Below are 65,708 nucleotides of genomic sequence, written 5' to 3'. Positions count from 1 at the left end.
CAATTATGTTTTTTGCTAAGCACATATATAAATGTCATTGTAATTCTGACAAAACATTCATGAAAGCATATCCTTGCAAAATATTTAGGGCATGATGTTATAGTCATCAAAACTATAAAATCCACATGCTAGAGAAAAATGAGCAATTCAAAATGTTATAAACCATTTTTAAATGTGTTCATAAACCAAGAACATCCGTAGTCATGCACTATATGAATATACCCTTAAAATTAACCAAGAAATGGAACACAGTAACCATTCTGTTCATAAATTGTTAGAATTGGAAACAATGTCAGGGTAACTAGAAATGAAAAAGGTAAAATCTAAATGATGGGTTTTCAATCACGGTTAGGCTTATTTTGGGTACAAATTGCAACAACTGATGAATGTTGGCATCATCAATGGTTTTTGTTTTCACCAGAATCCTTTTTTCTTTAAGACTATGATGACGCTTGTAATGCACTATTACGTGCCATAATCTTAAGCTAGTCTCACTCTATGTATATGCCCAGCTAACCATTTTCATCATGTTATCTGTTATCATGGCAATCACCATAGATAATCAAGCAAGATAAACTGAAGAAAAATAGACACAAAGAACACATAGATTTAACTCATAAACCATAATCACATACTCATAATTTCCAGTACAAACCATGTGCCAAAATTGATTTCCATACAAATTATAAACCAAATCCGATTAGGTAATATGAGACCATATAATGGGAAGAAGTTAAGAATCAGAATTTTAGGCACAAGACTAGAAAGAATAAGGGACAACTAAAGTATCAAATGGTATTGCTATGTAGACATTAACAAGAGAAGAATAGCCTACTTTTCTACCAAATGGAGAAACAGATGACGTGCCAAAATGAAATGGAAATAGATATTTTGTAAGAGGATTATAACAAAAGAAAATTCAAAAAGTTACCAGATTAGTTTGTTAATAGTAATTAGATCTAAAATGAAGCTATATGAAATGAGGTCAAGTTGACAACTTGGAGTATTAAGATTAATGTTTAAACAAACTTAAAGAATTATCTCTGGACCAATTATAGAGATTGTTTCCTTTACTCAAATTATCAAGCTCTATCTTATCTGCAGTTATCATAAATGATAACATAATTCATCATAATCATTGATCACAAAAATGTTTTCTATCTGTTTGTGTGATATATACCCAAAATAAAAGCATTAAAGACATCCAAAGATGTGGAGCTTAATAATCACAACAAGATTTTAGATAAATAAATATATTAGCAATAATCTCACAGATAGTTAAGGTTATTCCTCTGGCTGCTAAGCATGTCTAGAATCTTCCCTATCAAATTGTTAAAACTCAAATATCTGCATTGCTAAACACTGCATTAGATAAGAACACAAAAAAAAAAAGGAATTGGGAAACGGTAGTACATGGCACACATTTGCTGAATAATGAGCATGAATAAATAAGCTAATGATTTAATTACATGTCTTTTACAGAGGAACTTAATTGTACCCCAATAGCTGCAAATTCGAACACCAATAGTCACATTATTTAATTTTCACAATGGTCTTTGGATGACATATAGGGGACCTTTGTTTTTTTTATTAAATTATCAAATGAAGTTCAAAAGTGACGAAGTTGTTGGCATGTGTCCTTATTAGTTTAGTTTATTGAATTTGACTTCATAATCCACCTTTATAAATCATACAGCAGAATAAATGAAATCAAACAACCAACAACCACAACACATGATACTTAATTAAATAAAAACTAGCACTCAGACAAAATGATAAATAAAACCAATTTTAAATTGTAATAATAATAATAATTGTTGAAGCATAAACATTTATAGTGATAATACAATGACATAAATAGATCATGAAAGTGAGAAAGCAAAGCTAACAATGTCAAAAATTGATCATAACATCTAGTGATGCTTGTGACTAAACTTACACCCTCAAAGATTAACATGGATTTCAGATGGAAAATGGTGGTATTTTTCTTTATTGTAAGCTTTGTTCTCTCAAATTTAAACTAAAAAAAAATAGGACAATATTCTCAAATTCGTTGAGGATTTCAAGCTTACAAGTAGTCAAACAAGAGCAACAACAACACTGAAAGAACAACACCAACAGCTTCAAAATAAAAAAAAAGAAATCAAAAATTAAAAAAACCCTAAAATCTGATCCAAGGTTCTCTTCTCCCCCAAAACAGAGAAGTCAAAAGGCCTACCTAGAGCTTTGGATCACGAGGCCTAAAAAAACGTGAGAGATTGAGATTGAGATTGAGATGGAAATCTATGCCCTAGAGATGAGAACGAGATGACGAGATGCGGTGATTTGGGATGCGGGGGTGGTGGTGGTGGTGATTAGGGATGCGGTGAGTGTGAGAAGATGATGATGCGGTGGTGATTAGGCACTGAAGACTCGGTGGTGATGATGCGGTGGTGAGTGTGAGAAGACGATGATTGCCAATTTTTTATAAAACCTAAATGAACCGTTGGTAAGTGGATGACATAATGAACTTTGTGAGATGATGGACCATTGTGAGTGCTAAGTTTTTATAAAACCTAAATGAAAAGTAATTAATGGGGGTTTTTATTAAAATTTTGAGTACTCCTCAGTTCATTTTTAGTTGTCACATTTGCCTAATTCACACCGATTAAGAAAAGTTGGTTAAAGTTTGTTGGTTACCTATATTTTATAAAAATTTCATTACTTTCCAAAACTACCCATATTTAAAACTCCACTAGTGGATTATATAATTTAATGCTTAGTTGATTGTGATTTATTGAAAATTGTACAAGTACATTAAATTAAAGGGTAAATTTAGAAAAAAAATATTTAATGATGCACAAAATTTCTAATGTGACAAGTAAAAAGGAACATAAAAGAGCTCCAAAATGTGACAAATAAAAAGGAACGGAGGGAGTATTAATTAATTGAGTGCTCTTTCTCCAAAGTGAGTGTCATTGTTAGAGAGTTATCAAGATTTGACTTTTTAATTAATTAATTAATTAATTAATTACTTTTAACACATGTTGATTAAAGACTAAAAAAATTAATCATATATATTATTAATCATGCAAAAGGCATGTTTTAACACATGTTGTTATATACTTAACACATGTTGTTATATGGTATTAATCATGCAAAAATTAATTACTTTTAACACATGTTGTTATATAGTATTAATCATTAAAAAAAAGAAATTATAGATTTTTCTAGAGATAACGCATGTTTTTTAATATATTTTTCCAAAAAAGATAAAATGAAAATGATTACTATATACTTAAATAGATGGTTCACATAGGATAAATTAATATCATGTTTATGTTTTCCTTAAACTTGGATTGAAATTTTGGTTGAGTGCGCTTAAGCCTATTTATGTTTGCCATAATATTCCCATCTCAATCATTTGCTCATCATTAATATTTATTGAGTTTATTTTCACAAATCATTCAAATCATTTTTAACAACTATTAATTACAAATTGAGCATTGAAGTATTGAACTCATAATTTATTTATTTTTATTCACAATGAGTTTAAAAATAATTGTCACAATTAATTTAGTATTTCCATATGTCATAAAACTTAATATTATTGTGTAAGTTACATATGTTATTAGAACCACTACATCCTATAAATTTATTTTCATATATTTAATAATATTTAAAAAAGTTTTCAAAACAGATTGATAGTTATTGTTATTATTATTTAAGAATTATTATCTTTGACCTAAGATTATATATATATATATATATATATATATGATGTAATTATTACATATAAATAAGAATTATATAATATATATTTTAATAATTTTTTTTTATACATTTAATTAACAAGAACCGAACCGGTCATAACTGAACTGGAACTGGAATTGAAATCATAACCTTAAAGGTGATAGTTTGGTCGGTTTCAAAGTCTACAAAACTAAAACCACCAACTCCGACCAGAACTAAGGTCTACAAAACTAGAACCACCAATTCGGAACAGGAACTGAATTGAAATAAAAACAAAGTCAATTCTATTATGATACACATTTATAAACACTTGAGATAACACTCAAACATATATTTGTATATGTATGATGAAGAATATATAGATATAATACTAATAAAATGCTAAAAGACTAAATATAGATATGAACCTTTGTAATAAATTAACTTAAATATACATATATATATCTTTGATTTTTTTTATTGTACCATTAATCATAAATTAAATTAAATTACTTCATTAAGTAATTATTCCTATTATTAGTTAAATATCTAATTGGAGATTTATCTTCAAAGCAAGCATTTTTTTTTAAATTATAATGTTTATTAACCTATGTAAATTATAAAAACAAAATTCTATTCTCAATATTTCTTAATTCATCATATTTTTTAAAGATTTCTGTTGATAATATTTACAGGAAATTGCCAAAAACACCTTATAAGTTTGCAATATTGTCAAAAACACCCCGTTAGTTTTGCACTCCTCAAAAACCCCTTCCTTTTGAATACAATGATTTTTTAAACCCCCCAAACATCTAATAGTGATTGATAGAGTTAATTTGGAATTTTTTGGACGAAATTGTCCCTTGCGTGGGAAGTTGTGGCAAGTGTGACAGGGTTTGACTATAATGCCCTTGGGTGCAATGAGTTTCTATTTAAAAATGAAGCTTCTATTTAAAATATGAGGTATGAGGTTCTGTTTAAAAAATGAGTTTCCTGTTTAAAAAATGAGTTTTCTATTTAAAAAAATGAGTTTTTTGTTTAAAAAAATGAGTTTTCTGTTTAAGAAATGAGTTTTCCGCTTTAAGAAAATGAGGTTTTCGCTTTAAAAAAATGAGGTCTCTGCTTAAGAAATGAGTTTTCTGCTTTAAGAAATGAGGGTTTTTGTTTAAAAAAATGAGGTCTCTGCTTTAAGAAATGAGTTTTTTTGTGGTGTATTTATCACCCCCAAAAATCTCTTTATCGCAGCTGACTCGGGCCAAATGAGACAAAGCATGCTGCTCACAATCACACCACGCTGCATGAAAAATGGGATTTCAAGTCTCGATGAGAAAAAGGTGCAACCTTTCGATGCCTTCGCCGACGACGAGGAGCATGCGGTCTTCCCCGAGGTCGACGACTTAAGAAGATGAAAGAGATGAGGTCGACGACTGTGGGAAGACGATGAAGACGAAGACGAAGACGGCGAGATCGAACCCTCACTCGGCGCCGCTTCCTCCCTCCGCTCCTCGCCACCGACTTAGGCACCATGGATCCAAACCCCTGAATGATCCCTAACCCTAACCCTATTGCTATCCATGTTGCGGTCTCCGCAATGAGAATGGTTCCGCTCAAGTTCAAACTCTGCCTTATCCGACGCCGCCACCGAAGACCTCACCACTCCGACCGCCGAGGAACGCCGCCAACCGGATCGCCAACGCCGATAAAGATTTCTCCTTTAAGACCCCACACGAGCAAAGCTACCTTCGAGATCGCCGCCAGATCTCGAGCTCAAGACTCAGCTGCTCGCACGAGATCGCCGACGATGAGATACTCAACGTCCCTACTCAACGAGGTCTCTCGCTTAAAAAAATAAGCTCTCGCTTAAGAAAATGAGTTCTCTGCTTAAGAAATGAGTTCTCTGCTTATACGCTTGTTTGTCTTTGTTTAACTATCGATGTTTCGCTTAATATATTGCGCTTACGCTTAAAAAAAGTGCTTAAATATCGCTGTTTCTATTTAAATATGTACGAGTGCAACCTTTCGATGCCTTCGCCGACGACGAGGAGCATGCGGTCTTCCCCGAGGTCGATCGACGTAAGAAGATGAAAGAGATGAGGTCGACTGACTGTGGAAGACGATGAAGACGAAGACGTAAGACGGCGAGATCGAACCCTCATCGGCGCCGCTTCCTCCCTCCGCTCCTCGCCACCGACTTAGGCACCATGGATCCAAAACCCCTGAATGATCCCTAACCCTAACCCTATTGCTATCCATGTCATGCGTCTCCGCAATGAGAATGGTTCCGCTTCAAGTTCACCTGCCTTATCCGACGCCGCCACCGAAGACCTCACCACTCCGACCGCCGAGGAACGTCGCCAACCGGATCGCCAACGCCAATAAAGATTTCTCCTTTAAGACCCCACACGAGCATGCCACCTTCGAGATCGCCGCCAGATCCGAGCTCAAAGACTCAAGCTGCTCAGCGAGATCGACCGACGATGAGATACTCAACGTCCCTACTCAACGAGGTTTCGCTTAAAAAAATGAGGTCTTTGCTTTAAAAAAATAAGCTCTCTCGCTTAAGAAATGAGTTCTCCGCTTATACGCTTGTTTGTCTTTGTTTAACTATCGATGTTTCGCTTAATATATTGCGCTTACGCTTAAAAAAAGTGCTTAAATATCGTTGTTTCTATTTAAATATGTACGAGTGGCCAAGATTAATTGGTTTTTATATCCGTGATTAATTTATCACGTAAATATTTGTTTTTTTCTCGCTTAAATATTAATGTTTTTTTTGTTTAAAAAAATGAGTTTTTATGTTTAAAAAAATGAGGTTTCGCTTAAGAAATGAGTTTTCTGCTTAAGAAATGAGTTTTTTTGTTTAAGAAAATGAGGTTTCGCTTAAGAAATGAACTCTCTGCTTAAGAAATGAGTTCTCTGCTTAAAAAAATGAGCCTCTGCTTAAGAAATGAGTACATGCAAAAAGGAATGCAAAAAAAGAATGAAAAAAATGTATGCAAAAAAAGGTTTAAGGGCAATGATGGAATTTCATAATGCAGGGGGTAAAAAGGAAGTGAAACAATAAAGGAAGGGTTGTCTGAGGTATGCAAAAACTCACAGTGGGTGCTTTGGGAAGTTTTGAAATTATCGAGGGGTAAACAGTAATTTTCCCTAATATTTATTAATAAAATTAAATCATTTTTCACTTATAGTTTTTGCGACGATGCCATTTGGTTGTCGTAAAAGGCCATAGTTTTAGCAATGCGTATCTATGTTGGTCACAAAACTTATAGTTTTTACGACGACAACATTTGGTTGTCACAAAAGCCTGAAGTTTTAGCAACGAGTGTATATAATGGTTGCAAAAGCTTATAGTTTTTGCGATAATGGAATTTGGTTATCGCAAAATCCCATAACTTTAGCAATGAATATATATGTTGTCACAAAAACTTATAGCTTTTGCAATGACAACATTTGGTTATCGCAAATGGTAATAGTTTTAGTAATGAGTGTATATAGTGGTTGTAAAAGTTTATAGTGTCTACGACGATGGAATTTGGTTGTCTTAAAAGCCCATAGTTTTAGTAATGAATATATATATTATCACAAAAACTTATAGTTTTTGCGACGATAGTATTTGGTTGTCGCAAATGCCCATAGTTTTAGCAATGAGTATTTATGTTTGTCACAAAAGCTTATAGGTTTTGCGATGAGTATATATGTTGGTCACAAAAGCATATCGTTTTTGCAACAACGGCATTTTGTTGTTGCAAAAGCACTTATTTTTAGCAACGACTGTAATGTTGGTTACAAAAACTTCTAATTTTTTTGACAAATATTTGTGCTAGTCGCCAACAGTAATAGTTTTTGTAATGGATGTTTGTGTTGGTACCAAAAGTTTATAGTTGTTGCGACAGATATTTGAGTAGATTGCAAAAATATTATTCATTAGCTATGAGGATTTTTTAGGGTCACAAAAACCTTATTTTGTGACGCAATTTTAAGCTGTCTCAAAAACATTTGCCACAAAAACATGTTATTGTTGTAGTGTTAAGAATGCTCCGCCATCATCTGTAATAGAATCCCTAAGAAGGAAAAAGATCCAGGAGGTTTCATCATCCTATGCACAATTGGGGGAATGATACATGAGAAGGCACTTACCTATCTTGGGGCAAGCATTAAATTGATGCCATACAAAATTTTCAAAAGTTGGGCCTCGGTGAGTTTTAGGGCTGGTAACGGGGCGGGGATTCCCCGGTTCATTCCCCCTGTGGGAGTGGGGATGGGGGCAAACCCGCCCCCATTTAGTAAAAGGGGCGGGGGCGGGGACCCCCTTCCCCGATTAAAAATAATATATATATATAATTTAAATTATTTACAGTTTTGTCATTTTATAATTTATAATATATAATATTATCTTATTATTTTAACTAACATGATAAGAGAAATCCCAATTCCAATTTTCCAAACCCTAACTCAAGGAGACTTTATAGTTTATATTCTAAATTTTGAGTATCGGACATGTATTAGATTGTGGTATTGTACTTGTATGAATTCTAAATTCCATGTTTTGCTTGATTAACATTTGGAGTATTTTGTTTTTGTAACTTTTTATATGTTGGTTTGTTAAGCTTTATTTTGAATGATTTTTATGGTTTTCATGTGTGTTAGTGTGTATTAGTATTAGAGTTTTTTAAAACAATCAAAACTTATAGGTATATGGGGATCCCCACGGGGATGAGGACTGGGAGATAACTCCCCCCATAAAAGCCCTTAACTTATAGGTATTTGGTTGTCGTAAAAGCCCTTAACTTTAGCAACGAGTGTATATGTTGTTCACAAAAACTTATAGTTTTTGTGACAAATATTTGTGATGGTCGCAAACAGTAATAGTTTTTGCAATGGATGTATGTGTTAGTTGCAAAAGTTTATAGTTGTTGTGATGGGTATTTGAGTTGGTTGCAAAAAATTATTCATTTGCAATGAGGATTTTTAAGGGTCGCAAAAACCTTTTTTGTGACGCAATTTTAAGCCGTTGCAAAAACATTTGTCACAAAAACATCTTTTTCTTGTAGTGAAGAATGCTCCGCCATCATCTGTAATAGAATCCCTAAGATTTTGGGGCACTTACCGATCTTGGGGCAAGCATTAATTTGATGCCTTACAAAATTTTCAAAAGTTGGGCCTCGGTGAGTTTTAGGGCTGATAACGGCGGGGATTCCCCGGTTCATTCCTCCCATTGGGGGGCGGGGATGGGGGCAAACCCGTCCCCATTTAGTAAAAGGGGCGAGGGCGGGGATCCCCGTCCCCGGTTAAAAAAATAATATATATATATATATATTAATTATTTACAATTTTGCCATTTTATAATTTATAATATATAATATAATCTTATTATTTTAACTAACATGATATGAGAAATCCCAATTCCAATTTTCCAAACCCTAACTCAAGGAGGCTTTATAGTTTATATTCTACATTTTGAGTATCGGACTTGTATTAGATTGTAGTATTGTACTTGTATGAATTCTAAATTCCATGTTTTGCTTGATAAACATTTGGAGTATTTTGTTTTTGTAACTTTTTATATGTTGGTTTGTTAAGCTTTATTTTGAATGATTTTTATGGTTTTCATGTGTGTTAGTGTGTATTAGCATTAGAGTTTTTTAAAACAATCAAAACTTATAGGTATATGGGGATCCCCACGGGGATGGGGACGGGGAGATAATCCCTTCCCAATGGGGAGTCGGGGGACGGGGAGATTCCTCCCCGTCCCCGCCCCGCTACCGGCCTAGTGAGTTTAAACTAACAAAGATGACTTTGTAACTCATCAATCGGTCTGTTTGCCACTCAATGGCTTAATTGGAGACATTTTATTAAAAGTGGACCAATTCATCTTCCCGGTAGGTTTTGTCATTCTAGATTTGGATGACAAGGCTGAAGTCCCTTTGATACTTGTTAGACCAGTTTTGGCAACCTCTCAAGCTTTGATTGATGTCAAAGATGTCGTATGGTTTTGAGAATGGGGGATGAAGAAGTGGTGTTTAAGTTGCTAGATGCCATGCGTCACTCTATGGATTCAGATGACACGTGTTATGCATTGGACATTGTTGATGACTATGTTTCTGATTTTGTGCATGACACGTGGATGAAGGATGAGTTGTCTAAGATCTTCGAAAGAAGATGAACCTCCGGATGAGGTAGAGGAGGGGAACTATCATGATGACCCGGGGAGTGAAGAAGGGAGATGACCTAACTTGGTTGAGCACAAAGCCTCCCGGAACAAGAATCGGTAGAAGAACTTCACCACTATCAAGAAGACAAAGAGCCCATCTACCACTCCTAAGTCTTGCATGTATCCTTTAGTTTTGAGTGAGGGGGAAATTTGCTTAATTGAAACATTAGCACCGTATTCATTTGTTCATTCTACAGGAAATGTTGGGGGAAATTGATTCCATGACCCCTCCCTTGACATTGGAAAGTACGTCAAGCTAGTGACTTTAAACAACCGCTTCTTGTGAGGCAACCCAAGTGCTTGAGTATTTGTTTTAGGACTTGTCTTGTGTGGCTTTGTTTTTATTTTTATTTTGCACTTTTTGGTTTTTGATATTTTGGATAGGTGTTTAGTCAAGCTTGTTAATCATTCAGTGGGGGAATTTCATTTCTCGTTCTCTTGTTGAGGTGGGTTGTTGTACCAAAGCCTTGCTTTTTTGGTTTGTGATTGTTCGGGAGTGTTTCGTGTTATTTTGTAGCTTCTTTGTTTTTCTAGGTCAGGCATGCTCATGCTTGTGGCCATGCAGTTTTAGGAGTTGTGGAAATTCTAAAAATAGGGGCAAGCACGGGTGTGTTCTTGCTCGTGCCGTTGATCATGCTTGAATGAGCAAGGGTTGGCAGCTCATTGCAGGGTTGTGCTTTCTTTCCTGAGTTTAGCAAATTTTCCAGTAAAAAGCACAGCCTCAAGCATGGTCTTAAGCACGACCATGCTTTTCTAGGGCCCTTTTCTTTTTAAGGGGATAAGCACAGTCTCCTAGCACAATCGTGCTTCTCGGGCGTGTTTTCACATGACACTTCCCCTTCCATTCTTATCTTTTTGTTTTCACCCGCCGGTGTGTTCTACCATGATCGGTCTTTCTCCCGAGCTTCCTCCTCTCGCTTTTGGCCATTTCTTGGTTTTCTTGTTGGGCTTTTGGGCTTATTTTTCTTGATTTACTCTCTCTCTCTCTCTCTCTCTCTCTCCCCTCTTCCTCGAGCAAAGGTATGATCTCTTCCTTTGATTCTAGCCCATCTATAGCATGATTCTTGTTTTTAAAATTCCTATATATGATCTTAGCATGCTTTGTTTAGTCTACAATGCTCGAATCATGAATTTAGGGCTACAAACCATGCTTCCATGCTTATTTTCTTGTTCGGGAACGATGATTAAGTTTCTCGTTTGGGACGATGATTAAGCACGGGCATGCTTACTAGGAAGCATGGCCGTGCTCTTCTATGCCCTAGGCTACTTTTAGAAAAGCACACCCGTGCTATGATCCCCTCAACATAGGAGTGCTCTTTCGCTAGCACGAGCATGCTTATGTTTTCCCTAAATGATTTTTAGCTAAGCATGCCCCATATTCTCTTCTGGCCAGCACACTCGTGTTGTTTATACAACATGACCTGTGCTCAGTGTAATTTGCATGTGCATTGACTTGAATAATAATCTTTTATGCATAATTATATAGAGGATGAAGACTATTGCATCTAGACCCGTGCCCAAGTGGGCTGATGAATGCTTCAGTAGACATATTTCTTTATATGTTTTACATGCATTGAGCATCATTTTACCATGGTTTATGTCTCATAAAGTGTATTTGGTGTTCATTTGTGCAAATAGATTGTGAAAGCCTTAAAAGATGAAAAAAAAGCAAAGATAGGTTCTGAAACTACATTTTGGGAGTTTTTGTACACCACAAGGATCAAGACACAAGAGGAGCTCATGCACACGGGGGTGTGTGCCAACTTCCAAGAGAATTCAAGCTAAATTGTTAGTTGGAAGGGCACAAAGGCAGTCACACTCTTATGTCTCGACTTGTGTGAATAATTCAAAAACATTCCCAATGATGGTTAGACAACGAGAAGCCTCATAACCTATCACGCGGACGTGTGCCCGTCTATGTGGCCTCAAGAGAAGAGTGTTAGAGCCTTGTTATGAAGAGCAGTATTGTAGCAAAAATACTGTTCATGCGACCGGGTGAAGTTTTCCACATGGTCACGTGGGCGGTTTTGCAACCCACACGGGCACGTAGGAGGCTCACACGGCCGCATGGAGGTATGTGACAGACGCGGTTTTTGACTATAAATAGCCTTTTTGCCCTATTCTTTGGAGATTTTCTTGATAGAGTTTGAAAGATAAAGTGGCTAGGGTTTCGAGATGAGGTCTTTGACAAATTTGGGGGGCATTCTTCACCAAATTTGATAGATCTTTTTTTCATCATAGCATAGAGGGAGCCATCGGCAACCTAGCTTTGGAGAGGGATCCTTCAAGATTTTGAGCAACCCATCAAGGCCATCATCATTTATTCAAGGGGGTTTTATTCCATGTTTTCATTGGATTATATTACACTAATTGTTTTATAATTTGCCCCATGGAGGGCTAAACCCTAGTAGGTATTTGGGCATGTGAACCCTAGGATCTTATCTTTGTATTGATTTACTTTGTGTTTTCTATTAAATCCGAGTTTAATTGGGTTTCAATCTTGTTTCTACATTGCTTGCATGCCGTATTAATCTTTGTGATTGATTTGTTTATATGATTTGTTTGCCTTGGTGAGAGAAAGGTCTCCATTAGGGCTAGAACTCTAAGATTGAAGAGGGTTGAGAAGGTGAGTCATGAGATAGTGGAGTGTCCCCTTTCCCTTACGATTAGTACATTCTATCTCCGAATTCCCTAGGCTTTATGCAACCATATTTGGTGTGAGGTGTAAGATTGAGAGATTTCTCTATCGGGACCTTATAGGGGGTTAAGGATCTTTCACCTAGAAGTAGGGTAAGGTCTATTCTTAGGAATCAGGTGTACTCTTAGGAATCCCTAGAGTCTATTGCGGTCATATGTGGTGTGAGGGGTTGAGATTGAGCGATTTCTCCACCAGGACCTCGTAGGGGACTAGTATCAGTGATCTGGAGGCAGGGACCAATTATTCTTGGATTTCATCGCCTCGATTAACTCAGTTTAGAAACACTTGTAAGTCTTGCACTTCATGTTAGATCCTAGGGGCAGCATTGCTCGGGTACCTCATCTTTATTGATTGAGATTTCCCTCATTTCTACTCTTCTTTGCTTTCTTGACATATTCATATTCTTGTGATTGAGTTTTGACAAGGCAATTTTGCATGTGTACCGCAAGTGCACGGGTTTGTCGAAGTAATAATACCCTAGTAAGTGGGTAGTCGAATCCATAGGGAATAGTGATTAGAAACACAAAGATTGCTATTTAACTACAACGAAAAATGAACTAATAGTGATGTGAATAAGAATCAATACAAATAGAAATAAGAAAAGAAGAAGGAGCTGCAAATAAAAGATAGGAGAGGCAATCGATGATAAATGGGGCACCTGGACATTGCTCACCCTAGGACTATTGTTTCAAGTGCAAGATCAATCATTATGTTTCCTAATAATGTATAATGAGTCATGGAGATCCTTAAACACACGGTCCAAAAACTTAAGGTCAACCGTGACTAACCCTATACTATGCCCAGTGGAGAAATCTCTCAGTCTCAACGCCTCACACTGTGCTAGATTGCTTTAGGCTCTAGGGATTCCAAGTGATAAACCTTATTCCCTAAAATAGATCTAACCCTTTGGTCCAGGCGAAAGACCCCTAGTCTTAATTAAGCCATAGATACTAAGGATTAATTCAACGCTTCACTGTGTTGCTTGTGTAACTAAGCCCCAGCGGAGTTCATCTCTTAGCACTTCACTCTATTATGACCGCAAAGAACTCTTGGAATGTGAAGGTAGGATAAATCACACCGGAGGGGAAAGGGGACGTTCCGCTACCTCTCGACTCACCCTCTTAACCCTCTCCATTCTAGAATTGTCTAACCCTCATGGTGTGTCACTCATCCACAAGGATTACCAAAATGGATTCTCAACCCTAGTGTCATTCTAAGGTAAAATCAACTCAACAAGAATTCAAGATTGGAACTTAATTAAAATATCAATTAATGAAAGCATAATAAGAGGTCAAAGAAACAATATCATTCTAGGGTTTACAAGCCCAACTACCCACTAGGGGTTTAGCTTTCCATGAAGCAAAATACAATCAATAATGAAATCAAAAGTAAAAATATGCAATCCATAAATAAAACCCCCTTGGTGTTTGGGTCGATGGTCTTGTGGAGTGGCCGCATCTTCTCCAAAAGCCCCCTTGTCAAGCCTAGGGCACACTTCGCCGGATCGGTACCGACAAAAGCTCCCCCAATAACTTTCTTCCGAAGGAAACATGGTGTCGAAGCCCGTAAACCTTTCCAAAAGCCTAGCCAAAGCCTCTCTAAACCCTAGCCGCGGACGCCTCCAAAGATGAGAAATAGATAGGCCAAAGGATGGAAAGAAGGATCCCTAAATCGGGCCAAAATCACGACTTAAATAGGGCTGGAATCGGGCATCCACACGGGCGTGTGAAATTTCCACACGCTCGAGTGAATCTGTAGAAATTCGTTTTTCAACGGCCTGTGAACATTACCTACTATAGTAAATTGCTACAGTGATTTGCTACAGTGACCTGCTGTAGTACTCCGCCAAAATACTCCCGAATCCACACTTTTCATTAAGATAACATAAACGGGGACACGCCCATGCTGTAGATCACGTTGCATCTTCAAATAAAAACACATTTGACGACAATCTTACTAGTATTGCACAAGTCAGAACACATGAATGTGACTGCCTTTGTACCCCTCCAATTTGCATATTCACTTGAACACAACGGAGGTTGGCATACACGCACATGTCTTTGAGCACAACTTGTGTCTTCACGTTTGTTCACTCCAATATTCCATCAACAAAGTGCAAACACAATCTACTTTGGCTTCTTTCTTCCATACTTGTCTCCACAACCCTACATGCACAAAAGAACACAAATTCACATATTAGCGATAAAATCTAAGAAAAGTAATGTTCATCGTAAGAAAAGAATACTGCGTATTACTAATACACAAGCACTTATCAAGTTTATTTCACCATATTCTTGATTTCGACAAGATAACTGATAAGTAGTTACTACTAATATTTCTGTTCCCTGTGGATTCGACTACCTGACTCATTGGGAACTTTATTACTTTGACACTCATGTACTCGCAGTACACTGCACGCAGGAGATGTATCATGGGCCAGGGGCGAGAGCAGCTCCCATACTGCCCCTATGGGGCCCTAGTTTAGTGTACCGACCCATCAGCTTCGGTATAATTGTTTGTGCACCAGATGTATCGACGAGTCCCCAAAGATTGATTAGGACGTCTTACATGATGTGGGGCTCGCCTAAGAGGTCCGGGAATTCCTGCATGTGGGGGTATGGCCAAAGCACTTCTCTATCACAGATACCACCTACAGAGAGCTAAAGTTAAAGTTCCTAGTGATTTTTGAGCTCGAGCGAGGGATGATCAGCTTCCATAGGGCCGATCAGTTCAGTTTTAGGTGTTCAGAGCCATGCATCGTAGGAACCTGACGGAATTTTCTATTCATCTGGGACTCTATGACGTGGCATTTTCTCAGACACCAGAGTATGATGTCCTTCTGATTGAGAGCCTAGCAAGGGAGTCCTTATAGTTTTGTTGGAGCCAACTGAGCACCACTAGTAGATATGATCCTCACTAAGCCAAGGCCACCAGTCTTCTTCGTTCCCCCATCCTTAGGTATATCCATCATCTTCTGAGTCACACTTTGATAGGGTGGGGAGATAGCACCGGAGTGGTAAGACAGAGGGACTTTGACTACCTTCTCAGCATGGTCGATGAGTTCCATCTTCACCTAGGACATGAGGTCGTCCTCGCTTTTCATCATCAGGCGGCTGGTCCTATAGTGGGAGTCATATTTACTGGTCCCTACATCACCTGGTTCAAAGGAGGATGGGTCTTTGAGAGGGGATCAGAGGTATGAGGATTGAGAGCGACAATGCCCCAATCACCCTCGACACTCTCTGGGCCATGAGGATGATGCAGCCAATCAAGACTACCCACTGGACCCATTTTTGAGTTATCAGAACCCCTGTTCCTACTCCTATACCAACATCTCCTCCATCTTCTCCAACTCTTCGCTCCCCCTCGATGCCACCGTCTCGACCTTCCACTAGTGACACCGCACCACTGATGAGTTCACCACTCTACCCGAGTTGGCTGGGCATGAGCATCATGAGGATCGCTGCTCATCTCGACATCCAGTTATCTCCTCCATCATCTTCTCCGGCCCCAGCACCGCATCATGTGGGGGTAAATACTGCTGATTTAGAGTTAGAGGAGTCCTAGGCCTCTGATTATGAGGGTGGAGATAACTCAGGGAGCGAGGGAGGACCTCTGTCACGAGATAAGCTCACCGCTGCTGATGACGATACAGATTCTAATAACCTAGACACCACTGAGTCTGAGTCCGACTGATCATTACCCTTTCTTTATATTTTAATATTTTATTTCAGCTCACAGACTTTGTATTTACTTTTGGACTTGTATTTTTTGTACAGTTAGCAAGGGGAGTCCTCTGCTAAACTGTTTTCCTTATTTGCTTCCTGTTATTTTCTTTCTGTACTTTACTTTATTTTTATTTTGTGTTTCTTGAACTTCAAGTGTATACTCTTCTTTCGTTATAGGATGTATGCTGTATTTGAAATGTTGAGTTGTTCAAGTTGAGAGCAGTATCATAATTCTCCATGTCCAACTTGCATGGTTTACATGGTTTACATTGAGGACAACTCAACATTCCAATTTAATTGTCGTCTTTCTCTTTTGTGTGTGCTTGCATGGTTTACATTGAGGACAACTGCAATGTTCAAGTGTGGGGGAGGGTTATCTTTGTATTTATTATGATGATGCATGACTTAGGACGATCTATGACTTTTTGTTAGGGATACACAAGATTAAGGGTGATACTAGAGTTAGTGTTATTTTGTTGTTTTTAATTGTTAATTTCACCCATGTTCCAGAAGCCCCTTTATTTCGCTTTGCCCTAGTTGTGGATTTACTTGTATCCATGGAAGGATTTTAGCTTGTAGACCAAGCTCCCTTTTGTTTTTTAAAAAAAAGAGTTAGTTGTTTCTCTCATTAGTCTTCTGAAAGTCGGATTCGTTTGAATGGCCTACCGATGTATTGTCAATAGTGTGTACAAAAAGATGGTAGAAAGAGTTATCTCCTTAGAAGTGTGAAAGTCACCATTTGCATAGTCGGATCTTGGGCATCATCATTGTTCACTTGATGACCTACCGGAGAAAAAGGGCTACCTCTAGGGTGTATGAAGCTACTACACATTTGGTTTTTAAGGAAATAAGGTCTTTTAAGCTAGTTTTTCTTCCAAGGTACATGGGGCACATATCTAGGGTAAATTCACACACAAATGGGGAATATGGAGTATGGGTGAATCTTTTTCGTGTGGAACAAGCTAAAATCACACTAGTCTCTAGGGTTCCCATATTTGTTTATGAATTCCCTATCCTCTATGAAATTAGAGGCCATGCACTCAATCATCGTTTCTTGTGAGTCAAGTGTTTTGCTTGAGGACAAGCAAATGTTCAAGTGTGGGGGTATTTGATGAGTGTATTTTATATAGATATTTTATATACCATGTCTCATGCTTCTCTTGTCCTTTTTGCATTTTTTTATTCTAAATCAATGATACTTTGTGGGTATATTTGTTAAATGATGCAGATAATCAAGTCCTGGATTGAAAGAAATGAATTGAGATGAATTCTAGCACGAAATAGAGTTGGTGCACTTTTCAGGACAAGCACAGTTGGTAAGCACGCCTATGCTTACAACCGTGCACTTTTTAGTACTTAGAAAAATTCAACCTAATTGAGGAGGTACAGTCAGAAAGCACTGGTGTGCTTATGCCCGTGCACTTCATTGGAACTTAAGCAAACTAAAGAGCACATTTCACTGTCCCTAGCACCATTGTGCTCTTGAAGAACAGCGCAGAAAACACTTGCATGCTTATGCCCGTGCACTTTATGAGGATTTTCACAGTGAAAAGAGCATGGTTCTAGGGCTCCTAGCACCAGCGTGCTCTTCGAGCATGAGCAACAAGCACGGGTGTGCTTACACCCATGCACTTTTCATTATGGGCTACAATTTCACCGAGAACAAGTTCTAATACATCTTGGGAAAAGCACTGTCAAGAGCATGACCAAGAGCTCGGCCGTGCTTGCATTGGGAAAGGTGTTTTAAGCCCTAAAGTTAGGCTTTGAGATGATCTTCTTCCTTCTCTTTGGATACAAGGGCTAGGACAGAGCTGAGCACCATTCAGGGTCGAATCTGAGCGGATTGATCATTGTGGAAATGGAGGAATACCGGTAAAGTCATTATAGATCGCTCTGAGACAAGGATTATGAAGCAAGAAGGGAGTTTTATGGATACCATTTATTTCTCTTGTTGGTTTTCTTTGATGCATTGTAGAACCATGAGGGGCTAACCGTTATTTGGTGCCCCGGATTATAAACCTTGACTTGTGATATATTGACTTAGTTGCTTTGATTATTGAGTTTTTTTTTGTGATCCCCCTTTTCTTTATCTTGATTGTTCATGTTTGTATTAATTATCTTGATGTTTTGTATGTTGCAAAACTTGACGTGAGAATTGTGGCTATCTACGTGAGAATTGATGTGGCATGTATGTTCCCCATAGTTGCAATTACAGTCAAGAAGCATGTTAACCTTAGTTAGGTATTGCCTGTTTGGTTGTCTAGATGGTGATTGAATGATCAATTTAGCTAGGGTACACATTAGGGAAATGGATTTGAGTCCGCTCAGAGCCTTGAGTGAGATTGTACGTTATTAAACCTTTGGTAGGTAGTTACCATGGTCCAAGGAGATGTACATATAACCATTGCATAGTCATTGCATTTGTTGAGGGGATTAATCTAAGGCACTGTCCTTTCCATTGCTGTCTTTTCAACCCGAGCCTTGTCTCTCTTTCTTCTTTATCTTTGCATTTCTTTATTTGATTAAACTAGTTTTCATTCGATCTTGTGATTTGGTTAGATATTAGAAATAGAGCAAGTATTGAGAGATATACCCGCCCCTGAGGATTCGACTACCAGGCCCACTAGGGTATATTATACTTGTATGACCCGTATGCTTGCGGATATGCAAAGGGGCATATCACTAATCATGGCAGCTACTAGATACGGGACTGCCAAGTTGTTTTAAAAAATTAAAAAGGGGGTTTTCAGAACATTGCCTCTCTTGGCTTTGGCCACTGAGACCGTGTGTGATGATCCCTGGGTCTCTCACATGAATGAAGGTATCACCCTTCTTGGACCTTGTCAATGGCTCTATGTACCTCTTGATCAGGGGTAAACACAGGGTAGACCACATTGCCTTTCATTAGGTAGGACCATGGGAACCTCACTACAATGTAGAACCGAAGTCCATGGTCAAACCGTGGCCCGTAGTCACCATCAATGTCAAACTCATAAATGTAAGCATTTTCCAAATTCCAACTAAATAAATCCATCATTCCACATTTTTGACTAAAAGAGTGTACATACATAGGCATACAAGTATATTTCTTTCAAAATAAACACATATAAATATTATGGGGTTTTGTAAGATACAAGTATAAATTTCAAATACTCAAATATATATATATATATATATATATATTCAAACCATTCAAATAAATTCATCATTGCTATAGAAAATGAAATGTGATTTGATATAAGAAATAGGGTATAAAACACCAAAATTATGTAAACTCAACCTAGTATTTTATATTAAACTAATTTATTTCTTTTTAGTTTCTAGGTGATTTCCACACCTGAGCAAAGTATTCTTATAAGGGAAATCAAGTAAGTGAGACTAGGGAGAAGAGGAAGAAAGGAACCTCTTGGTGCCAACTATCCTACTAAGACAATAAGGAGAAGTTCTAGTCATGATGCTACTAGACTTGGTATTTTGAAGCCCTGGGGAAAAATAAGGATGTAGAGGAAAGAACCAAGGATGGAGATGCTGCTAAAAGAAGGGTATGGCTACCCTAGGAATTGGAGCCTCTAGTGGAGAGGCACATAAGAAAACCTTCTTGAGTCTTAATTTTTGAGTCTTAATTTTAGCAGTATTACTGAACTAGATAATTTTTTGGTTTTGTTAGCTTTCTTTCTTTTTTGTATCTTTGCTTTCCTTTGAGGAAAAAGAACATGGCATAAGATTTGTATTTGTAAATGCTTCCATTTGTGTAATATTAGGGTAGTACTTTATGCAGTATTTCTATTGTTAATGTAAAAAGTTCTATACATGTACTCTCTCTACATTGTCTACTGAAGTTGAGTTTATTTATTGCTTCTATCTCTTTCTGAATGAACAATTTTGTCATGTGCTTTGTGCTTGAGTTTCCATATAACATGTACTTATTTTTTTAGAGTTGATTTTGTACAGAGTTTGATTGTCATACAAGAGGCAGTGATTTTTAGTAAAATTTCTTCACTTGCTTTACAAGGCTTCATGTTATATCAATTTGAATTCAAACTTGATTTGGTAATTCTGGGACGTTGTATATGCTTTGATTGCCATACAACAGGTCATAATTTTTTGAGTTTGATGTTGTATACAACTTAGGTTTCTATACAACACTCACTAATTTTGAGAAAAAAAGATACTTCACTTGTTTTACAAAGCCTAATGGTATTTTAGGGTTTCAGGGTTTAGAATTTAGGATTTAGAGTTTTAGGGTTTAGTGTTAATTTTGCATTCAAACATAATTTTGCCATCCTGAGATGATGCAGGTGCTTTGGTTTCCATTTAACATGTTTTGGAATACTTGTAGCAAGACTAAATTTTTGTAAACACTAATAATGGCATCAAAGCATAAAGAAGACAATCATCAACAACCACAATTGTATTAAAACTAACTTCATAGATAAAAATAAATTTAAAAAATGTCCACCTTTAATCAAAAACCCGGAGAATATCTTCATTCAGAAACTATATCAACCAGTTTCACAATTTTCAACAAGAACATGTCACACAACATTCAATAAATTCGAACAAGATGAACCCATGCTTAATACACCAGTTCCCATCGTATAAACTGTATGAGAAAAAGGGAGTTAGAGTAATGGCATTGAAAGATGATCAATATAGGCCATAAACCCTAATCAAAAATCCCTAACCCCTTTGGTAGTATTTCCCTGTTCACCCCATGACAGGCGAACAAGCACCTTGTCTAGCACTCTCCTGCTATGGCTTCGTCATCTAGTGGTATTTTTTTATAAAGAGGAGGATGAAGATAAGGAAGAAAAAGACCAAAGTGGAGCCATATATAGGCTGACATGGATAAGTTTAGTGAGATGGACAGTCCATATACGATGGATGATGTATTATTGGGGAGTTTACACAAATTTTTGATGACCACATCAGCTATTTGGTTCCCAAATCAATTGGCCAACCACTCGGTGAAACAAAATTGAAAATGCGGACCATTTTGATGCAAATTAAAGTTTGGTTACTAAAATAAAACAAGACCATAGTTAAGTGGCCTATTAAAAAATTAACCCTAAAGAAAGATATAGGTAGCTGCAATTCCCTTGAAGTATTGCCCTACTTCTATACTAGGTTCTGTATATGATTTTGTAATGTGTTGGAGTGTTATTAATGTTTGATTCTTCATTATTTCATTTTTCTTTGGTGTTGATTGAAATTTCTAGGGTTATGATCTATTTGACCTTTAGTTATTACTGCCTGTATCGAATGGAGGGTGGATAATTCCTGAAAAAGCTGAAATGAGGATTGGAATGATAGTTGGAGTTAAATACCATGCTTGATCTTTCATTGAGTTAAGGGTTTGTATAATTACAAAGTTTTGTCATTCAGTTAGCAAAAAATACACTTCAATTTTAGAGGTCTTTAAGTTAGAATTTGGAGGACTGCATAATTGGAGAGTTGTAGCCTATTGACTTAGCTAACCTCCTGCAAAATTTTAGATTTTATAGATTTGTGGTTTATAAGTTATGGCTCTATAACTAGACCTACCTTAGATGATGTTTACTGTCTATAGTAGGACTTGAAGCTTTAGAGATATTTTTTAGGTTCTTAGAGACTGAATTGGATCTAGTGCTAAACTAGAAAGTTGTTCATGATTTGTAACTACCTACCTATAAATATACACAAATTTAGGTGAAGTTTGAACAAATGCTATAAATTGAGGACTACCCTGAACATTTCTAAAATTTTAATGTGGGTGGCTCTTTGAGTTTAGTTTTCTTAGAAGGTATAATTATGTGATTTAGTTAGGTGTAGGAAAAATTGTGGTCGGATTAGTGCATGGAGGTCTTAAAAAAATAAGATATTACTTGAGCTTGCATATGTGACTACTTGAAGTATGTAAGGTATTGAGACCCTTAGCTCATGATCCACGTCCTCATTGAGCTTGTGACCCTCAGCTCCCACTTGGAATCCATACCTCGAGGGTCAAACCTTACTTCTAGTTCTGATGGGCCTCTTAGGTTTGCTGAGAGTTTCGACCCAATGCTTTATTTCTGTCCTAGTTGATTCAGGCCCCAACCATTCAATGAGTTTTTAGATCCTCTTAATCATCTTCCCTTTTTCGAGGTCACCTTACTTCCCTCTTGAAAGTGGTGAGAGGCTTGAGGAAGGTTTTTGCGAATATAAAATTTAAGAGGAATCGGTTTTTAGGAGATGAAGGAAAAGCAAGTCGTTACCTTTTTATTAAGACTTTGTTCCTCCATTTCCTTACCAAGTCTTTCTGATGCAGATGGGACATGTCGATTACACAATTTAGACAAATTATTACAATATCCGCAACAATCCTAACTTACCTATGAATCAGACTTTCTTCCTTTACCAGCAAGCCAATCAATAAGGCTTTCCATTATAACGCCGCTCACTAAATTCTGTGGTTAAAGAATTTGAATTTACCTTGTTCATTTGATAGGTTTGACCCAAATTGAATGAAGGTGGCCACTTTCGCCCAATTCACCAAGGAATTTTTTGGTCTCGTTAATAAGCTCCTTTTGCACCAACTCCATCACTTGTCGCCTCAACTCTTCATGGCATAGGAAGAATTTTCTTACAAGAAAGGAAAAGGCCTAAGGGCAGGATAGAAAAATAATGGTGTTTAAGGCTCAAAACCTCCTCCCTGGACTAAGAGTCCCGAAGACTACACTGTGGATACTTTCTTATATACTCGGAGCTGGGCTAGATGGTTCAATTCAAGAGACGACAACGGAGTAGAGCTAAGATTTTTAATTCGTTTCATCAGTTGGTCACTTGTTAGGACAAACCGAAGAGAACAAGGGAAGCGTGTGCGAAAGATGAGAGAGAGGGGTCCTTCCTGCAAGTTGACTTTTCCATTTTCCTTCTTGTTCTATCCCATGCATCTAACCAGCTCGCGTGGTTCACCAGTTTTTTTTAATTGCATTGATGCGCAAATCAAGTCTGATACGCCCTCTGATATTGTCCCCTTCCTTTTTTGGAAGTGGACTTCATTTTCACATCTCATAGTAGTGCCCGCTTTGCCTCGAAGACCCTCGTTCACACCGTCAGAAGAATTGACTTCATTCTCCCGTGCTCTAGCAATTGTTTTCCCTCTACTTACTGAGGAAAGAGATGCGGTCGGTGACACTTGAAAACACCTAATCCCATTCCACCGTGTCTAGCCTTAGCCCATAGGCGAAACATGGAATTTCCACGATCAAATAATATATCATTCTGGTGAATCCAAATTCCGGCTTTTTTGAATGATTGACGATCGGAAATAAGGAAGAACTTAATTCAAATTCAAGTCAATAAAAAAGAATAGGGCTTCTTACAAAGAATTCACTATTTTCTTCAGATGCGGTAATTGTGGCCTATCGAGACAATTGATGACTGCATCAAAGATGCACTCGCTTTCTCTCTCGATTGAAGCTTCGTGAGAATTGTGTGATTTTGCCTAGATTCTAGAAGGCACATGAGTCTGAACACTATTATTGTGGTAGCAACAAGAAAGATAAAATGCATCTAGTCATGGAAGAAAGCCTAAAGCCTTGAACTGGAATTAAAAAAGGCACACAAGTCATCTTTTGCTTGGTCTCGTGAAGAGCCAGATCCATAAGTCTCTTCCTTCGGTTTGGTTCCACGACGCGCCACCTTGTATAGATATGGTTCATTTGGCAAATTCACTAAAGTAGCATATGATAAACCACCATTAGTTCGATTAGCATAGGAAGGAAAGCTTTTTAAGGCCCAATAAAAAAAGGATCTAAAGAAAAGTGATGATAATCATGCCTTGATCCCAAAAAGTTCAACTTGACTCAAGGATGGCAACAATGGCAGCCCACTTGAGCAATTTTCCATTCACACATGTGTGGCGTGAGGTGGAATCCTAGCTTACAAAACTAGGATCCTTTGCTGACCGAGCTAATTCTTTGATTAGATGATAGTACGGGCCCCTTATTTTGCAATATTTAAGAGAAAATGATGACTCCTTCAGAAAAACAAAGTTACTTTAAAAATTGGAAGAATGGCTCTTTCCCAGCTGGTCCCCATCGATTTGATACCTTTTCGGATACTTTGCTCTTTCTGATGTTGTTCCGGGGGGTCCGCCCCTGCTTTAAAACGTAAGGGTGCACGCTTTTATAAGATATTACTTGAGCTTGCATATGTGACTACTTGAAGTATGTAAACCCCTTTGTAGCCGTTTTGAAAACTTGAAAGGAGAACTGGGGATGATGCTTGTCAGGCATAACTATATGTGTGTGTGTGTGTGCCCATATATTCTCAAAGTGGTGTGCAAGTATCCTATGTTTGTGTAGGTTAATAGGGGTGGACTATAGTAGACTTGGGAGAAAATTTTCCTACTTAATATATATAGGCCCTCAAAAAGTTAAAAAATTCCTACTTAATATATATATATATATATATTAAAAAAATCTTTAAATTAGCCCCAAGATTTATTTATAGTTAAACTTTATAGCCTCCCTAAGACTTAATGTCAAGATCCGCCACTGAGAGTTATAATGATATCCTCGTAAGTGAGCATAGGAAGGAAATTGCTTTGTAATTGAATAGTTGTGAGTATTGATTTGAGATGGAATTGTTAGTAGTTTGGTTGCTTGGTATTAGTTATATGCTAAATTCGGGTTAATCATTACTGCGGCTTTTATTGTAGCACCAGAATTTTTAGATGTTGGTTTAAAAAGGTTCAAACTAGTTTTGGTGAGCTTAGGCATCTTAGCCAATTTGGGATAGTTTAACTTCATTGGATAATAGTTCCAAATAACTAGATGATTTTAGTATGGGTTGTTGGTTGGTTGAGCTTTTAGAGTCAGTTTCAACCAACATTCGGTTTTAGATTATATATGCATTACATATAGAGTTTAAGCTACATATTAATCCTGCTATTTGGGTTAAAACTTTATAAGTTTCATATTTTATAGGTGGTTAAACCTTAAGCAAGGGTGAAAAACCCACGGAGGAGTAGAAGCCTAGTTCTTATTTTCTAGCCTAAAAGCTATGTGAGTGGATATCAATTTTATTTTATTTATTTCGACTTTCAGCAAAAATTGATTCTTGAAAATAGTTTGCGCATTATGCCTTGATTATGGATGTGTTATTTTGTTCCAAGACAAATCTTTATGTGGCCAAAACTTTGTTGTGATGTTCAGTACTACGTCTTATAATAATGGTTCAACCAACTTTCATATTTGTAATTGGAATTTTGTGACTTATCTTCATAATGTTGTACTTGAAATACAAATGTGTGTGTTGACAATTGAAACGTGGTTGAATGATATTCCTACTGTACAAATTGCTTTGCAATTGACTTAATGTTTCTTTGGTGAAGGGGAACTGAGAGCTATGCCTATTATAATAAGGTCCCTATGGTCCGGCTTACCCAGAGGCAATGTGTTTGATTGGATTCAAATACCCTGTGTTAGGAGGCTTGAATAAACTCATGGGAAAATTTGAGGGACACGTCCAAGAAAATAGAGGCACCGTGACTCACTACATGTGTTGATGCATTAGCTAACACCAAGGAAAACGAATTTTATTTGCTTATAGCAATTAGCCTGGTGGGCCCAAACTAAGCTACAGCCAAGACTAGGTTCAGGCTGACTTATTAGCAAGCCCTTAAAGTTGATTTTTTTATTAAATAATCAATGAATCTCAGTTTTTTTTTTGGAAATTATCTTGTTTATTTACAATATTTGGAATTCGAATTTGTGTTTTCACGTTCTCCTTTTATTTTGCTAAGTCATTAATTCACTCATTGAGTAATTATAGTACTTATAATATTTGTCATTCCTATTTTTTAGGCTTAAGCTCTTAACTTGGTTGTACTTTAGAATGTTGTAGTGCCGAGCCTTGTTAGTGGTCCTAGACTACTTGTATTATTAACATAGTTTTTGTGGTTCAGTCTTTTAATAGTGGGGATCAATGAAGATGTAAATTTTAGAAATTTTTTGTCAATAAATGTTTATCATGTGACCCATATGTGTTCAATGTAATAAAGTTTTCTTTTTCTTTTTTGTGAAAATTTTTTTCTAACTATTCTATGGCTTAGAAAATCTATTTTAAAAATTATGTACAAGATACTGTTAGCTCTGGCAAAATTATTAAGTAGTGAATACATACTTCACTTATTTCAAGATATTGCAATAGTTGCCATGTGCCTAGGCTTAAGTTAAAGTGTAACATAAATTATGTTATATTATATTATATTAAATATATATTTATATATTTATGTTGGGTCAAGGTAAGATGGGTACAAATTGTCATCCCTTACAAGTAGGTATATAGATATTGGTGATAAGATTAAAATTAAATATATATAATATGAAAAAGTAAAAGGAAAAGCTAAAAGAAAAGTACCAATTTTGTTGCTCATTTCTCATATTAAAACATTAAAAAAAATGTAATAAATTCTTATTTTTCATTTTATTTTTGTAAACTCACACAAAATTATGACCTCTAATTTTATTTTCATCTGATTTTCCACAACGTTCATATAACAACGACAATGATTACGACATTTTAATGAAACAAAGAAACACAAAATTACAAGAAATTGAAATATTCTCACAATACAACAAAACATGTAAATGAATCACTTAGATACCCAAAATTGCTCCATTAGAATGAGATCATGAATAGCCCTTGACTATTTCACTTGTCTCAATTTTAATAGCTTTCTATGATTTTGGAGATAGCTGAAGTTGTACCAAATCCCGCGCAAATAACTCCGACGATGATTATGAAAATGCAAAATATTCCCTATAATCAACAAAAGAAAATTCAAAGATTAGATGTGAATCTTTAATAGAGAACTTATAGTGTTCAAAAGTTTTTAGAAATAATAAAAGAATTAAATTGAACGTTTATAATAGATTTCAGTAACATACCTCAAGCCAAGTTAGTTTACCCTTTACAATGCTCATAAAGCAAGCACAAGGTAGAATCAAAGTCTGCAACAAGATTAGTAATTGTGTAAATATGTCCTCTATTTTTATTTCTGTTAATGAACTTTAAGTGAGCAGGAAAAATTAAAAGGCAATGACAGATTACCACAAACATGGTAAGTAAAGAACCAATGAATGCCATCACCAAACCTGTAAATTTGAAATTGTATTAAATTTTTGATAGAGTGCCATTGATAAAAATAAGTAAACTTACCGAAGAAAGGGACGGAGAGAGCTACGAATAATGTAGAGAATGCTAAGGTCGATCTAACGGCGATTGGATATAGATGAGACTTCATGTGGTTTGCCGGTATCAGCTCTTCGAAACTAAGTGCCATTGGAGTCAGAGTCAATGCATATGTGAATGCTAGTTAAGGAAATTTAACTTCAATTTATTAACATCAAGCTTAAAAAAAAACCATGAAGCATAGATTTGTTTGATATAATGCAGAAGAAAATTACATAAGAAAATGGAAAGAAGTCTATCGAAGGATATTTGGTTATCGGGTTAACGACCTGCCAAAAACAAAAGAAACTCAATCAATTTGCAGAAAAAATTCTGAAGCAGGATTTGATTGGTTGAATGACAAGTTTAGATGACAACATAAGAATCTTAAAATGATATTTAATCTTGAATTTTTTGGGTGTATCGGTGCTCACCGTGGTCCATACAGCAAGCTTGGAAGCCACCAAACCTTGAGGCATGTTGAGAGTGAATTGAGATAGGGTGGTCTCGCCGAACATGAGATATCCTATAACTGCAACTCCAGCAAACATCACCGTGCAAATAACGAAACTGCAAATACATAATTTGATAAAGTATCGATTGAGGTTTATCGAGTGTTTAGCTTAGTCTCAAGCCAATGTACTAAAAATGAGTTGTTTATATCAATACCATGTGAAGAGCACTAAAGGAAACTGATTTTTTTTCTCCAAAGAAGAGTAGATGTTTGGGTAAACAGCATGACCGGAATAACAGTAACCATAAAGGCCAATAGCAATTGGAATGCCCGTGAGATTTAGCGAATCTCCCTTGTTCTGAAACCCAACTTGATCGATTAAACCGACCCAAAACAAACTTGCAACAACAAGTATAGATGCAATAACTCCTCCAGCTGCAAAACACAATTAAACATGTTGGATAATTTACAATGAATTGCACTTCATTTTAGAAAAATTACTCAAACCACCATAGAAAAAATAAACCTGAGATGTAACTCAGAAGGCTTAAATCTCGAAGCCAAGTTGTGGGAAGCACTATAAGAGTAGTCATCACAGCAAAGAGCACATGAGAACTGATGTGCATACTTCCTATAGTTAGGTGTGCATTGGGGAATAAAGATGATAAATTATCGCTCTCTAGTATAATGTATTCCACACAACACGCCTACACATAAAAAAAGTTCAATTATGCAAGTACATACATAAGTAAATACGTAAAACCAAAGAAGAATGGATAACAAAATTGAGCAAGAGACAAAGGGTGATGATCTGTTGTACTCACATACAGTTCCAAGTAAAGGATGATCTGCATACAATGAACAAGGTAAGTAAAAGCATTTATGCAGTTTCATGATAAATTATTTGCATAACAAAGCTAGGGAAGGGCTCACAGATACTAGAAAGCGTCCTTTGGTGCCGAAGGCTGCTTGGCCGATATCTGGGTATGTTTCAAGGCCTGGTTCACTGTCAAGGCAATGTTTCAGCAGGATGCCAGTGTAATAGGACAGACCAGCGAAGATGAACAGTATAGAAAGTCCTGCCCATCCTCCCACTTTTACAGCATATGGTGTTGACAGAATTCCAACTCCACAAAGAACATTTATTCCTGATTATGCAACCTAGTGAGTGAATTTTACTGTGATTTGAGTGAAAGATTTCAATTTTCTGAAAATTGAAAGGTAAAATTGAAGTTCTAACAGAAATTGTTCAATACTTAATCTATGTTGTTCCAGTACATATACATATAGAATAAATAATTCATGAAGAAACTCTTGTGATACTTAATATATACTGTTGCATATACATATCCATAAACAATTTACTGAGTCACTAAACTATAATGTTTATAGTGATTAAGTAATTATTACACATTAAAATTTACATAGTGTGGTAATCATGTAAAGGTCTTGCGGTAGTGGAAGAAGATAACCATGGGATCTTACTTTGATGCTACACTTAAAACAATATCAATCAAGAAACACCTTAGGATCCTCATCAGAAACCTATGGGAAAAGGTTCCATTCTTTATTTTAAAATAAATAAATAAAAGATTCCATTCTATCACATCTGAATAAGACAGCTAAAAATATTGCAACCAAGTAATATAATAAAATATAACAATCAAGCACTCATTTTATGCAGTAGTACTGTCCTATTCTGAGGACTATCTAATTAAGGAGAGACCAAAGGTATCAGAATTGCAAGGTTTATTGTCAGCTATGAACCGGCTCTTGAATATCAACTTACCCTCCATGATTGAGTATTTTAATCCAGGAACCCACATGATTTCTATTCCAAAATTCTAGTCTCACATGAATTTATGCTATTCATTGTTTTGGATATGAGAAGCGGTGGAAGGGCGTTGCCCAAACAATGATCAAGCACATGCACTGGCAAACAAAAATTTTGAAGTACCAAGGAACATGTCATGTGATAAAACTTGCTCGAGTTCAATAATGGGAGGGCATATCAACACGCATGCACAAGCTTCAAAATTCCTATAATTCAATCCACTTATAAATTTTATAATATTTTCAGATCCTAATAATAGAATAGATCAAACTATTCTTATTTTTTTAATTTGTCCAATGTTGCTTTAAGAGTAATCAATAGATCTACATTTTTGTTTATTCAATTTTTCTCTGAGTGCCTCATAACCAGACTTAGAAATCAAAACATTTGGATTGTTTTATGGACTTCACCCAATTAACATAAAATTTAAGGAAGAAATGAATGGTGATTGATTTGCCACCTTAGCATTTTACAAGTTGTTTTACAAAATAAAAAAAATGTTTCAAATTGGGGAAAGTGGGTGAATGATGCATATTTCAAATCATATATATATATATATATATATATCAAGTGGAAGTCACATTCAACACTCAGAAAGTAAAAATATAAAACTAAATGAAAAGACACAATACATAACTATACTAAATATTTTAAAAATATAAAATGGAAATAAAACATTACAATCATCAAAAATAGCTCTATTCTTGTATAATCTATTTACAGTTTGTGCCAGAAGACCCCAAAGAAATTTACTTATAAGCAGCCAATTATTTATCAAGAAAGATACATGGGTCCCAAGCATAGCACAATGACAATAGAGCCTTCCAAAGAATTTACTTGCAAGGAGACAATTAATAATCAAGAAAGATGGGTCCCAAACATAGCACAATTATAATCCTTTGAGAACATGCTTTGTAACACTCCCATTACTTTTAAAAACAATATGACTAAATGCACCCTGACAAAAATGCAAATAGTACCTGAGATTAAGACCCAAATCATATCAAAATTCTGTTGTTCATAAAGTATAGTTGTTCCTCCATCTATGTTTTTGCCTGTCTTTTTCTTTGTCTAGAATACAAATTCTTCTTTTCAAGGTTAAATCACTTCTTCATATAAAAAATCTTAGGACCTATATGTCACCAAATGAGCACTAAGCTTTAATTAATCTAGGAAAGTGATATATGTCCAACATATTACATTCATAGAGGGGGAAAAAGGATGTTTAATGATGCATTGTTCTCTGAATCTAATGAGAATATTTATATCCATCAACAATCAATTATTTTAAATTAAAAAAACAGAAAAAGTGCAATGATTGAGATGGTAAACATACCATTAATCACAGCTTGGCCAAAGGAGCAATTTCTAGAGATTGGCAGCTCATGAGAGACCTTAGAAAGCTTGGTATCATCCTTGGGTTTCCTTAAAGATGGTCTTCTTGATGGTATTGGAGGAGGGAGTAGGAGTGAGTGTGAGCTTTGCCTTTTCTGTTGTTCTTGCTCATCAACTCTGGTTGGTAATAAGGGCTTAATCAAGGATGATATAATCTCTGGAGTGTGTTTTCCTTGGAAGGATGATGTGATGAATGAACTTCCAAGTCTGCTCAATGTGGGTGTGCCCAAGAACCCAATGGTTGGTGGGGTAACACTACTATACATATCAATGGACTGCCTGTAAAACAGTGAAAAGAAAAAAAAACATTGTGGTTAATCTTAAATGCAGTTAAATTCAAAGTTTCCAAAATTTAATTTTAGAACAGTAACTCAATGTTCAGTAACTTAATTTACAGAAATTTCTCAAGTTCCAAGTCAAATCAGAACCCATACACTGCATACAAAGAATAATACAGAGTTTGCTTTTGGATACTATTTGAATGAAAAGAAGAGACAGGTAAACAGGGAAAAGAGGTCTATACAATATCAACCTTTCTGTTGTTTCACTTTCTTGGCAAAAGATTATTAAAGAAACAGTTGTGTGCAGAACACAACTGTGGTTAAATATTCCACAACTTTTTGTAACACTAAACCAATAATTGGATAAAGAGAATTGTTTCATCAATCTCATTTAGCTTATTAAGTCATTCCCATTAAAGTTAAAAATTTAAATAATTAAAAACTACACTTTCCAAAAAATTAATAATCATAAGTCTATTTGGTAATTTTTTACATAAATATCATTTCATAGCAAAAATAAAAATCATACATAAAAACAGAAAAAAAAAACAATCATGTTTGCATCATGAAAGTTGGTATCTAATTTTTCTCTCAACTCAAAAATTTAGGGTTGATCTGTGGTTTAATTATATTTATTAAAAAAAAAAGAAAGGAACAAAAGAGGTCATTGATGAGTCTAAAGATCCATATGATTAAAATGAGAAGACAAATCAAATGGCCAACAATTTGGTCTTCATTGATGACCACACATTGTGTTTGATTGATCAATATAACTACACATAGCACATATGAAATATTTATGTGTCATTTTCAGTAGAGAGAGTACGTGGTAGTCCTGATTTTAAGTAGATAAGATTTCCAGACCAGCTCTACCCAATTGCTGTGTAGAAGACAAGCAAAGCCATTGAATAAAAAATTCCAATAATAACTGTTCCCAATAATTTTTTTTTATTTGGTTTTTGCTGAATGCTTATCCTATTCACTAACAAAAAACTCTAAATCTATTTATATACGAGTAAACTAGGTACGTAATAAACTATAATTAAAGAAAATATTTATGAAATATTTATATCTTTAAACTATACAATAAAATCTCTTACATAATCATAAATTATTTAAAAATATTCTGTGACATCATGAGATATATATATATATATAATTTTTGATTAAAAAAATAATTTAAAAGTTACATACTGAATTTCAATTTTTAATGATTTTACATTATAAAGTTATCTTTTTTTTTATTTGATTTCATGATTACATTATTTTTTTAACATTTGTGAATATACAGACGAGTGTAAAAGCATGCATTATAATTTAGATTATTTTTATTATGTAGATTTGGGCCAAGCTTGTATTAACAACCCCCACAAAAATCCTACAAGAAACTTCTCTACACTTGTCATTGCTATAATAATCAGACAGTAAGTGATTAACATGTGGGAGATTGAGCGTTCAACCTTTCTCAATGTATAGTTAAAATGGGTAAGAGTGATTTATCTATATCGTCAAAAAAAAAAAAAAATACTTCATCTCTTAAAAATTTAATAATAGATATCATATATTAAAAAAATCCAAATATATACATAATAATAACAATAATAGCCATATATACCTCAAATTCAATATACACAGACGGTATATTTTTCCATCCACCAGAAGGTTTTTCTCCCTTACAAAGAGGTGAAAAATACAAAAAAATAAAAAAAAATAAAAAAGAATAACTGTGGTTTTTAAGTTTTGCAAAATGAGGGCAGTCGGTTTTTTTGAATTTTATGGACATGTGATTTTTTAACTTTGTAAAAAACGTTTAATAATGTTAACTTTTTTTTTTTTTTGGCAAATGCCAAATTTTCCATTAAGATAAAAAATATTATTTTTTAACATAATTTTATTTGATTTTTAAAATTTAATTTTCTTTTATTTAGTGAAATTTAGAAGAGACTAATAAATTTTAACAAATATATATTTTTATTTCATAAAATAATAATTTTGTCCAAATGAAGTAACACCGACTCATTAACGTTTTTGGGAAAAGTCTGACCCAGCTATGGTTTCAGGGTTCTGAAAAATAAGGAATGAGAATTTTTCGATTCATGATATGCTGGTTTTCAGATTTGCAAAAAGGAAAAGCAGATTAAGCGTTAAGCTTTTGGGTTTAGCGAGTCGAGTGTCATTTATGTAAAAATCATTTATGTGAGCTAAAAAGCAAGATTTTTCAATACGATTTTTGTTTGATTTTTGGAATTTAAGTTTTTCTTATTTAGTGAAATTTTTAGAAGAAATAAATTTAAAAATACGTTTTTATGTCATATAAGTTGATTTTTTTAAATAAAAATGACGATTTCTAAGCGTGAGTTAACACCGTTAATTGCTAGATAACGGTTTTTCGCTTTTTTCTGAAATATGAAATCACATGTCGTATAATCGATTCGTCATTCTTTATTTTCAGAAAGCTGAAAACCATGCGATATACTTTTCCCTTTTTATCTGAAAAACTACACCATATGAAACCGGAATAAAAAAAAATCTGTCCTTCAAAAACCATCGGTTTTTTTTTTAATTTTCACAAAGAAAAACACAAAACTCCACGTAACAATGAACGGCTGAGATCAGATCACACATCTACTGATGCGATGCATCAACACCCAACAAAAGACAACAACAAGAACAAAACACATTTATTCACAAACACACAAAAAAAGGGAATAATTGGCGCCAACGCACGTTCATCCCCGCCGCGGCGACCCGATCGGATCCAACGGCCAAGAACCCACCGGCCTCACGGCCGTCGAATCAAGATCAAACGGTAGGGATTCAATGAAACGAAGGAAAGGATTCGAAGTCGTACCTGTAACTCTGAGGCCAAGTAGTGTTATACGAGCTCGGTCTGCTGCGCCGCGGGCTAGCAACGGAGGACGAATCGGAGCCATCCGATTCGTCGTCCGGCGGTATCTTATTCCCCACCTCCTCCTCGTTAACCTCATCCTCTTCCTCACTCTCGATGTACAAGCTCCGATCTGACACCGAGCTCTTCATCATTACCTTCTAAAAAAATAATTAATTAATTAATAATTAATAAATAATTCAAGAAAATGAATGATGGAAAATGGAAAAGAGATCTGGAAGTGAAAAGGTATGTATGGAAGTGGACTTACTGAATCGGAAGTGAAGTTGGAGAAAAAGAGGGTTAAGAATGAAGTAACGGCGAGCAAGAGAGGGAGGAATCGAGAAGGAGAAATATAGAAGGGAGAGAGGGGTGTTTTTATGAAGAGGTCCCTGAAGTTTTGTTTATTTATTTGGTTGTTTGGTATTTGTTTTATTATTATTATTATTTTAAGAGAAATGATTGAAGGAATGACAGGGTTATAGGCTTATGGGGCACGGCGCCAGGCAGGCACCACGTCATCGGATGTTGCTAAATTTTATTTTATTTTTGCGATTATAGCCCTGGAAGTTCTATGATTTAGAAGATTCCGGAACATGCAAATGCAATGTTTCTTTCTTTCTTTATATAATAATAATAATAATAATAATAATGTTATAAAACTATATAATATAGCAAGACAAACGATGTTATAAAACTATATAATATAACGAAAGACAAATATGAAACGAAAGATAAAGTAGTAGAAGTTCTCTTTCTCGTTCTTGTTATATTTCATTCTTTTGGTACATATATATATATATAGCATTTAAATTAGAAACCAGAATAAAGCGCTGGCGAATAAAAACTCCAAAAAGTCGAAAGGAGTTGAGGAGAAAGCATAATGGACATTCATTTTGAATGTTTTAGCAACACTCACTTAAAATGTCCATTATATAGAAAGTGCATCAGTTAAAACCTTACTACCATGGGGAAAAAATCCTAGTGAAGAAAAAGAAAAGTACAGACTTTTTACGATATCACGTTTCATCTCATTGCCTCATTAAAACCTTGTCGGGAAAAACCCGTTAGAGACAAAAACCATGACGAAGGAAAAAGAGTACAATGTGTATATGACTCCCCCTCGAAGAGAACATTATTGAAGATCCCTGAGGCGACGCATCCCAATCTTGAGAACAAACCTTTCAAAAGTTGATGTGGGTAATGCCTTAGTGAATAAATCTGCAGAATTTTCATTGGATTATATAATTCTGAATATGGATATCACCATTTTTCTCAAGATCATGTGTGAAAAATAACTTCGGTGATATATGTTTTGTTTTGTCGCCTTTGATGTATTCTCCTTTCAATTGAGTTATACAAGCTGCATTGTCTTCATATAATATTGTTGGACTATCCTTCTGGGACAACAAACCACAATTTTCTTGAATATGGTGTGTCATTGATCTTAACTAAACACATTTACGACTTGTTTCATGAATTGCAAGTATTTCTGTATGATTTGAAGAAGTAGCAACTATAGTTTGTTTCATAGAACGCCATGATATGGCCATTCCCCCATGTGTAAACACATAACCAATTTGTGATCGGGCTTTGTACGGATCAGATAAATACCCCGCATCTACATATCCAACTAATTGTCTTTTTGATTCATGTGTATAAAATAATCCCATATTAATTGTTCGTTGAAGATAACGTAGTATATGTTTAATACCATTCCAATGTCTCCGTGTTGGTGCAGAACTGTATCTTGATAATAAATTTATAGCAAAAGCTATATATGGCCGAGTACAGTTAGCAAGATACATCAAGGCACCAATTGCACTAAGATATGGTACTTCAGTACCAAGTAATTCTTCGTTATCTTCCTGAGGTCAAAAAGGGTCTTTATAAATATCAAGGGATCGAACAACAATAGGGCTTGTTAATGGATATGCTTTATCCATATTAAATCGTTGCAAAACCCTTTCTGTATATGTTGATTGGTGGATAAAAACACCACTCTCTAAGTGCTCGAACTGCAGTCCGAGACAAAATTTTGTTCTTCCAAGATCTTTCATTTCAAATTCTTTCATTAAATAATTAACGGTATTTGGAAGTTCTTCAGGAGTTCCAATTATATTTAAATCATCAACATATACCCCAATTATCACATATCCCTTTTCGGATTTCTTGATGAACACATATGGGCAAATAGGGTCATTATTATACCCTTCATTTAACAAATATTCACTGAGTCGATTATACCACATATGCCCAGATTGTTTTAAACCATACAAAGATCTTTGTAACTTAATTGAATACATGTCCTGGGAATTCGAACTGTATGCTTCAACAATCTTAAGTCCTTCTGGAACTTTCATATATATATATTATTATCTAGTTGCCCATATAAGCACGCAGTAACAATATCCATTAATTGCATATGCAATTTTTCATGTACTACAAGACTAATTAGATAACGAAACGTGATTGTATCTATTACAGGGGAATATGTTTCTTCATAGTCAATACCAGGTCTTTGCAAAAACTCTTATGCAACGAGCCTTGCTTTTTATCTAACAATTTCATTTTTCTCATTTCGTTTTCACACAAATACCCATTTGTAACCAACTGGTTTAACATCTGTAGGCGTTTTAGTTATGGATCTAAAAACTCCTCGTTTTGTGAGACAGTTTAATTCTGTATGTATTGCATTTTTCCATTCTGGCCAATCATTTCTTTTTCGGAATTCCTCAATAGATTTAGGTTTATAATCCTTATTATCTTTCAAAAGATCAATTGCCACATTATATGCAAAGATATTGTCAACAATTATTTCATTTCTGTCACATTTTTTCCCATTTGAGACATAATTTATGGAAATTTCCTGATTTTCTTCTTCAATTTCAGGATCTTGAACTTCTTCTGAAAGTTTGCTATTATTTATTTCAATGTTTATTTTATCTGAATTTTCTTTATGATCTTTTGTTTCCCTTTTCTTTCGAGGATTTTTATCTTTTGAACCAACTTGTCTTCCACGCTTCAAGCGTACTTTAGATTCATTTGTTATAAGGGTTCATTTTGGGACATTAATTCTAATTGGGGCATTTCCCGTAAGTACATGTGATTTTGTTATTCTTTTTGGATCAGAGAATGCATCAGGTAGTTGATTTGCAACTTGTTGTAAATGAATTATTCTTTGAACTTCCAGTTCACATTGTTTTGTGCAAGGATCAAAATGATTTAAACTTTGAGCATTCCATGTAATTTCTTTTTTCAACATTTTCATCTTTTCATTTTCTCCCCATAATGTTGGAAAAACTGTCTCATCAAAATGACAGTCAACAAATCTAGTTGTGAAAACATCCCCTGTCAACGGCTTAAGATATTTAATAATAGAAGGAGATTCATATCTAATATATATTCATAATCTCCTCTGAGGTCCCATTTTAGTTCTTTATGGTGGAGCAATTGGGACATATACTCCACACCCAAAAACTCTCAAATGAGATATATTTGGTTCTTGCCCAAAAACCAATTGAAGGAAGGGGGGTGGGGGATTTTTGATAACTTGTAGGCCTTATGCGCACAAGTAATGCAGCATGTAAAATTGCATGTCCCCAAGCATAGATCGGAAGCTTTGTTGTCATTAATAATGGTCTAGCAATCAATTTGAGCCGCTTAATAAATGATTCTGCCAAACCATTTTGTGTATGAATATGGGCAACAGGATGCTCAACTTTTATTCCAATAGACATGCAATAGTCATCAAATGCTTGAGATGTAAATTCACCAGCATTATCAAGCCGTATTGTTTTAATTGCATGATCAGGGAAATGTGCTCGTAATCGAATAATTTGAGCCAGCAACCTCGAAAGCGCTAGGTTTTCAAGTTGATAATAGGCAAACATGTGACCATCTCGTTAATGCTTAATTAAAACCATAAAATATTTAAATGGTCCACATTGTGGATGAATTGGTCCACATATATCACCATGAATTCTTTCTAAGAACATAGGAGATTCAGTTCCAATTTTATTTGTGGATGGCCTGATAATAAATTTGCCTTGAGAGCATGCTGAACATGAAAAATCATTTGATTGAAGAATCTTCAAGTTCTTTAATGGATGCCCATATGAGTTTTCAAGTACTTTTCACATCATTATTGATCCAGGATGACCTAACTGATCATGCCATAGAATAAATTCATTTGAGTTAGTCAACTTCTGGTTTACTATAGCATTTGCCTTAATTGTTTAAATATATGTATAATAAAGGCCAGATGAGAATGCGGGCAGTTTCTCCAATACATGCTTATTGCTTAAAGTAGCATCAGTAATGTATTAATATTCAATATTTCCCAGATTTGACGTCTCTATGTGATACCCATTGAGACGTATATCTTTAAAACTTAGTAAGTTTCGGTGGGACTTTGGAGAATATACTGCATTAGTTATAAAAAATTTTGTTTCTCTAGGAAACAATATATTTGCACTTCCGGAGTCTTCAATCAAATTTATACTTCCCGATATTGTATTGACATTGGTTTTACCCATTGTTAAATGGGAAAAATATTTTTTGCTTTTAAATATTGAGTGCGTTGTTGCACTATCAACAAGGCATACATCCTCATCTTTGATATCCAATCGAACCATGGATTTGGTGGTATCCATATATTCTTCACAAAATAAATAAAAGTAAATAAGTATTATAATGGGTAAGAACAAGATCAAACATGCATAGATTAATTAAAACAAAATGCATAGGGGAAAAAAATTATGGTGTCAATTCAATTGCCACCATTAAACTGAGAATCTTCAAGAAAATCAACAACATCTAAATGTGATGACATACCCACAAGATGGTTATTGTTGAAGTCATTATTTTGGTATATAAAATTTGCCTCGACATTTTTCTCTTTTATTGATGCTTGATAGAGATCGACAAGGTGCCTTGGTGTACGACAGGTACGCGACCAGTGCCCTTGTACACCAGATCGATAACATATATTTTTCTGATTTGTTACTTGATCTTTTTTTGTCTTTAAACTATTTTTCTTCATAATTTGTCCACTTCTGGTGGTAAGATGTATGTTTATTATTATCATGATTTTTCTGATATTTATTCCAACCACGGCCTCTTCTATGACCACGGCCACGACCATGGCCACCACCATGCCCATGTGTTCGACCACGTTCTCGTTTGGAGTTTTCATATGTCATCGCATTCACTTCAGAGAATGGAACAGAGCCAGTAGGACGAGATTCATGATTTTTCATTAGTAGTCCATTGTTTTGTTCAGCCATAAGCAAACATGAAATCAAATCATAATATTTTGTGAACCCTTTCTCTCGTCTGCTACAGGAGCATATTCAAGGCATGAAAAGTAGAGAATGTTTTCTCTAACATATCAGAATCAACAATCCTCTCTCCGCATAATTTCAATTGAGAACTGATTTAAAATATGGCTGAATTATATTCACTTACTGTTTTGAAATCTTGTAATCGTCAATGCATCCAATCATAACGAGCTTTCGGTAAAATTACCATCTTCTGGTGGTTATACCTTTCCTCTAAATTTTTGCAATATTCAAGTGGATCTTTTACAGTTAAATATTCAATTTTTAAATTCTCGTGCAAATGATGTCGAAGGAAAATCATTGCTTTTGCACGATTTTGTAAGGATTCTTGATTACCATCCTTGATGGTTTCTCCAAGTCCATTAGCATTCAAATGTATTTCAGCATCAAGCACCCATGACAAATAATTTTTTCCCGAAATGTCAAGGTCAACAAAATCAAGTTTTGCAAGATTTGATATAGTCAGAGCTTGGTTAAAGCTTCGTGCTGATAACGTGTTATAAAACTATATAATATAGCAAGACAAACAATGTTATAAAACTATATAATATAGCAAGACAAATATAGAACAAAGATAAAGTAGTGGAAGTTCTCTTTCTCGTTCTTGTTATATTTCATTCTTTTGGTACACATATATATAGCATTTAAATTAGAAACCGAATAAACCTTTGGCAAATGAAACGCCAAAAGTCAAAAGGAGTTGAGAGAAACATAATGGACATTTATTTTGAATGTTTCATAACAATAATTGTTTTTAATGGAAATTTTTCAGATATAACCCAATAGAAATGTATTATTATTATTATTATTATTATTATTATTATTATTATTATTATTATTATTATTATTTACAAATCCATTTGATGTTTCACATGATGTGTGTGAATTGGGAGTGATATATCTACATTGGTAAAATAAAATAATATAAAATAAACATTTTTACTGAACTTTCAATATATTATTTTTTAGTTAAATATGTTTATAATCTTTGCAACTATTTTATTAAAAACTACCTCAATTTCTTCTTTCCTCCTTTTTCTTCTTTTTGTTCTTTTATACTCAACTGTTATTTTTCTTTTCTTTTTTTAGTTTTATATATAAATTTCACGTTGTGGTTGTTTTTTTCTTACAAGTTTTTCTTCTTCTTGTATATAAATATCTACTTCTCTATTCTTACTTTTTTCTCCTCTTGTCCTATTTTTTTCTCCTTTTAATAATACAGACAAACCATTCCACACAGTATCAACCGCACATTAGAAGAGAATCAACCATCTATTTTTAACATGAGAGTCAAGTGTATTACGGCTTGATTATTATAGCATTAACTTGTTATATCTTTATTTTATAGTTATTGTAGAACTCCATTAATAAAGTTAATTAATTTTTTAACATGATTTAAAATGGTGGGGAATAAAAAAAATGAAACATGGTAGGAATATAAAATGTTTATATTTTATTTTTGTTAGAAATGGACTTTATGTTTGGCATCATTGGACTTGTGCAATGGTGACGTGGTAAGATGACATGGCAACCAAGATGATGTGGCAATGAATGATAATGTGGCAAGACCTTAATGACAAGACAAGGTGAAGTGGCAAGAGATAACAAGAAGATATGAAGCTATCTTTGAAGGAGTTATTTTTGGCAAGGCAATCAACTTGGAGGATCACTTGAAGTGCAAGCAATGACCATGTGAAGGGAAAAGCTAAATGGAATCACATCTATATTTGGCAAGGGAATCAATTATGGAAGATCAACTATATGGAGACCAAGATCTCAGTAAGGCTAATTGAAGATTGAAACGATCTATGGGAGGAGATCTATTTGAAGACAAGCTATTTAAGGACAAATCTATTTGAAAGCACAAATATATTAGGAGGTAATTGAAGCTCAAGCTTGGATGAATGAAGATTATGCTTGAAAGATATGGAAGAGTTAAACTTGGATGAAAGGGGGTTAAATTTAGTAACAAGAATATTAATGAACCAAACTTGGATGAATGAAGATCAAGTTTAAAGATTGTGAATACCAAACTTGGATGAAGGAAAGATCAAGTTTGGAAAGAAGATTTTGAAAACCATCTTTGGTGAGATAGAGACAGGCCTTGGTGGGTGAGACCCTCAGGAGAGAGTACTACTGATAAGGACGTGAGGAGGTGAGTTAGTTGCTGGTAGGTCATGATTGGGTGGATTCTACTACATTGACTCAGACATAGACATGGTCAGGAGGGCTGGAGGCGTTTGTAGGTCATGTTGTAATAGAAGTTGGGACTCAGTCAAGGTTAGCAGGTGGCCCGTGTTGCAAGCTCAGTTACAATAAAAGTTGCAATGTCCAATTTTGGAAGGTGTCTAGATTAGGAGTTGTATAGATTCTAAAAAAGGGAGGTGTTATATTTGAGACAATGAGACGTCTATATAAGAGACCCTGATCTTAGATTTAGTATATGCTATCAGAGAGAGACTTTTGGGTAAGGGTGAGTGAGAGTGGGCATTAGCCAATCTAGAGAGGGGTCATGTATTTATTGTGAGAGTAAGAGTACAAAGCGTACTCTTCTTTCTTCCCCTCTTTTAGTGGATTGTTATCTCCTGGCTCGGCTCCCCAGACATGGACAAGTTGTGCCAAACTGGGTAACCAATTCATGTCTCCTTTCTATTGCTTGTTTGATTTAACATTGAATGTGTCTGTGCTTGTGTTACATGAGAGATTGAGTGAAAAATCACCACAATATACCCACCGAATTGACAATTTCTTTTTTAAAATTTTATTTTTCAGACAAAATAAGAACCAAGAAATAAAATTATGTTAACAAAAGCTTTGATTATTTATTAAAATTCTATTGATCAAAAGTAAAATTTTAGCCAAAGTTCATAGTCTAGCAATGCTGACCCCATTTTGAAAAATAGTGGTGTGTGGTTTATGACCCCAAGTTTGCATCCCGCTTCACATAATGGTTGTAGCACTTCCCTCGTTGTGGGTGCGGCTTGCAACCTGAATCTCTTGTCGCCAGACAAAGGTGCATAGGTTGGACGATCAAATTTTAAATCTGTGCATACACCTATAACTATAAATGCACTTGTTGTATATATATATATAACAATAAAAGCAATGTTTTAATAGTGCTCTAAGGAAGAAAAATAGGTCCACGATACAGACTATACTCAAGAAAACAGGGAATATCTTTCATAAAACTTGAGCTTAATTTTTATAAGTATGTATTTTTGTTGGGATATATACAAATTTCCTCAAAATTGAAAGTAAAATATTTTTGATAAAAAATAAATTTTAAAAAATAATAATTTTATGATAATAATATTAAATTCCCTGTATTGTCTTTCTATTTTTCCAAACTTACACTTTTTGTTCGTTATTTCAAATTGTAACTTTTTAGTCCCTCCACTACTTTCAAGTGAACCATCTCAGTCCCTATAAACCCTAAACCCTAACCTTAAGAAGGACTGACATGGATCAATTAAAAATAGTAGAGGGGCTAAAAAGTTAAAATTTAAAATAAAAGAATAAAAAAATAAGTTTTTAAAAAAATAGAGGAATTGTTTAGAGAATTATAAACTAATAAAATTTCATATGCTAGACATAAACAGTTCAATGAGAAAATTAGGATAATTACTTAAAGATATAAGAATTTATAAATTTGAAGCAAGATATGATCAAGCTTATTTAAAACTATGATTAAAATAGTGACTTCTTCGGGAGTGTCTTGTCATTATTGTGGTTGTATTCAACTCCATTATATTAATGTTTTCCAGCCTTCCAAAATCTTGAAATCGCACCGCCACCTTTATAAAGTTTTCCTTTAGTATGCGTGTGTGTGTTATTTTGAGTTATAATAAATAAATAAATATTTAAAAAATATATTTATTGATATTTAACTATTTTACCTATAGTAAAAATATTTCAAAAAATGAGAGGTTGTGCTATGTTTGATCTCCAGGAATACAGTGGCATTATTTTATTCTTTATTTCACCAAATGAGAGGGTTTGAGGTATGTTTAATTTTGAGGAATTCAGTGACATTATTTTATAAAAAGGTAGTGGTAATAGGTGCCAATTAGGTCTAGCGTTAGTCTCATGTTATCAATTTTAACTATTAACATAGATTTTATTTTTAGGACTATTTACAAATGCGACAAGCATAGTATAATCAAAGAATATGCATAGATCAAGAATTGATTGTCCAGTTCATCTATTGTCGCTTGATGATATGAATTTCAGACTGCAAACTAATACCTACAATTGGGGAACTTTATTACCACACTTTTCCAATGAAACTTGAACTTTAGGGGTTATTTGGTAACCTGTAACTAGTTGCAACTAGCTGCAACTAGCTATATTGTAAATGGAGTTACATGTTAAACATTGTTTAGTTTCTAGTGAAATAAATTTTACATGTAAAAATTTTTACATCTTTGGGGACTTGTGCAGCATTTTAACTTACAAACAATTTGGTTGTAAGTTAAAATGCTACAAAATAATTTGAGTAAAGTTAATTCTTTACTTTTTCATCCTCCTCTGTCCTTTGCCATCACTGCCCAACCTTCAATGCCACCAACTCTGTCTCTCCATCAACGATTGCTCTGCTCCACCAGCCTCATCGTTCCAGTCTCACCACTCTAGCCTTAACGCTCCAACCTCACTCCTTGGCAAGATCCTCAACTCGGTCAGCCTAGGTAGGATCGCAATTTGTGTTTTTTTAAAATTATGTTAAGATACTCAACAAAATTGCTAGCCCAGGCAAGGTCCTTAACTCCTCGATAATATGCCAAATTCAAAGTATGGATTATCTAAAATTGTTTGGTTTTTTTGTTGATATGCACTTTAAAATTGGATAGGGTTGAAATCTAGAACTTAGATTTTTGGTTTTGTTTTTATTTTTTAAATATTGTTGAGATATTTTGAATGCATCCTTAACAATAAAAAAGATTTTCATCATCCTTATCACATAGATAAAAGCGGGTATTTTGGATACAAATTTACTGTAATATTTTGAATGATATGAAAGGGAAATACAAGTTTTACTGTGATTAATTTATTGACTCATGGTAGAAAGGAAGGAATGGAGATGCCCTATTCAATTTACCATAGTTGTATTTTCTAATCTAATTTAGCATAATATCATATCTCGGCTGGTTATTTCAGTGAAATAAACACATAAATATAGCATTTGGGGCTGCATTTATAATTGGGATTATTTAATTTATTTTTGAGGATAAAGGTTGTTATAACATATGGACATAGCTTATGTTATTATGTGATTGTCATAGCTGGACACCCCTTTAGAAAGAGGAGATGGGCTTGTAGTGCCTGAAGGTATCATATCATTATATCATAATTAACATAGTTAATCTAATACAATTGTGTAATACGTTGTGATTATTTTGTCATAGGCAAATATTACCTCGTAGAGGCTGGATACTCCACACGACCGGGTTTTATATCACCATTTCGCGGTATTCGATACCATCTCAAGGAATTTAGAGCACGAACTCCATCAAATAACAAGGAATTGTTTAATTATAGACATTCTTCTTTGCGTACTTTGGTAGAGGGAGCTTTTGAAGCTTTGAAAAATCGGTTCAAAATTCTAACATCTAGACCATTTTTCTCTTTTCAAACACAAGTTGATATTGTTATTGTATGTTGTATTCTTCACAATTACATCTTAGAAAATAGTAATGACATGGATGTACCAAACCTTGAAAATTGAGAACCAAATCCAAATGTCCGTGAAAAATCAAGAGAATGGACAAAATACGAGAAAGGATCAAGAATGACTTGTGGAGTAATAGATGAAACTATCTTCCTATGTTGTGTTTTTTTTTTTGGTAAGTAGAAACTTTTGTGTGGCTTGTGTTGTATGGGCAACATGAAACACTTGTATGTTTGTTTGTGTAATAGATGAAACTATCTTCCTATCTTCATGTGCCATTTTTTTCTTGTAAGTCGAAAATTTTGTGTGGCTTGTGTTGTGTGGCCAACATGAAACACTTGTATGTTTGTATGTGGAGTAGTAGATGAAACTATCTTCCTATCTTCCTATAATTTTTTTAAGAGAGAATTTTTTATGGCTTATGTTGGTAATTATTGAATATTTTCATTTGTGAAATAATTATTTCAATGCTTATTATGTAATATAGATGGACTCTTAAGACCTTACACCAAAAAACCATGACCATGTTGGAAGGAAAGCATCAAGTAAGTTCCGATGGACTGCTATAATGACATCGTTCATGTTGACATCTCTAATTGAGCAAGCAAATCTTGGCCTTAAATATGGCAAGGGATTTAAAAGTATTGCCATCAATGCGGTTGTTAGAGTCTGTTAGTGAAAGATTTAATTTGGCCGTAAGTAACTCACATGTCTTCAATCGTCATAGGTATGTGAGAAAGATATGCCTAATAATTAAAAAGATCAAGAATTTAAGTGGTGTGTCATTATATGACATGGAGAAAAAATAATCATGGGAGAGGAGGAATCCCAAATATATATATAAGTAAGTAATAAATTGGAGTTTTTTTGTTAATGTATGGTGTTTATTATTAAATTGGAGTTTATTGAATCTAATTACTCCATGCAAATCTTACGTTTGTAGGCACACCCTGAGGAAGAGATTTATATTAATTGTCCAATTCAAGATTATGAGGAAATGACCATTGTATGTGGGAATGGTCAGGCAATGGGATCATTTGCAAGATCATGTGCTCAAAGCTCTAGAAGCCTAGGTGCAAAAATGGAACCACCACCAACATTGCCAATAATCAATCTTGATAACCAAATCCAAGGCTTTGATAATTTTGATGACATTGCACCAAATCAACCTCCTAATAACGACACACCAATGAGCTCCACTCTTCCAAGGCTAGGAAGGGTAAAAATGTGGAAAACATGCTAAGGCAGAGGAAGAAATCATGTGAAATGTCGAGCATCAATTGGGAATAATTGTGAATGCATTAGAAGCAGACGAAAGCCAATTTATTGGTAAGCAATTGTTTGATGAGATCTTGACCTTGAGTGATCACCATGCTAAATATGATCATGGATGGGCATATGACAATTTGCTCTAGAATCTTCCTTTAGCAAATAGGTTTATGAACAAAAAACCCGTTCCTTCATTGTCTTTGAAAAGATGATTTTCTTTTTCAATTAAGGGGTGATTGTGTAGCATGATTTATTGTAATACCATTAGGTGTATTTTAATTTAATTGGACAAGTATCTCACCTCTACTTACATGGTAACCATATCTTTTAATTTACATCAAACCAAACAAACAAAAAGTAAATGTATCATTTTCAGTTACAGCAAACCAAACAGCAATGATATAAATTGAAATGTATCATTTTCACTTGCACTGTAATTTCACTTACAGGCAACCAAACAATCCCTTGATGTTTTTAAATTCCCACATCAACACTTTTTATAGTGGGGTGAATGTCATTCTTCTATGAATTCATTGACTACTATTACTTCTCATAATGGATTTTTTTTCCTTTCTTTAAAAAAAATGTAGATTTTGCACTAATCTTACCCCTCCACTTACATGGTGACCAATACTTAATTAAATTAATTATTTTAGGTTAAATTAATTTTTTTGAAAGTATTAAATAATTAATAATAATAGATAATTGGGGTAATCTCACCCCCATTTACATGGTAACCATATCTTTTAACTTACATCAAACCAAACAAACAAAAAAGTAAATGCATCATTTTCAGTTACAGCAAACCAAACAATAATGATGTAAATTGAAATGCAATATTTTTACTTACACTGTAATTTCACTTACAGGCAACCAAACAATCCCTTAATGTTTTTAAATTCCCACATCAAACACTTTTTATAGTGGGGTGAATGTCATTCTGCTATGAATACATTGGCTACTATTACTTCTCATAATGGATTTTTTTTCCTTTCTTTAAAAAAAATCAATGTAGATTTTGCACTTAATTTGTAACCTCCGCCAATGTTATGTAGCAATTATTTAGGGATTGTGCTTCTAATTCCTTCTACCATGGTCGAGCTCCTGTTGATTTACAGCCCAGCGGTATAGAATGAAGTGAAAGTGGGAAAGCAACCACCATGTAGAATTTTTTTTTTTTTTTATATGATAAACAACTATAGTCTAACATTATTTTTTTATAACCTCCGCCAATGTTATGTAGCAATTATTTGGGATTGTGCTTCTAATTCCTTCTATCATGGTTAAGTTCTTGTTGATTTATAGCCCAGTGGTATAGAATGAAGTGAAAGTGGGAAAGCAACCACTAGGTAGAATTTTTTTTTTCCATATAGTCTAACATTATTTTTAAAAAAAATTTCATTTCTTTCAAGGAAAACAAAATTCCTTCATTTATTTTGAAAGAAAGCCACTTCCATAAGAGTTTAATAAAAATGGCTGGCATTATAAAATCTAAAAATAACAACATAATACTCCTTTTAATTGTTTTGAAATTATTTAAATCTATTAAAATAAAATGTCATTGTGTGTATATTATAACATCTCCGAAATTAAAAACCCAAATTAAATTTATAATTAAAATGTTTACTATTGTCCATATTTATACTAAAAATAATACAATTATTGAGTAAGGAAATTATAAATAACCATTAATAAGTGACAAGGATTGAACCAGAAATTAAGCAAATACTAGGGGCCCGTCAGTATGAAAAAAAGAGTTGATATAGAATTAACATAAATCCAGGGATCAATGTAGATAAACAAATATATATATATATATATATATATGTGTGTGTGTGTGTGTGTGTGTGTGTGTGTGTGTGTGTGTGTGTGTGTGTGTGTGTCTTAACCCTAAATTGAATCTCTCATTTTCCTAGCAAAGTTGTTGATTTTTCCCTTCTAGTTCTTCCAAACTTTTTTTCCTTTTCTCGTAATCCTTCGAAAGTCCTGAAGTCTTTTAAATCTTAAGGGGTTAAATTCGATTATGGACTATTGGCGTTCAATATCGTTAAACAAGTCAGCTGGATAGGGGTAAAGTGGATGGTACACATACTAATGTTTAGCGTTGGGCAAGAGATAAGTACTTATTTATACTTGAATGTAATTGTAAGCTTGATGGTTTGAGTGATTGCTTTGTAAGCACTTTATTTGTGCTTATAAAGGATTGCATGTTTGATTATGTTAATTTATATGTATGTACTTGAGTTGTTGGATTAAGTGATTGGTTTGAGTGATTTACTTATAAATATGTGCATGTATGCTTCATCATGTTAATATATATATATATGAAGAATTTAATTCGATTGAGAGATTTCTTTGTGTGTGTATATATATATATACCTCTAAATATTAAGTACTGTGCTGTTTTTAGATTGATGGCATGATAGAATTTATGTTATCATAAGATAATAAATTATTATGTTTGAGACATGGATTTGTTGAAAGAAGATAATAAAAAATATGTGGTAGAGAGAGATTCGTTTGATATTATGATGTGAGATATGTAATAATCAGAAAGTGGCAGACGACTAGTGCTTGTCTTGTTTAGGTATGTCCTTTGGCTTAGAGATTGATGTTGTGTGTTGTAATCTCTCTTGCACATGTCCATATAGGCTACGCTAAGGTTTCAAGGTACTGTATCCATATAAGTGAAGATAGCAATACCTGAGATTAATGAGATTGGGATGCTTGCCCATAGAGGTAATGATAGCTCATGCTTGGGGGAGAGAGATATGACCATTTGACCATCGAATATACTTAGCTAGTTCAAGTAGGGCCTAAATAAATAAATGGAATAAGATATGACAATCGAGAATATGATAAAAAAAATTAAAATTTTTAAATTGGTATGATTAACTCATGTATTATTTGATTGTTTATAATCCTTATGATCATGAGAATTGAATTGATTTGATTATTTGCATGTTATTAATCGTATTTTATTGTATGACTACCTACATGATAGTAGGTATAATACTTATATTGAGTTGGCAGTTCACCCTTTGCCACTCATTTTCAGGAGTAGACAATTGAAGTTTTTTTTGACTAACTAAAAAAGAAGAGGGTGTTACATATATATACATACTAATTTTTAAATACTTTAAAAAAATTTTTAAGATTTAGAATTTATAATAATGATTTAACTATCTTAAGTCAAATTTTTCAGTCGAGGCTTTTCTATTTAGTGAAATGGAAAAAGAATGGAGTTTCCATGAAAATATTAAAACTTGGGGCATATGGAAAATAAATACCTAGAGGGGTTTACCATAAAATCAATTGTTAACATATAAAGCTTCATTTCACCATATCAAACTTCTATCAAAATAAACACAAAAAGTCACCTTTGCAATAGCTAAAGGGAAAGATACTTGACTCCCATGTAAGAAATAGACGGTTCAACTCCCTCACAATGCGTGGTTGAAGCCTAATAATAATAAAAAAAGTATATGTGCGGGTGGCTTGTAAGAAAATCACACACACACAAAAATTATAATGTCTTTTTGAGTTCACTCTAAAAAATACAATTCCATTTTATAAATGTAAAATTTTACTCTAGAATATATTGAAAGACAATGGGTCTTTAGTCTAGTGGCATTGGCCTTGTTACAAAAGGTGTTGGGGTGGGAACTTCATTGACCAACTTCCACACCTATTGGAGGCCAGCAATGGTGGTAAAGGGTCCCCGATTGTAGGTGCGGGCTTGTAACTTGAATCTTGTGTCCGTGGGTGAGGGCGCACGGTTAATTGTTCAATTCCTAGTTGCGCTTATATCTCCGATTGTATATGTACTTGTTGTATTTGTCAAAAAAAAAGAGAGAATGTATAACAAAGAAAATATTTATGAATTTTTTAAGAACAAATGGTGTCATGGTTGTATGTTGATTCTCAATAAAACACGATGAAGTACAATGAAAGGAGCAAGAAGATAGAGAGAGATTTGAGAGGTTGAGAAGAGAAGAAGAGGGTTTTTCATTAGAAAACTGAATATCATCATACGTTAGAGAGCTTTATCCTCTTTTATACAAAGTTATAAAAATAGAATGTAATGAACTCTTATAGCTATAACTAACATAACGGTTTGCTGAGTTGTCTCAACTAACTGGCTGATTTGGCATACAAACTTGCTGAGCTATATAAGTTTGATGTTGACATGGCACATTGATGTGGCAGTATAATTTATAATAGTTTAATAGCTACATTATCTTCATCTCTTTCACTTCAGCATCTCAACATCTCTGACCTCCAATAGCTTTAACACCTTATACACTTCAACACTTCAACACCCCTTCCCTTCCTCAAGTTGGAGGGTGTGAAGAAAATTAAGCAACACCTAACTTGCATAATTAGAATTGGTGCTGAGGACTGGCAAGGCTTTTAGTAAAAACATTCCTAATTGTTTTTGGGAAGACACATGATTAATTGAAATTAACCTAGCTTGAAGTTGCTCCTTAACATAGTGACAATCTAAGTCTATGTGCTTTGTATGCTCATGAAATATAGGATTTTTAGCTATATAAATTGTAGTTTGATTGTTTCATTTAAGAGGCACTGATGTAATATTTGGAATTGTCATTTCACTAAGTAGTCTTGTTAACCATGCTAATTCAGCAAAGGTTCTTTCTCATGGATTTATATTTTACTTCTACAAAAGAGAAAGAGCAACAACTTGTTGCTTCTTTAATTTCTAGGATAATGGGCTCCCTCTAAGAGTGATGAAAAACCAACTAACTAAACGTTTGCAAATAGGGCAAGAGGCCTAAGCAGAATCACAAAATGTAGTCAAATTGAATGTTGATTCTCCATTCATTAAAATATGCTGAGAAGGATTGTGTTTTATATATCTCAATGTGTGTAATGCTATCTTCTAGTGTGATTCTCTTAGTGCTGACATAAACTTACTAAGATATCGTGCTACAAAAGAAATATCAGGCCTTGTGTGTGTGTCAAGTAATTTAATATTCCAATCAAGCGTCTATATGGTAATGGATCTAATAACTAGAAGACCATCTTCTGAGCTTAATTTAATTCTTGCAGTTAATGGGCTAAGAAGTGGTTCAAAGGAATCTTTGTCATGTTTTGAGATTAAATTTAGTATAAATTTAATGGGCTAAGAAGTGGTTCAAAGGAATCTTTTTCATGTTTTGAAATTAAATCTAGTGCAAATTTTAGTTGAGTTAAAATGACACTAGCTACCTCTTTAATTATTTCAATACCTAGTAAGAAATTTAAATTTCCAAGATCTTTAATCTTAAACTGAGCATCCAAAAACTCTTTTAAACACTGCATCTCTTGTAAGTTAGTTCTTGTTAGCTGAATATCATCAACATACATTACAATGAAGACTACTGATTCACATGCCTTTTTAAGAACAAAGAGTAATTTTTTTTTTCTCGAGTTTTCATAGCCTTTGGGCATCAATGCTTTAGATAATTTGGAATGCCACAATCTTGTGTCTTGTTTAAATCTATACAAAGATTTTTTGAGCTTGTAGACAAGCTTTGATTTCTCTATATTAATTATCGGTGGTACCTTCATATCGATGTCTTCATGCAAATTTCCATGTAAAAATGCATTGTTGATGTTTGATTGAAACATTGGCTGATTCATTTTAATTGCTAAGCAAGCAAACACCTTATTGTGGTAATTTTCACCACTAGAGAGAATGTTTCAGTAAATTCTACTCCTTTCTTTTGGATAAATCCCCTTACAGTCAACCAAGCTTTATATCTTTCAATGCTTCCACCTGCTATGCATTAGATTTTATAAACCCATTTACAACTAATAAGTTTCTTCCTAGAAGGTAATTCAATTAATTCCCATGTTTCATTGATTGCCAAGGCATTAAGTTCCTTTTGCATAGCTTCTTGCCATGCTGGTACACTTACAACTTCCTTATAATTACATGGTGCATGCATATTACTAATGGTGGTTATCAATTGTCTATTTTGAGTTGTGAGTGTACAAAGGCATACATGTTTTGGAGGAGTATGATTAGTAAGGGTATGTGTGCAATAAGAAGAAGAAAAAGAATCAAATGTGTCTGATAGTGTAATATTACAAACATAATTGATGAGTGCATTCCATATCATATTTATTTACCCTCAATTCATTATTTTACTCGTCCTTTATCATAATTTTGTGTATATTCAGTGCTATTATGGGTATAGTTGTTCCATGTGCAAGATTTTGGGGTTAGAAGCAATTTGGAGTGAATTTGGTGATGAAACGAGTGAAGAACGAAGATATTTGCTAAGTGCTCAAGCTGAACACAGGTAGAGCACAATCATGCTCTATCCTACTGATTATCTCTACCTAGAGGAATTCCCAGTGAAAATTCAAGCAGGAGGATGCTCTCAGGCCGAACATAGTGGGTTCATGAGCGTGTTTCTCCCACTGAACATTTCAAGTTTGAGGCATATTCTGCTTAACAGGGAAATCACACTTCACTTGCTCCTAGCACTGTCACGCTCAAGTGAAACACGGTCCAAGCACGATCGATCTCCCTCCACTAGAAAATCCAGGCGAGCGCTTCACCAATTCACTCAAAAGCCCAACCAAGGAAGAACAATCGAAGCATGACTATGCTTAGCCTGTGTCCAGCCTGAAACTGCCCTTTTTAACTCCAAATTCTAGGGTTTCAATCTCATCTTTGTTCGAGGACTCTTCTCTCCACCAGGAGGACTTTGATGAGAGCAAAGATCAGGCTTCACCACATCTTCTAAGGAGATCAAGGGCGAGTTGGAGGCACTAGAGAAGTGGGGTTAGCATATTGGAGCTCAATTAGGAAGATTATCTTGAGAAGGAGGGAGTCATGTTTTCTTCCTCTAGCTCTTTATCTTTCTCTTCTTGGTTGTACCCGTCCATGAGGGGCTAACCGTCCATGGTGCCCCAGGACATGATCTATGATGTTTTGTATGCCTTGACTACTTGTTTTTAATATCTACAGAGTTCTTTTAGATTCATGTGTTTAATCTTGTGTTGCATAACTTGATGTGTTGGATCATGCACAGTTGCCTTGGTAAAACTCGATGTATGATTACCATAGTTGTGATTACTTGTGTGATTGCAAAACTTGATGTGTTTGAAATGCATAGTTATTTTTGTCAAAACTTGGTGTACTTGAGAACCATAGATACAACATTGCTTGTGACCACGCACTTGAACTTTAGAATGTACCTGGTAGGTTTTAGAAGAAAGTCGGCATGCTATAGCTCATAGGAATCGTCTTGGGGCATTGCTCTATTATTATTGAAAACTTCGTTCTGAATCCATCCTTTATCTCCACCTATTTTCACCCTTGCTTAATTATTTCTTTTTCTTAAAACCAATCCCATTCTTGCTTAACTAGACATCGGAAGAAGAGTGAGTACTTTGAGTCCAGTCCCTGTGGTTCGACAACCCTACCCCTCATGGGGTACCACTGTATTACTTGTGTACAACCCATATACTTGCGGAGAGTGCATCAAGTTTTTGGCGCCGTTTCCTAGAACTGGCAACTTTTAGGAAAATTTGGATTCCGGTGATTTAGGTTGTTAATATCGTTCATATATGTGAATACTTGTTTTCTTTTTATTTTAGTCATTATTTTTAGCCTTATTTTCGTTCTCATTCTTTATACTTGCTTGAGCTTACATAGACCTATCTTTTTGTGCGTAGGCACAAGTGTATGATCCGAGGAAGCACATCTTCTCCATTGGTGAACCATGACCCGGAAGTTGAGAGGAATTTTAGACGAAGAATTAGACATATAAATTTGAGTGAGACAGGGTTAGTGGAGATTAGTGTGGACGTAGGTCAAGAGGAAAGTATGGCCGGGAACGAACAACGAAATATTTCTGATTTTGCCTGACCAAATTTAGAGGGAGCGGAGTCAAGTATTGTTCACCCTCCTATTGCTGCGAACAATTTCTAACTGAAACTGAATATCATTCAGATGGTACAGTAGATGTGTCAGTTCGATGGATTTCAAGATGAAGACCCCTATGAGCATTTAAGGAGTTTCTTGAAAATTTGTGATACCTTCAAGGCGAACAATGTGTCTGAGGATGTTGTTTGCCTTAGACTCTTCCCATTCACATTACGAGGAAGGGCCAAACAGTGGCTAAATTCCTTGCGGCAAGGGTCATTGACAACATGGAAGCAAGTTTCAGAAACATTCATTGCAAGATACTTCCCTCTGACAAAAATCACTAAATGGAGGAGTGATATTTTTTCATCCTTTATGCAATTAGATTCTGAATCCTTTTATAACACTTGGGAGAGGTACAAGAAAATGTTGAGGAAATACCCACAACATGGAGTAGTGGAATGGATGCAGATCAAATCTTCTACAATGGCCTAAACAATGCTACTAAATAGATGCTTGATACAGCCTCAGGGGGTTCATTGTGTAATAAGCAACCAAGCGCGGATATACATTGATTGAAGAGATGGCAAACAGTGGCTATCAGTGGAGTTCCGAGAGGAGAAAGCCGATGATGGCAGCCGGAATCTACCAAGTGGTTGTTGTCACCACTTTGGCCGCACAGGTTGAAGCCATTACAAAGAGGTTGGATTCATTGTAGTCATTCAGTCCAGTTGGTGGATCTTCTAATGATAGTTGGGGACCTCCATGTAAGCCTAGTGGCTTTACTAATATGGGTACATGATAGTTGGAACAAGTGGATTTTATTTTACAGAATCTTCTATTTTAAAATAACCCATACAACAACACTTACAACGTATGGTGGAGAAATCACCTAAATTTTTCATGGAAGGACAAGGGACACAACAACCGAATAGACCTTCCCTATAGAGCACACAACAATCATCATCCTCGCCATCATTAGATTCTATTAGTGAACTTACCGGATTGTTGGGACAATTCTTCAAGAGCACTGAAAGTCGCTTCTTGAATCATGAAGAAAATGAGGAACACTAATGCTACTGTGAGGAATCTAAAACACCACATAGCTCAGATATCTAAATTGATTGAGGAGAGGCTTTTGGGGTCACTCCTTAGCAACATGGAGGTCAACCCAAAGGAATCCTTAAAGGGTGTTTCATTGAGGAGTGAGAAGCAACTCCTAACCCCTATTGAGAAAGAGCCGGAAAAAGAGAATGTCGAGCTAGCTGTCATTGTTGATCTCGAGACTCCAGTTGTTGTGGGGGAGAAGGCACCGGAATAGAGTAAGGGAAAGAGTACATTGCCAGCTTATTAACCAAGACTCCCTTACCCTGTGAAGATGAAGAAGGATCAACAGGAAGAGCAATACAAGAAATTCCTTGACATGTTCAAGAATCTACACATTAATGTCCCATTTGTAGAAGCTCTTGCATAAATATTGAGGTATGCTAAATTTTTGAAGGAGTTGCTCACGAATAAGAGGAAATTGGAGGACATGTCTTCAGTGATACTGAGTGAAGAGTGTTCGGCATTGATCACTACCAAACTCCCCAAGAAGGAGAAAGACCCTGGAGGATTCATTGTTCCTTGCACAATAGGAGTGTTAGTAAATGAGAAAGCTCTTTCTAATCTTGGTGCAAGCATAAACCTCATACCCTACAAAATCTTCCAAAAACTTGGGCTTGGAGAACCGAACCCCACTGTTATGACTCTACAGTTAGCCGACAGGTTCATCATGTAACCAAGAGGGATATTTGAAGATATTTTGGTTAAGGTGGACATGTTTACTTTTCCTGTGAATTTCGTCATTCTCGATGTTGATGGCAAGGTTGAGGTACCAATTGATTTTGGGAAAGCCGTTTTTAGCAACCTCAAAAGCTCTTATTGATGTTAAGGATGGTCAAATGACACTCCGAGTTGGAGAAGAGGAAGTTTTTTTTAAAACTTGAGGATTCTATGAGGCACAATATGGATTTTGATGACATTTGTTATTGTGTAGATGTCATTAACGGAGTTGTTTTTGAATTCGTGTAGGATACCTTCTTGAAAGATGAGCTCTCCTAGCTATTAGAAGATGATCTTTTTGATGATGAAGCGGGGGAGGAAGTGATGGAAAAATCTTTTTGTCTTAAGTTGGTGTATATTGAAGTTTCTGCATCACCGGAACCGCCAAAGACAAAAATCTCCCGCGTAAAGAAATGGTGGAGAAAGGTAACTACCAAGAAAACAAATACCCATCTCACCACCTATTCCGGACACTTCCAATTACTCAAATTCGGGGATTTTTGGTGAGATCAATCTAATAAATTCTTTATTGCCCTATCCTTGCAGTTGTTTTTTAGGTAGTTCTGAGAGGTCTCGATTTGACGAACCTCCTTGAGCACAGAACAGGTACGTTATGCTAGTGACATTAAACAAGTGCTTCTTGGGAGGCAACCCAAGTCGTTGTGTTTTGTTTTTGTTTGTGTTATGTTGTTTTAGTCGTTTTTCTCTTTGTCATCTTCTGCTGCTATAGGGTGTTTTAACTTGGGTTTTCTGGTGTATCTCTGATATCCTTTGGTGAGTTTGTTTTATTTTTTTTTTTTTGTCCCTTGTGTGTTTGTATTGCTTGCTTTAGAGAAGGAAAACCCTTGACCCGGAAATTTTTCAGACCAAGCACGGGCAGAGCACACCAATGCTTGTCCTACTGATTTTCACTAGTTCTAGTTTTTGAAACATTCCAGGTCAAGCATAGGGTGAGCACGGGTGTGCCAGGAGGGTCAGCATGGACATCGTGCGCTTTACACGATCATATCTGACCCCTTGAGACTTTGGGAAATTCTCCTGAAATAATCAGGGGGAAGGACACACCCTGAGCACAATCGTGCTTACACCCCAGTACGCTGATGCCCATGTCATGCATGTGCTCTGTGCGTGCTCAGTTGTGATTGTTCAACTTCTATCCTTCCATTTTAAAACATAGTCGCTGGTCGCATCCTTCCACGCCATTTCTCGCCTTTTCACTTTCTTCTCTTCGGCTATAAATTTTCACGAGTTCTACTTTGTTTCTTGTCGGATTTTTTTCGCATTTGATCACCATTTTTCACACATTCTCCGTTGATCTTGGTAAGCTGCCATAGACTTTGTTGTTTTGATTTAGGGTTTACTATTGTCCATCATCTTGATGTAATGCTTCTTTCAACATCTCATGCGTGTCATTTTTCTTTGAACTCCCTGAGTTTTCTTGTGTGACGAGTGAGGGCTCGTCGGGAAGATGGCCGCCTGATGCATGATCGTGCACCTCAAATCGAGCGCAGTTTGAGTGCAATGTACACGATCATGTTCACCCTGTTTCCTTGGCCTCTTTGTATTGATTATGTTCATTTTCCTTTACAGATCATGCCGAGGAAGTAGATTGTCTCTAAAAGGCCTAGAACTAATGCCCCTACTCCTAGCACCGACTACGTGCCTACCTTCAATACTCAGTTGCACCAGGAGCGCTATGAATGACTCTCATCGTTGATTTGGCGAATCGAGAGATATTGATTGGGATGTCCTTCATGAGGTTGGTCTGGAGACAGAGGTTCAGCAGTTATTGTGTGCCGAAGCATGGCAGCAGCTTTTCCAAATTACCGATAACACTTACGAGCAACTAGCGCTTGAGGTGTTGGCCACTTTTGAATTATCTCGGGGAATGGTTTCATTCCATCACACCAATTTCATTCAGTACCAAGTGTATGGTATGATACAGCGGATGAGTCTCACTAACTTCTCCATCTGACTGGGGCTTTATGACGTGGAGTTCACTCGAAACTCCCGAGTATGATGCACTATTAATTTCCCGGCCAACTGGGGAATATCTTGAGGATGCTTGGAGGCAGTTGAGCACTACTCCTGCCTATAACCCCAATCTGACCAAGGCCACCACCCTCCTCACCCCTGCGCTCCAGTATATCCATTTCGTCCTCAACCACACTTTGACAGGACGCTACGACAATACTGGAGTCGTCAGTCACCGTGACTTTGACTTTCTACTGAGCATGGTAGATGGGTTTCATCTATATTTGGATTACGAGGTCGCTATATCCATTTCTCATCAGGGGACCGATCCTCGCATTGACACTCTCTTTGTTGGCCCCTATATCACGCGTCTGGTAAGATGCCTAGGCATTTTGGAAGGGACCAATAAGATAAGGATAGTTGGTGGTGTTGCATCTATGACTCTTGAGATATTGAGGTCGATGGGGATATTGCAATGTGTCCAAACCCCAAGGGGGGCTGAGTACAAAGTCAAGCAGCACATTGATCCGTCCTCGACTGCTGCTGCTGATATTCTTCCTGCCGATGATGCTGCTCCTTCCTCTCCATCACACACTACCATTGCATATCAGAGATCACGTTCACCACCTTGCAACCTCTCTAGTTACCTAGACCAGGTCACCTGTTCCTCAGCAACATTGAAGTTGGTGTAGAGGAGCATGGAGCATATTGCTGAGCATTTAGGCGTGCGGTTATCTCCTGAGCAGGTTTCTCCAGTGCTACCCACGCATCATATTAGAGTTGATACATCTGATTTGGGTTCTCAGACCAGCTTTATTTCTTCTAGCAATGATTCTCAGCACGAGAGTGCACTTTCTTGACCGCCACAACACCAGTCCTTTCTCTTATTTCTATTCTTGTGTTCTTATTTCCATCTTTTGTAGTCAGTTAGCAAGGGCAGTCCCCTACTACAATTTTGTTTGCTTACTTTTGCTTTGCTTTTCTAGTTTGTTGTTTTGTTATCTTTAGTTTTTTTATGATATTTTTATTTCCCTGGGTTTCACTTGTGTCTCTTCACTCATCTCAGGGATTGTGTGGTTGTTTGGAGTTGGATAGCACACACGTTGAGAACGGCATCATCACTCTCCGTGTTCAGGAAAGTCATTTCAATTCTGTTTTGTTGTGTTATTCTCAAATTTTTATATGCATGACATACATTTCTACATTGAGGGACACTGTAGCATTCAAGTGTGGGGGAGGGTTGCATGTTTGTTTTTATGGTTGAGTTCTTTGCTAATGATGATCCATGATTACTTTGTTGGAAATTCTTAAACTTAGGGGAATATGTGTGTTAGTGACTTAATCGGAGCCAAAATGCAGACTCTCTTTTACTCTAAAGACCTAAGACCTCATCATTTTGCCCTAATTGTGGAGCCACCTGTTCTAGGATGATAACCTTTCTCTTAAGACCAAGCTTAGTTTTTTGAGTTCTTTTCAAAAAAATAAAATAAAATAAAATGTATTGGAAGTCGGATCCCTTAATTGGGATGCCCTACCAACCTATTTTGAAATTTTGTGTGTAAAAAGATGGTAGAAAGAGCTATCGGCTTTGAAGAGTGAAAGTCGCTCTTGAGTAGTCGAATTTTGGGCATTACAAGTGTATATTTGATGAAACCGGGGGAAAGGCTACATCTAGGGTGTATGAAACTACTACCCACTATGTTTAATTGGAATAATGGTCAAATAGCATAGGTTAATTTCTGGAGACTTTGGGGCACTCAATTTAGGGTTTTCGCATACGCATGAGGTCTTTAAAGTAAAAGTGTAGCCTTTTATTGTGCATTATTGTTGGACTAACGCTCATGGTTTCCCCTAAACTTGAGAATTTGCCATCCTCCTAAGATTAGAAGTATTGCACTCATCCTTTCTTTTAATGAGTGATGTAAGATTGCTTGAGGACAAGCAAACATTTAAGTGTGGGGGTATTTGATGAGTGCATTTCATATCATATTTATTTACCATCAATTCATTATTTTACTCATCCTTTTAGCATAATTTTGTGTATATTCGGTGCTATTTTGGGTATAGTTGTTCCATGTGCAAGTTCAAAGCAATTTGGAGTGAATTCGGTGATGAAACGAGCTGAAAAAAACAAAGATATTTGCTAAGTGCTCAAGCTGAACATGGGCAGAGCACGATCCTGCTCTATCCCACTGATTACCTCTGCCTGGAAGAACGCCCAGCAAAAACTCAAGCAAGAGGGTACTCTCAAGCCAAACACGATCGGGCATGAGCGTGTTCCTCCCACTGAATATTTCAGATATGAGGCATTTTTCTGCTTAACAGGGGAAACACGCTTCGCTTGCTCCTAGCACGATCGCGCTCAAGTGAAACATGATCCAAACACGATCATGCTCCCTCCACTAGAAAATCCAGGCCAGTGCTTCACCAATTCACTCAAAAGCCCAACCAAGGAAGCACAATCGAAAGCACGACCGTACTTAGCCCAGTGTCGAGTTGGAAACTGCCCATTTTAACTCTAGATTCTAGGGTTTCAATCTCATCTTTGTTTGGGGACTCTTCTCTCCACCGGGAGGAATTTGATGAGAGCGAAGATCAGGCTTCATTACACCTTCTAAAGGGATCAAGGGTGAGTTGGAGCCACTAGAGAAGTGGGGTTAGCATATCGGAGCTAAATTAGGAAAATCATCTTGAGAAGGAGGGAGTCATGTTTTCTTCCTTTAGCTCTTTATCTTTGTCTTCTTGGTTGTACTCGTCCATAAGGGGCTTACCATCCACGGCGCCCCGAGACGTGAACTATGATGTTTTGTATGCCTTGACTACTTATTTTTAATGTCTACAGAGTTCTTCTAGATTCATGTGTTTAATTTTGTGTTGCATAACTTGATTTGTTGGATCATGCATAGTTATCTTGGTAAAGCTCAATGTATGGATTACTATTAAAGGGCTTTTCGGCGTCACGCCCTTAGCGCGGGCGTTACAAGGCCAGACGATGTTGGGGGTGGTTTTTCCAATCCCTTAGATTGTTTTCAGCACATCTGTACGGTCGGATATTTTACTTGGCCATGATCTGGTTTCGTGACCAAGAGTGAACTAGCGACCTGCTCAACTGGCAAGACTTAGAGAATATTGATCATCGTCCATATGAGCAGAAGCGTATGGGCGGAGACTGTCCCTCTATGAGCAGGGATGATTATCGAGATATCCAGGGTGGATGGGCAGCGATTATCTGGCACTGTGGACAGACAAAAGACAAGAGTGGGGAATACATAGTGACGACAGACCCTGACTATTCGGTGTGTAGCCATTGGATGAGAACCCGTTCCGTCATTTTCTCCTCGGCCTTGGAATTCATGGGAATTCGGTCGTCTCTTTCCCCTTTGCCAAGATACCCTTCTCATGGCTATGTAGAGGGCTTTCCTTCTCCATGAATGATCATCCTCTCATTCTCATTTCTCTCTTCTCCTCTCTTCTTGTAAGCTTAGAGGCCGGTGTGCCCTAAGGAAGAGAGTCTTGTCTGGTTGTAAAGCTTTCATCTCAATCTAGAGAGTTTACTTTTTCTCTCTTACACTTTGGCGCCATTCTCTTGGTTCCTTCATGGTTGTGGCGATTTAGCTATCCTTAGGTTTGTTTTTCTTGGCAGCATGCTGATCGCGTAGGGCGAGCGCTGCATAGGTTATACTCTGATCATTAACCCCTATGTCAATTACCATAGTTGTGATTACTTGTGTGATTGCAAAACTTGATGTGTTTGAAATACATAGTTATCTAGGCAAAACTTGGTGTACTTGAGAATCATAGATGCAACATTGCTTATGAGCACGCACTTGAACTTTAGAATGTACCTGGTAGGTTTTAGAAGCAAGTAGGTATGCTATAGTTCATAGGAATCATCCCGGGGCATTAATCTCTTATCGTTGAAAACTTCATTCCAAATCCATCCTTTATCTCCACCTATTCTCACCCTTGTTTAATTGTTTCTTTTCTTAAAACCAATCCATTCTTGCTTAACTAGACATCGGAAGAAGAGTGAGTACTTTGAGTCCAGTTCTTGTGGTTTGACAACCCTACCCCTCATGGGGTATCACTGTATTACTTGTGTATGACTCGTATACTTGCGAGAATGCATCAATAATCTTGTGAATAACCAGGTTGTATGTGTGTCCTTGTTGGCCTTCTTAAAGGTGGATTTAAATCAAAAGGATTTAAACCAAAAGAATTCTGCATTGAGGCATTTTCAGAAACTGGATTTTGTAATGAATCAGGAAAAGTTTGAGAAATTATTTCAGGAATATAGTTTGTAAAAGTTTGTGGCAAAGTTTAGGATTTAGGCTGATTAAATTGTTTAAAAGGGCACACTGATTCATAAAAGACTATATTCCTAGAATTATGAATTTTATGGGTTTTCATATTAAGAGCAAGATAACCTTTTTCGCCAAAGGATAACCTAAAAATGCATTGGCTATAGCTCTTGGTTCCAATTTATGTAAGTGTTTTTCTATAGGTGAAATATAGTAATAGCCAAAGTTTCTTAAGTAAGAATAATCTGGTTTATTCCCAAATAATACCTCATTAGGAGTTTTATTCTTCAAAAACTTTGATGGAAATCTATTAATTACATAAGTTTATGTTAATATACATTCACCCCAATATTTTAATGGTAATTTAGATTGGAATAAAAGAGCTCTGGAAGTCGCAAGTAAATGTTTATGTTTTCTTTCTACAACCCCAATATTTTTAGCCTTTGTATGTTGGTGTGTGATAAGGCCCCCATATATCTATGTGAATAAGTCACAAATTGATCTAGTTTGTATAGATGATAGGGAACCATAGTCACCTACTTTACTTAAGTGTATGCATAGATCAGGTAATATAGAACGGTGTGAAAGAAGGTTATCGATCCACATAGATCTAGAGAATACTAGTATTAACTCTAAATCCCACAATTAATTAACCTAATCAAAATAGTGGAGTGTAAATGCAAAGTAAAAAAAAAATGAGAAACAACACATAAACAGAAAATACGGTGAAACAAGCATAAAAAAAGGGTGTCATGGTATAGACTTCTCCTAGTGTTTGTTAAGTCCTAGACAATGGTTGCACAAAATATTACAATCTAGAACCAAAGTCATCTTTACTAAAGGGTTTTGCATTAAACAAAGATTAGCTGTAAAAATAATTTTGTAGTGCATTTGATTAATGAACTTGCTAACACAAAGTAAGTTATAACAAAATTGGGAATAAAGAGGACATTTGTCAAAGAAAGTTTTGGAGCAATTGTGATATATTGTGCCAATAAATAATACTTTTATAGTATTTCCTATAGGGAATATAATGTTAAAAGTTTTAAGAATGGGAGTAAGGTTTAGAAATAAAACAGGATCATGACAAATGTGATCACTAGCACATGAATCTATAATCCCAAAATTGTTGGATGAAGACAATTATATATTGCTATTACTAAAAAAATGCATGAACCATGTAAAGTATTAAGGGGCTGTTTGATTCACTGTAATGTAGAAAGATTACCAAGTGTTACGTGGTAATCTGAAAAAATATTACCACGTTTGGCATTGCACTAGTGGTAATCTGGATGGTATTGTCACATTACCAACTTGAGAACATTACCAAGAAAGTTGATAATCCTATTACCACCAAATTTGGTGTCTATCTTGAATTACCAAGCATGTAGTAATCCCATAACTTGGTAATAAACTATTCCCGATAATAGGAGTTCCAAACCAAACATGGTTATATCAAATTACCACAATATTCCCAACTATATAACATTCCCACCCATATAACCACTGTAATCTCATTACGTGGTAATATGTCATTACTATGAACCAAACGGCCCTTAAGGATTTTACCAACAAAATTGGTTGTACTGATAGAATTCATTACTGTTGCATTGTGATTAAGAAAATCCATCAACTTGTTGTATTGTGCTTTGGTAAGTTTTGGTATGTGAGTGGTGGCATGATCAGCAGTGATATTAGCATTAGTAGATGTATTATTATCAAAGTTTTCTCCCATAACATTAGTTGCAAACCTCCTGTCTTTAAAATTCTTGAAACTTGTAGGATAACCTTGCAGTTTAAAGCATCTTTCTTTCAAACAGCCTGGCTTCTTGCAAAAATCACATAACATATTCTTTCTTCGATCCTCTCTTCCCTTCTGAAAATTGTTTCTATGTATATTGTGAGTATTTCCTTTAATATTTTGATCATTGAAGCTAAATCTGGCAAAAACTAAGAACCAGAGTAAATCTCTCTCTACTTTTCCTATTGAATAAAGATGGAATAAGCATGTGATACTGTAGGATGAGGTTTCATCATCAAAATGTTTCCACGTATATATGTTGGTATACTACTCATGAAGTCCCATTAAAAACTACATTGATTTCTACTTTTCTTCACATTTCTGCACAGTTTGTGTAATACCACAAGAACAAGCAATATCTTAAGAACAAGATGGTAAAATCCTCAAGGATTGTAACCTATCCCACAACTTGTTCATCTTGATATAATATATTATTATAGAACCTTCTCCTAAACATGCCTGAACAATCTATTTCTGAACTTCAAATAACTGTGCTCCTTTAGAAAGCCCAAATATCTTTTGATGAAGTTCACTCAAAATCTTTTTGTTATACTTATTAGAGAATAATTCAAGGTTGTTAATCAATCTTTTATTTTGTTGTAGTTGTTTGGATTTTCTGTTTTTTACTTTAAATATTATAAATTGAATAATAAGGTAAAGAACATAATAAATTTATTCTTAAAAAATCCTATATTTATTATTATTATTATTATTATTATTATTATTTTCCCTTAACAATTCCAACAATGCGAGCTCGGAAAGGAACAGAAGTCGTACCTGTAACTCTGAGGCCAAGTAGTGTTATACGAGCTCGGTCTGCTGCGCCGAGGGCTACCAACGGAGCAAGAATCGGAGCCATCGGATTCGTCGTCCGGCGGTATCTTGTTCCCCGCCTCCTCGGCTCCTCCTCCTTAACCTCATCCTCTTCCTTACTCTCGATGCACAAGCTCTGATCTGACACCGAGTTCTTCATCATTCCCTTCTTAAAAAATTGATGTTGGAGAAAGAGAAAGAGAGGGTTAAGAATCATGAAGACACGGCGAGAGAGAGAGAGAGAGAGAGAGAGAGAGAGAGAGAGAGAGAGAGAGAGGGGGAATCGAGAAGGAGATCTCACGAGAGAGGGCAGTTTTTATGAAGAGGTCCCTGAAGTTTTGTTTATTTATTTGGTATTTGTTTTATTATTATTTTTTGTTAAGAGAAATGATTGAAGGAATGACAGAGGGTGCCAGGATGGAACCACGTCATT

The 65,708-nt window shown here is 35.5% G+C and overlaps 1 protein-coding gene across 2 annotated transcripts; it reads right to left on the bottom strand.

The window, feature by feature from the left end:
• Positions 1 to 26,779: 26,779 nt before the first annotated feature.
• Positions 26,780 to 34,793, bottom strand: LOC120277586 (amino acid transporter AVT1C). Of its 2 annotated transcripts, none has more exons than XM_039284449.1 (13): positions 34,673 to 34,793; positions 34,366 to 34,562; positions 31,175 to 31,512; positions 28,938 to 29,152; positions 28,829 to 28,852; positions 28,531 to 28,711; positions 28,220 to 28,439; positions 27,985 to 28,120; positions 27,821 to 27,840; positions 27,539 to 27,684; positions 27,431 to 27,474; positions 27,268 to 27,330; positions 26,780 to 27,139 (listed from the first exon to the last, which is right to left on the bottom strand). In XM_039284449.1, exons 2-13 carry the CDS (start codon positions 34,554 to 34,556, stop codon positions 27,047 to 27,049), a joined length of 1,671 nt encoding a protein of 556 aa, XP_039140383.1. In that variant the 5' UTR covers positions 34,557 to 34,562; positions 34,673 to 34,793; the 3' UTR covers positions 26,780 to 27,046. The 2 variants fall into 2 exon arrangements, with proteins under 2 accessions (XP_039140383.1, XP_039140389.1); XM_039284455.1 differs by having other exon boundaries at positions 34,366 to 34,559; positions 34,673 to 34,790.
• Positions 34,794 to 65,708: the final 30,915 nt, after the last annotated feature.

Source organism: Dioscorea cayenensis, chromosome 2, assembly GCF_009730915.1.
Source record: "Dioscorea cayenensis subsp. rotundata cultivar TDr96_F1 chromosome 2, TDr96_F1_v2_PseudoChromosome.rev07_lg8_w22 25.fasta, whole genome shotgun sequence".
Lineage (NCBI taxonomy): Eukaryota > Viridiplantae > Streptophyta > Magnoliopsida > Dioscoreales > Dioscoreaceae > Dioscorea > Dioscorea cayenensis.
The sequence above is the reverse complement of the archived record's forward strand: the minus strand, read 5'-3'. Positions and strand labels throughout refer to the sequence as shown.

Excerpts from the sequence above, each read along its gene's own strand:
- LOC120277586 (XM_039284449.1), bottom strand. The coding sequence starts at position 34,556 with ATGATGAAGAGCTCGGTGTCAGATCGGAGCTTGTACATCGAGAGTGAG. Across the intron at positions 31,513-34,365 it reads ACTTGGCCTCAGAGTTACAG|GCAGTCCATTGATATGTATA; the intron begins GTACGACTTCGA and ends ACTGTTTTACAG. Across the intron at positions 27,841-27,984 it reads AGCTTGCTGTATGGACCACG|GTCGTTAACCCGATAACCAA; the intron begins GTGAGCACCGAT and ends TGTTTTTGGCAG.